Raw genomic sequence first — 72,089 nt, forward strand, 5'->3', positions numbered from 1 at the left:
TTGTTCTGAGCAAAAGGAGGTTTGAAATCAGAGGGCAGGTATCTGAGAGATGGCTTTTCCACTTGGGCAAGTTTCTCAATCTTTCCGGTTCTATTTCTTCATCTGTAAACTGGGGTAATAATGTCACACTCTATGAGTTTGTCTATCCAAATAATAAATAAGGGCAATCACACAGAGAAAAACAACCCCTATAATAGTTACACAAACATATATCAACCATAAATAATTCATATTCATTTACTCATTTATTTATTTAACAAATGCTTTTCAACCAAGGCACTGTGCCTCATACGAGGCACTGAAACATGTATGCAACTGCATAAAGATGAAGGTGCAGAAATTCTAGTTCTAGGTTTTAATACATGGTAGATGGATCATCAACCAAAGTAGAATAAAGAAAGACTTTCAGCTGGTTCTCAAGCTACTATTGTGATCTTCAAATACTGTTTTGTCACATAGTTTTCAAGCAAATCACTATCAGTTTCTTTATAATGGACAGAATGCCCTGCTTTTAAGGAGCTTATATTTTGATAGGAAATAAAGAAATAAATCTTTGGGTCTCACACAAATCAAATACATGAATGATGGATGGTATGTACTGAACGCAGTGATGCAGGGACTCAAGAGAGTAGATTGGGTGAAATCAGCAGAATTTCTCATTTTTCAGGGATGATCTTTTAGAGGAGATAGGATCTCTGGAGGTCAGCTGAAAATAGAACCAAGTTTTCATTGATTTTCAGACATACCTGCAGATAAATAGCTAATAAATTAGGGAGTGAACAAGTTTGATATTATGCCATTGCACAAATCACTTGTGCCTCATTATTTTGGAGTGTGTCATGAATCTGACAGCACAGGTTAAAAGTGTATTTGCAATTGTCATATCAGACAGTCCTATAAAAACACAACTTGTTTGATTTCACTTGTTAACTCTGACTGCAGAATACAGTAACTGTAATACATGCATTCGTTTTTCTTACATAAAAATCAGGTGTTACTGTATTTCTGAGCAGAATGCACAACTGAAAGCCATGTTGAGGTTGAGGGTGGAGATGCTCTTGTCAGATACCAGTCTGTGGGTCCGAGTGTGTGTTGGGTGGAGGCCAGGAGGGTTGCACTATGTCATTTTCATCTGTCTGATTAGTGTCTCCTGTTTCAAGAACTTTGGATTTTTACAGTCAATTTGGGAGAAGAATCCAAGAATATGTGTTGGGTCAGAAGTTGTAATAGAGTGAGTTCTTCTGAGTCCCCAAGTTACTTATCTGTTTATTTTTTTGAAATGTTCTGGGATGTTTATTTTTCCTTGTTATGTGTCTTCAAGCTTTTTCAATCCTCAAAGAGTGGGAAGGGGGAGGGGAGGAGAAGACAAGCTCACAGAAGAGCAGGAGGCCTCAGACCCAACCAAGCTTGAGGATCTTAAAGGGCCCAAGGTGAGTGTTTGTAGGTCATCTGCAGCCTTATGAAGTTAGGGACATCTGTGTCTTCCTCTTCACTGTGCATCTTCCCTCACCTACCCACCAGCCCCCTTGGGCTTGGGGCTCTCTTAGCAACTGCTGAAATCCGAGGAAATCTTTCTATCTTAGGGTGGCTGCTCTGGTCAATAAAGTCAGTGGAGACTCTTTGCTAGATCACCATTACTAGAGTATTTAATTGCTAGGTTACCATCTAGCAGCGGAACCCTAGATGATACAGTGCATGGCAGACAAGCTGATCACCACCTCGACAAAGAAGTTCTCAGAAGCCTGTGGCCAGGGCTCTCAGGGGAAAGACCTAATGAGAACTCTCTTGACAGATGCCCAGTTTCTCTGTTTCTTTTTGTCTTTCTCTTTTTAATTCCCATTTCTATTATCTTTTGCCTTTCTTCCAGCTCTCTTTGGGCTTCCCTGGTGGCTCAGTTGGTAAAGAATCTGCCTGTGATGCAGGAGACCTGGGTTTGATCCCTGGGTCAGGAGGATTCCCCTGGAGAAGGGAATGGCAACCCACTCCAGTATTCTTGCCTGGAGAATTCCCTGGACAGAGGAGCCTGGCAGGCTATAGTCCATGGGGTCACAAAGTGTTGGACACAGCTGAGCAACTAACACTTTCTTTCACAGCTCTCATTTTTCCTTTTCCCTCTAATTTTTTAAAAAAATATTTATTTTTTTGACTGCACTGGGGTTTAGTTGATTTACATGGGATCTTTGATCTTCTTTGCAGGATGGAGGATCTTCATTTGCAGCTCACAAACTCTTAGTTTCAGCATGTGGGATCTAGTTTGGCGACAAGGGATCGAACCAGGCCCCCTGCCTGGAAGCCCCCTGTCTTAGCCATTGGACTACTAGGGAAGTCCCCTTTTCCCTCTAATCTTTTTCCAAATGTTCTTTAATTCAACACACTATGGAATTAAATTACAAACATTAATTTGTTAAATAAAACACTGTGTACCCACACACAAAATATTTTCTGTTTGTTAAAACAGAAGAAGAGAATTTAAGCGGCTCCCCCAGAATGTAGAAGTCTAGGATAGATTATCCATTTAGATTGGTGATCTTCAATCCAGAATTTCCTCATTTCTGGATCATTGTCTTTGGTGGGCAATGAAAGAAAACATATGTGGGAAGCTCATATGTGGATCTTTGAGTCTGTGGTGAGTACAGAGACATGAATGGTAGTAGGGAAAGGTCCTTATTTTATTCAGGTCCAGGGAACACGTTCAAGCTTCTGTTTGGTGGCTGAGGATCTTAAAGGGCCCAAGGTGAGTGTTTGTAGGTCATCTGCAGCCTCATGAAGTTAGGGACATCTGTGTCTTCCTCTTCACTGTGCATCTTCCCTCACCTACCCACTAGCCCCCAGGGCACAGACCCAAGTGCCCATAAATGTCTACAGAATGAAAGAATCCAGGAATAGGTATAGGGGCAGAAGTTGTAAGAGAATGAGTTGAATATATTCTGATTCCCCAAGTTATTTATCTACTTATTTTCTCATTCCTCTCTATCTGTGACGCTCATTTTTTTCCTTGTTATGTGTCTCTTTCCAATAGGGAAGGGCAAGAAAACCCAGATCTGGTTATTAGGGACTTCAGTAAATGAGCCGTCACCTGTGTCCATGTGAACCAAGTGGGTGAGAAGCCAGGTCTCAGCTGGCAGGTCGTCCAAGAAGAGTCTGTGATGATCTTAGACTCCAGAGCCTCCTTTCCACAATGATATAAACACACTCTTAGTTCACCATCCTTCTGGTGAGAAGAGAGCTGAATTGTTGGACCACTTGAAACCATGTGCTGATGTTTGGAGAGCTCGTTTCTTTTTTTTTATTTTTTCCAGTATGAAATTTTAGTCTTTTGGGAAATGCACCTTCCACCTTAATCCTACAACACTTAAAATATTTTTATTTTGTATTGGGGTATAGCCGATTAACAATGTGGTGATAGTTTCAAGTGAACAGTGAAGGGACTCAGCCATACATATACATGTATCCATTCTCTCCCAAACTCCCTCCTGTCCAGGGTGCCACATAACATTGAGCAGAGTTCCGTGTGCTACAGTAAGGCTACTATTCTTCAGGTCATTGAGTGCAGATAAAATCCCAAACCTATAGGATTATGATCGGAAAAGGAATGAAATTAAGGCTCAGAGCATAATTCCTCAAATAGCTGCTACTGCTGCTGCTAAGTCGCTTCAGTCATGTCCTACTCTGTGCGACCCCATAGACGGCAGCCCACCAGGCTCCCCCATCCCTGGGATTCTCCAGGCAAGAACACTGGAGTGGGTTGCCATTTCCTTCTCCAATGCATGAAAGTGAAAAGTGAAAGCAAAGTTGCTCAGTTGTGTCCAACTCCTAGCGACCCCATGACTGCAGCCTACCAGGCTCCTCCATCCATGGGATTTTCCAGGCAAGAGTACTGAAGTGGGTTGCCATTGCCTTCTCTGCCTCAAATAGCTACTGTCCAGTAATTTCAAGGACTGTTTGCCGATCCTGCTACATTTTCGTGTTCCACAGTGGTGTCAGGCAAGATGCCCTTGGGGAGGAAATACACTGAACTGAAGTTGATCCCTAGGCCTGTGGGCGAGATATTGTAACAATAAATGGTTCTACTTTGTGTCTCTGTATTTCCATTTTTCAGAAGGTTGAGAGAATTTTCTTGCCTTTACATATCAACTAGGTGAAGAGGAACAGAAGGACTGTGGTGTATTATTGCAAATGGGAAGAAATGAAGATTTCACATAAAACTAAAACGTTTCCTTGTGGAATCACTGCAGAGAGAATATCCACTGAGCTCAGCCGTGGAAACCAAGAACCTATGAAACGTTAAAAATCAGAAAAGACTGTGGATTGACCACATTCTCTGTGACATGCCCTATCCTAAGTGAATTACGTACAATATTTCATTTAATGTTCATAGTAATACTGAGACAGAGGTTTTATTTCTATTGCTTTATTATAGACAAAGAACCTCGAACTAGAAAGGGTAAATAAGTTTCTAAGTGATGAATCCCCATGTCACAGTGCCTTAGCCCATGGCTTCCCACTCAAAGGGTTGGAGCACTGGAGTGATTCATGAGAACATCCTGTTGTTGTTTAGTCACTACACTGTGTCTGACTCTTTTGCTATCCCCATGGACTGTAGCCTGGCAGGCTCCTCTGTACATGGGATTTCCCAGGCAAGAATACTGGAGTGGGTTGCCATTTCCTTCCCCAGGGGATTTTCTCCACCCAGAATCAAACCTGCCTCTCCCACACTGACAGGCAGATTCTTTATCACTGAGCCACAAGGGAAGCCAGAGAACACCCTGGGGTGTTTACCTGGGGTCAGGTAAATCCCAGGTTGGCTACTGTTTGGGCAGGAGGATCAAGGTATGTATGTTTCCTGACCTCCAACATGTGTTATGGGCCCATCCTGGGTGGTTCCACAGGGCTCTACAGACATGCCACTGCTCTGGTGAGATTTCTGCTAGGTTGTTTCCACACTAGGCTGGGAGCTCCTTGAGGTTGAGAGCTCTATCTTGTTCACCATGTTTCTGCAGAACATAGCACAAAGCCAGGTACTGAAGATGCTAATAAGAAAATCTGTGGAATGAAGGAAGGTGGGCATCCATACAAATGAATATTACCTATATTAGTTAGGGTTGCTAGGTGTAGAAGTGCAAACAATTAACCCTGTGACTTGAGTGAGGACCAACACATGGCTGAATGGATGTGAATGTGGCTACATGCATAGATGGAAGGGGGAAAAAGTAGAGGAGAATGAACGCTTCTGTCCTGGGAGCTGGGAAATTTACTGAAATGTGATCTGAAATGTTCCTGTGAATCATCCCTATGTTCCCAGCCTCCTATCCCTGAGATGCTCAAACTATTCAACATGAATGGTTTCTTAAAAAAAATTTTTTTTAATTTAACCTTTTTATTTTGTATTGGGATATAGCCAATTAACAATACTGTGATAGTTTCAGGTGGACAGCAAACGGGCTCAGCCATACATATACATGTGTCTCCATTCTCTCCTAAACTCCTTCCCATCCAGGCTGCCACGTAACACTGAGCAGAGTTCCTTGTGCTATACTGTAGGACCTTGTTGGTTATCCATTTTAAATATAGCAGTGTGTACATGACCATCCCAAACTCCTAAATATCCCTTTACCCCTGGCAACCATAAATTCATTCTCTAAGTCTGTTGAGTCTCTTTCTGTTTTGTAAGTAATTTGTTTGTGTCATTTCTTTTTAGATTCCACTGAATTGTTTCTTGTTTCTCTCAGATACTTCTTCCTGGGCCTCTTGAGGAACCTGGTTGCTCACAGCTTCCTTCTCACAGATAGTGTATATGTGTTCTGTTACCATATCAAGCCACTTAGAGGATGCTGACCTTTCTGGGCTGAGGTTTTCAAGCCTCTAGGACTGGAGATGGGGAAGTGGGGTTAGGTAGTATGGTATTAAACAAGGTTAGGGTCCGTGTTACTTCCATCCTAGTCCGGGACACAGACTTGGTCAGGTGCTGTGGAAACTAGTGCAAGGGTGTGGAGTGTATGAGCCACCCAGGCTGTTGAAGGAGGATGGGAGTGAAACCAGCAGATGTGCTCAAGGTTCTGTTTTCAGTTCCCCAAAAGACCTTCTCCTTGACCAAAGCACTGTGACTGTTGCTATGACAGTTGCTATCTTGGTTCTTGGGCTTCTCCCTTGTTAAGATTTCATTACTTTTTTGGTCTTAGGCCAGTCACCATGAAACTCAGTAACCAGTCTGGGGTTGGGGTGGTTTGGGTATGGTTGGGGCCTGAGTACTGTGATGGTGGAAAACACTGGGGATCCAAAGAGGGACCTTTGGTTAATGAGTTATCTTTCCAAACTAGACTAACACTCCTAGTTGTCTTGGGCTTGGATGGCTCTCCATTTTTGCTGAGGGTCATGAATTCCTCCCTTGAGAAGTCTTTAATTAGTTCATTGCTGCATCTGGTAAAAACAAAACAGGTAGAAAGAATACTGACTTCAAATCTTGATTCTGTCTCTGAGTGACCATGTCATGCCATACTTTTTAGTCTCTAAATCTGTTAAAGAGAGATTCAGTTTCTAGCTCCTCTCATATAAAGTTCAGTGATTCTTTGCCCCTGAAAATTGCAACCATGAATAGTAGTTATCAAGGGACTGCATTTTAGAATTTGGGCTCTTGATCAGGCTGCCTGGGTTTGAAAACTGATTTTAGTATTTCCTGACTTAGGAAATGACCCTGGATGTAGTATGTACTATAAGTCTTAGTTTGCTTGTAATACAAACTGCAAATGGGTTGTTGGTGGATTCAGTGACATGATCTCTGTCAGTGTTGAGACATTACTATGCATTACTCTATCAGTGTACAAATCTGTTACAACTTGGTATGTGTTGAGCCACCAACAGTATTGCAGAAGGTCTTCTCTGTGTAATTTTTGTTTCCTACCTTGACCATCAGTATTTTGTTACTGTGTCATAGGTTGGAGGTTGTTCTTTGAGCCTGTAATGAAATAAAAACTTGTGCTTTTTTCAGACAAAATTACTTACAAAAAAAAAAAAACAGACTCACCAACTTAGAGAGTGACGTTATGGTTGCCAGGAAGGAAGAGACTGTAAGGGAATTCAGGATGGACATGTACATTCCGCTATATTTCAAATGGGTAACCAACAAGGCCCTACTGTGTACTCTGCTCAATGTTACGTGGCAGCCTGGATGGAAGAGAAATTTAGGGGAGAATGGAGACATGTTTATGTACAGCTGAGTCCGTTTGCTGTCCACCTGAAACTATTATAAAATTGTTAATTGGCTATAGCCCAAGATAAAATAAAAAGTTTAAAATATATCTATATATATATAGATAAAATATATCTATATATAAATATATTTTTTTGAGAAGGACTAATAGAGAGAAAAGATCCATATTCACTGTAAAGTTCAACTGTTTTGTTAGTATTGAAAAGTGAAAGTGAAGTCACTCAGTTCTGTTGACTCTTTGTGACCCCATGGACTGTAGCCTACCAGGCTCCTCTGTCCATGGAATTTTCCAGGCAAGAGTACTGGAGTGGGTTGGTATTTCCTTCTCCAGGGGATATTCCCAACTCAGGGATCGAACTCTGGTCTCCTGCGTTGCAAACAGATGCTTTACCATCTGAGCCACCAGGGAAGCCCTTTGTTAGTATTAGAGAAGTTTAATTGAGGCTTAACTAGTACTGTTACAAACTAGTAACACTGAAAACTTACACAGAACCTGCCATGTGCAAAACTATGAGAAAAACTGATGTTTTGGGCTTAGTAATCATGATTTAAGTCATAGTTCTACCTCATATGAACTCTGTAATCTTAAGCACATTACATAACCTTCTTAGTAACAGTTTGCGCATCCACAAGGCAAGGTTACTGTCATCAGTGCCCGTGGACACCCTTTTCTCTTCTGTTACTGGGTGAGCTGTCTGTGTTCTTGGTAAGGGTAACATCTCCACTTGTGCTCCAACTTTCCCACCTCACATACTCGATATGCCTCGGCAATTTTTCCTTCTCTCTCTTACAGCACCTATCTTCTTTCTCTGCTAGATGATTCTCATAAGCCTTTGTCAGGAAGGAATACATTTTCTCCTACTGTTTTAGATTCTTCTGGCTAGTCTGACAATTAAATTGACCTGAGACACATTAACAGGAGAAAACATAGTTTAATCACATGGGTAAGTGGGAGAGACCTAGAAAAACTGAGTAACTTGCCCAAATGGCTGAGACCGTCATCTTAAATATCATCTTCAGCTAAAGACAAAAGAGGATGTTGGAGGTAGTGATTTAACACTTCAAAGGAGAGGAAGGCAATTCATATGAAGATGGAAAAGTAATGTTTAGTATCACTTCATGGCAAATAGATGGGGAAAAAGTGGAAACAGTAACAGATTTTATTTTCTTGGGCTCCAAAATCAATGCAGATGGTGAACGCAGCCATGAAATTAAAAGACACTCCTTGGAAAAAAAGCTATGATAAACCTAGACAGCTTATTAAAAAGCAGAAATGTCACTTTGCTGTCAAAAGTCTGTATAGTCAAAGCTATGGTTTTTCCAGTAGTTATGTATGGATGTGAGAGTTGGATCATAAAGAATATTGAGTGTCTGGAGAATTCCCATGGACAAGGAGCCTGGTGGGCTATAGTCCATGGGGTCACAAATCTTTCACTCTTATGGTTAACTGTTTTTCAACAAATGTGCCAGAGTAATCCAACAGAGAAAATTAAAATCTTTAAAAATAAATGGTGCTGGGGCAACTGGATATCTGTATGAAAAAATAATATTTATGTTGACTCTCACACCTCATACTCTATACAAAAGTTAATTCTGCTGCTGCTGCTAAGTCGCTTCAGTCGTGTCCGACTCTGTGTGACCCCATAGATGGCAGCCCACCAGGCTCCGCCATCCCTGGGATTCTCCAGATAAGAACACTGGAGTGGGTTGCCATTTCCTTCTCCAATGCATGAAAGTGAAAAGGGAAAGTGAAGTCACTCAGTGATGTCCGACTCTTAGCGACCCCATGGACTGCAGACTACCAGGCTCCTCCGTTCATGGGATTTTCCATGCAAGAGTACTGGACTGGGGTGCCATTGCCTTCTCCGATGCGAAAGTTAATTCTAGATGGATCAAATTGAGCACCTGTCTTTTCTCCCAGACCTGCAACTTCTGTAAGCTTCCTCATTTCATTAAAGCAACTCTATCCCAATTCCTCAGGCAGAAAATCCTGGATGCAACCTTGTCTCCTCTGTCTTTTTCTGCACCCACACTGTCAGCGTGTCCTGTTAGTCCTGCTTTCAAAGCAGTATGACCTCTCGCCTTAGGTTATTTTAGTAAACTTCTAGGGAGGGGTCCTAGCCCAGACCTGGCAGTGTATTCTCATCAGAGCACTCAGGAAAGTCCTGTTATGTAAAAGTCATGTGAAATTATTTTGCTCAAAATCCACCAATGTTTGTCTTACTTGGAGTATCAAAGATTTTCCTGTACCCAACGGGTGCCTGTAGGACCTGCCTCTCCCCACTGTGACTCTGTGCCAATAATCTGGTTACACACCTACTTTAGGACTTTTCATCCATCGCTCTTCCCGCTGCCTAAAATGATCTTATCCACTTACTACCATTCACTTCCTCACTTCATTTAGGTCTTTAAATCTAAAGGTTACCTTATTAGTGACAACATTCCTCATGACTGATCTGAGCTTTATAACCTCACCCTAACAATCACTTCCCTCTTTCTCTGCTATAAATTTCTATTTAACACATATCATTATTTAAGATATGGTTTGTGTATTAATCTTATTTATCATTTATCTCTACAGCTAGACTATAATCCTCACGAGGGCAGGGAATTTTACCTGTGTTGTATCTCCAGCATCTAAAACAGTGCCGGCGATAGTTTAAGCATTCAATCAATACTGAATAAAAAAATGAGAAAAGAAAGTCTCTCAAGGAAAACTTGGAGGGCCCTACACTGGCATACCCCCACCTTCAGCCAGGTTGGTAATCTTTTCCTGGGCAGAGACAGCGTTTCAACAGTGTTCAAGACTTACCAAGCATGAAATATCAATCATTTGTGAGAAAAGAGAGGTCCACATCTATGGCATGGAGCTGGGCATCACCTATTTGGGAATAAAAATAATTGGACATCTTGAAAGCAGCATGTGGGTTGCATATACACTAACACACAGTTAAAAGAACCAAAACTTCCTGGTAGTTGGGAGTGGGTTTAGAATAATAATAAATATTTAGTGTCATAAGATTGGGATAGTCCAATGGCTAACCCACTACTTCCCCCACCACTCCTAAGCCACCAGTTCCACCCACCGCACCACCCCAAGTACGCTTGGATGCATCATTTCCCCTCTGGGTTTGCATGATAAAAGACATTTGCATTATATTAAGACAAAGCTATGGATTGTGGATCCTGGAGTCTTTTTTTCCAGCTCTAATGTCTATATTAGAGTACATTAGAGTAGCTTCAAAACTGTGCTGTACCTTTCTATTAACTTTTTTTTTTTAATAAGAAAAGACTTTTCCAGAATTAACCATGGGTCTTAGATTTTGTGCTAACACATCCCCATAGGTTCTTAAGCAAGCTGATAATTAAATGTATCATTTGGATAAAATGAAAGAGAGAAAAGAGGATGAGTCAAGAAATAGTAACAAGAAAGCAATCAAGAAATGGATGGTGGAGAGAAAGAATTGGGGGGACCAAAAGGGAGATAGAGGAGGAGGAAGCAGCAGCAAATGCTGATCTGTGGAGGATAAGCAATGAAAGAGGAACGGGAAAGAGGAAGTGAAGATAGATGCTTGTCGGTTTGTTTTTTTACACTGTGCCTGGTCCAAGCACCAACAATTCCAAGACCTAGCTCTTTCATTGTGTCCCCCAACCTAGGAAGTCTCTTTGTATTTTCTTGAGACGCTGGATTTTAGTGAGCCCACGTGGCTGCCAGGGATCTTCTTCCCATAGAAGGTGCCACAGATCTATAGACTATTGGTTTTCTCAATTCCCCTAAACCATTTTCCTTTCTGGTGCTGTCATTTCATGGGGCTGACTCAGCTTCCTTGTCCTACTAAACAGTAAGTGCATTAATGATTTTCTGATGTTGACTCACTCATCTGTACAGGTGGAGGTTTGTTGAGAACTGAACTCTCATCCCTGTTATCACCATTATGTTAGTTTGCTTGGGCTGCTGTGACAAAGCATTTGTTGTTGTTCTTCAGTTGCTAAGTCATGCCCAACCCCATGGACTGTAACCTGCCAGACTTCTCTGTCCATGGGATTCCCTAGGCAAGAATACAGGAGTGGGTTGCCATTTCCTCCTCCGGGGAATCTTCCCGACTCAGGGACCAGACCCATGTCTCCTGCATTGGCTGGTGGATTCTTTACCGTTGAGCCACCAGGAAGCCCAACAAAGTATTAGGTTGGCTAAATAGTTTCATAAGATGGTACAGGCAAACCAGAATGAACTTTTTGGCCAACCAGATACATGAACTTGGTGACTTGAAATGACAAAAATTTATTCAGTTCTGGAGGCCAGAAGTTTGAAATTAAAGTGGTTCCTGCTTGAAGCTCTGAGGCAGAAGCCACCACAGGCCTCCTTGCTAGCTTTTCTTGGTGGCTCAGCTGTAAAGATACTGCCTGCAATGCAGGAGACATGGGTTGGATCCCTGGGTTGGGAAGATCCCAGCTGAGCCACAAGGGAAGCCCTCTTAGGCACTGTCTCAGCCCAAAGTAATTCCTATCCCAATTTCTAATTTTATTTTTCCTGGTTTTGAACTCTTCATAGATGAAAATATAGGGCATATCTTTTGTGTTTGGTTTCTTTTGCTGATTGTCATGCTTATGAGAGTTATCTATATTGCTTGGTATAGTTATTGTTTAATATACAAACATGCTACAATTTAATGACTCATTCTACTGTTGGTGGACATTTGGGTTGTTTCTAGTTTGGGGCTTTTATGAATGAAAATGCTCTGAAAAATTCTTACTTAAGTTTTTACATGGGCAGGGACATGTTCATTCAAGGGCAGGATTGGTAGGTATTAGGGTATGAATATCTCTCAGCTATATAGAACCTGACTTACACTTTAATAAACATTTTGTGTTTTAACTGTGTTTTCTGGTAGCTCAGCTGGTAAAGAATCAGCCTGCAATGCAGGAGACCCCGACTGGATTTCTGGGTCAGGAAGATCCACTGGAGAAGGGATAGGCTACCCACTCCTATATTCTTGGGCTTCCCTGGTGGCTCAGTGATAAAGAAACCACCTGCAATGTGGCAGGCCTGGATTCTATCCTTGGGTTGGGAAGATCTCCTGGAGAAGGGAACGGCTATCCACTCCAGTATTCTGGCCTGGAGAATTCCATGGACTGTAATGGGGTCACAAAGAATTGGACACAACTGAGCAACTTTCACATTCTTTCATTTTAATTGTGTAGTGTAGTAAGAATTAAATTAGGTTGTGGAAACATTTAATGTGGTCTTTGGTAGATAGGAGGCCCTCAATATGTATCGTATTTAAAATGTAATGAAGGCATCGTATTCCCTTAAGTCAAAGTGCCATAATGGACTTATATATTTCCCTATTGCTTCTTCACCTACATTATTATCATTGTTTTGTCACAAAGAATGACTCTGTTTCTAGCCATTACATTCTTTTGAAAGATTTTCTGTTGGTAAATTAGATTCAACTGGATGAAAGACTATGTGAGCATAAGAACCATCACCCTGAAAAGGGCTCTGAAGCCTGCTGAGAAGGGGAAATCAAAGAGGCAAGAGTCTCAACTCAATCCCAATGACATATATAACTAAGGAAAACTTACTGTATAGTCCAGGAAACTGTACTCTATACCCTAGGACGACCTGTATGGGAACAACATCTAAAAAAGAGTGCATATATGTATATGGACAAGTGAATCACTTTGCTGTACACCTGAAACTAACACACCATTGTAAATCAACTATATTTCAATAGTTAAAAAAAAAAAAAAGTAGCAAGTCTCTCATACTATGGCCCAGGAGAGGGCTATGGATATAGAAGGCTTATGGGTTTCATGAAAGAATGTCTTGTAGCTAAAGTAGGGTAGTCTAGAATGGAGGCTGATGATTTTTATAAATGATGGTATGGTTTTTATCAACTCAATACTTAATTCCTTAGAAGATAAACCGGGTCATTAGAAAAACAGTGTTTAAAAACCTTTAATCAAGGAACTTCCCTGGTGCTCCAGTGGTTGAGAATCTGCCTGCCAAAGCAGGGGACTTGGGTTTCATCCTTGGTCCAGGAAGATTCCACCTGCTGTGGCTGGGCAACTACTGAGCCCGTGTGCTGCAACAACTGAGGCTCGCATGCTCTAGAACCCATGCTCCGCAACAAGAGAAATCGCCTCGGCGAGAAGCCCCTTCACTGCAACTAGAGAGTAGCCTCTGCTCTTTGCAACTAGAGAAACTCGTGCAGCAACAAAGACCCAGTGCATGCATGTGTGCTAAGTCCCTTCAGTTGAGTCCAACTCTCTGTAACCCTATGGACTATTGCTTACCAGCTTCCACAGTCCATGGGATTCTCCAGGCAAGTACACTGGAGTGGGTAGACCCAGTGCAGCAGCTCCTCACCCCCCCAAAAAAGTTAAAAAACAAAACAATACCCTTAAATCAGAAAGGAGAGAGAAATCACAGGTGCAAAGATTTACTTTATTTATTCATTGTTCCCCCAACATTAGCATGATTAAAGCCAAAGAGGGGGAAGGGGATGAGGTGGGGAGATGGGTCAGAGGATTGCAATAGGGGTTGATCTGTGGAAACAGGGCCTGAGGAAGGGTGAGGGGCTGGGACTGAATCAGCACAGGTGACTGGGGAGCCTGTAGACCTCTCGCTCTAACATTCGTTCTTATTGAAGCTCTTGACGAGGGCGGTAGTCAGGCTTTTGTGGCTGACCTCACACGCATAGGCGTTATGGCTCTGGTACTCTGAGCTGGACAGTGTCAGGGTGCTGCTGAGGCTGTAGGTGCTTTTTTTGCTGTCCTGGTCTGTGAAACTGTTCTGGAAGTTGCTGTTCTGGGTAACCCCATCCACTTTCCACTTGACACTGATATCTTTGGGGTAGAAATCATTCACCAAGCACACGACAGAGACAGTTCCGGTCCTCAGCTGTTCGTCAGATGGTTTGAAGAGGAAGACGGATGGCTGAGCATCAGACCCTGAGGAAGGAAGAACAGAGAAGGGTGTTTAAGTAACAGTGAAGTTCTCTACTGGGGTGCACTGTCTGGGGGTGACCTTGGAAATGCAAGAGACAGATGTGCAGAGAGCCGCATGCTCTTTATGTAGTATCCAGAGGCCACCCAGGGAAGTCAGGAAGCAAACTCACAATTGCCATGATTTTGAGTTTTTCTGTAGCCCCCTACTCCTTAAGAAAGCTCTGAATTTTTTGTACTCTTTGCAACCATTCTAAGGCTGCAAAATAATATGAATTTTAGAAAAAAATGAAGTGAAATATCCCATGAAGATACTCCTCTTTTGGTCAACCCTTGATATCTTTAAACATTCTTTCCTGCATTAAGATATTAAATAATTAGCATATTTGATATAGAAATTCTTGTAAGTTCTTATATCTTCCAGGGGATCGTCCCAACCTAGGGATCAAACCCAGGTCTCCCACATTGCAGGCAGATTCTTTACTGGCTGAGCCATCAGGGAAGCCCTATCAACTTTTTAATGGAATTTAAAAATTCACTAAAAGATTTTTTTAAAGCCCTAAATAATTTTAGAACAGTTTAAAATACTTAAATAGTTTGAGAAGTTTGAAAAGAGTTTTAAGTTTTCTGACCTTTTGCTTTCTTTCCTTCATCTGTGTTCCCTGCCTCCTACAAGGGAACCCAGTGCAAGAGGCCAAGAAACAAAACCACTTCATCAGACCCTCTTGGAGTTTAGAAGTGAGAAGAGATCTAACAGATCACTTCCCCCTTGCCTTTTCTAGTCCTGAGCAGTGAGGTCAGGCTGTCTTCCACTTCCTGGGCTTCCTTTGGCCGTGTTGGGGTCAGACCCACCCTTCATGGGTGAGCCCTAAACTCTGAGTCTGGGTCCAAGCGTGTGCATGTGAACCGCTTCACCCTCTGTGATCAGGCCAGCAACTCTCCCACTCCTTGCAAAAGGCCTCAAAGGGAGACCCCCAGCCCTGGCCTTATGACTGTCACCCTATGGGGCAAGTCTCAGGCAGACTCGTAGGGTCAACTGTAATTTCAGCCACCTGCCCAGGAGAAACTGATGCACTTCACTTCTGAGCAGCTGTCAGATGGCCTGCTAGAAATCCCCTTGGTGGGCCTTTGAGTTCTTAAGTGGGAGAGCGTGAATTAAATAACAAATAAAGAATTCTTTGCTGGGAGAAGTCACAGATCAGTGAACAGATTTTATAAAGCTATAAACCTCCATGTTAACCAAGCAGTTCAATATCAGATACTGAATTTTTAATGTTTTGATATTCTCCTTTCTTTTTATCCTTCATATTAATTTTTTTCAGAGAATTTTATAAAATAGCCTATGCAGTAAAATAAGATGAATTCTAGAAAAAAGGGAGATGAAATATTCTATGAAGATACTTCTGTTTGAGTCAATTCTTGATGGCTTTAAACATTCTATCCTGCATTAAAATAGTAAACAATTATCATATTTGACATGGAAATTCTTGTAAGACCTCGTATTAACTTTTTAATAGAGTTTAAAATTAATTGAAAGATTTTTAAAAGGCTCTAAATTATTTTAGAACAGTTTAAAATACTTACATAGTTTAAACAGTTTGAAAAGAGTTTTAAAATGTCCCTAAAATAGTCCTGTCAGGTTGTCTGCAAACCAAAAATCATCTTTTCCAAGTATCACTTTTGAAATTAGCCAGAGTAAACAACAATGACAATAACAAATTTTAAAATAATTTTAAAGGGTAAAACACCCAGATTAAAAATTTTCTATCATGGAATGAGGGGGTTGGAAAATACTTTTCTATTTTTTATAAAAAATGCCATTGAGTTTTTATCAATGGCATTTATATACATTTAGATATTTTGTACACCTGAAATATAATCTTACTGAAGCCATTACATTTCTGAAAATTAAAAACATCACAAATTTATCTAATTTTTTTCCAGCAAATACCTATAATGATATTTAGTTTGAACTTTTAACTTAGTAAGTTAACTGATCAAAACCTGAATGGCTAGTCTTCAGTTAGATTTTTGCTGGTGTGATTTTTGCCCTAAAAGAGTTATATGTATATACAAAGATTTACATATATATATAAATAAATATATAATGTTAACTTTTATATATATTTCATTTTGATCGAACATTTATTACATAAATATATTTGATGAGAGGATATTGAAATAATTATCAGTTCAGTTCAGTTCAGTTCAGTCGCTCAGTCGTGTCCGACTCTTTGCGACCCCATGAATAGATCACTGAAAAAATAACTAAGTTCCTTATAGTCCCCCACTGGAAATTTTTATTAAGCAGATACAATAATATAAAATTTATTTTTGTAATTGCTAATAAAAATCAAGCTTCTCCTTATTTTCCCCACGTTAGCTCGCATCCATCACATTTCTGTTCTCTACTGTTAGCGACATGATTCGTATCACTGTGTCAGGAAAGCGGGCCATAACACAGCTGAATGGGCGATCACAGGGTTGGCCATGCCTTTCGTGGCCTTTAGCGGCCAGATGCGCGGCCACTGGGGCCCAGGGGCCTGGCCGCCAATGTCCTTCAATTACCAAAGAAGACCGCCCCGAAGTTTAAAGACAACCGCGAGGTCTGCAGACCACGGTAGCAGGGCCACGGCCTCCATAGCGGTACAAAGACACCACCAAGTAATAATAAAAACCATACTCATTAAAATATCTCCTATCTTTTTAACATCCGTGAGCATCTAAAAAGTGCAATTATTTTATTTTCCTTCACTTAAACAAATTTCTTCAAAGCTGAGCTTTTAGGAACAACCCTCTTTCCTTCATTTATAAGAGGAGATGTATTTATACATTTTCACTATAGTCTAATACAGAAATTTGTTTTTTTTTTTTAAAGAGTAATCTGTCAAGGTATAGAACCCCTATAGCATTTCTGAATATTGACAGTTTATCACTCATTTTAGACTCTAAAAATAACACAGCTGCTGATTCTTGATCAAGCAGAAACTTTAACATAGATAAGTATATTTTTCTAAAGTCTTACTGATTTTTTAGTGCATTCTGTTAATTTTTATTGGTATAAAATAATTTATCAGACAGAGAGAGAAGACAAACACATTTCTCTATTTTTCTGTTTTGTACATCTAGCAAAAATCAGTACAATATTTGGCAAATCTCAATGAAAATTAATTCACTTTGGCTCTTTAGAGCTGCAAAGATTCCTTTTTAAGGAGATATTTGAAAAATTTTTAATATCCTATCCCAGGGACATTCTACAAATCTTAAGATGTAAAAAATTTAAGTCTCTGTTATGATTTTTAAAAGCTAAACATCTTTATCTTTGAAAAAGTGTCCTTTTTCATCGACACTTATTTTTTCCCTCTTAGAGTCATTTGGTTTAGATTAAATTAATCTTTTGTGTCTACAAATCCAGTTTGGAGCTGAGTTTAACTTTTCAAACTAATAATAAACCTGAAATACTCTCATTTACCCATCTCCACAAAACTCATACTTAAGCCTCTAAAAGTTCATGCTGGCATTTAGACCCACATCTCAGAAGGTAATAGAGAAAAATTATTTACGTCTAATCTCCAGATGTGTCCCTTGGCCAAAGATGATCCACAGATTTAACTTACTTTGCTCTCAACAAAAACTGCTTTTTGCTGCTAATCTCTTTCAATGGTCAAATACAGAGAAAATCTGGCCATTTAGGTGCCACATCAACTAACTAGCTCTTTGCTCTTCCTTGAGACAAACTGATTTCCAGCCCCTGACTCATCTGATTTTTCAGAAGAATCCCGTTCTCTTCAAAACTGACCTCAACTCGTATCCCAAGCATTAAAACCCCCAAATTTCACAGCTCTATAAGAAAAAGGAATTGAGAAGTGCACTTACGTTTGATTTCCACCTTGGTCCCACCGCCGAATGCATATCACAGTGACGTCCCTGACATATACCCCTTAACAAAAACCTCCTTCTGAAGCCAATTATAGGAAAAAGCCCAATCCACAGAAAAATCCAGTCATTTCTCCCCGTTTCTGTCCACAAACCTACTCTCCTTACAAATTCAATGATTTGGCTGTCTGTTCAGCTTAAAAATCGACTCTCTTCTGATTTTCTGTCTTTCGCTTTTTGGGACACCAGGCATGGCTCATGTAACCAAAATGTCACAAACTTGCACAGCTGATACAACAGGACAAAAGTCTCACAAACAATTGAACAAAAATTTACTCACGTTTGATCTCCACTCTGGTCCCTGGGCCGAAAGTGAACCATGATGATTCCCCCTTTCTGCTTGTACAAATACCTACCCTGAAGGGGCATCAAGCCCCCTTCCCCAATCACATTAAAATTAATCTTAAATTTACCATCAGGTAGCCTCCTATGGAAGAATTCCCCTTCCCCTCCTCTGTACCTAACCTGGGAATGAAATTTGTTTTAGCCCTGACACCGAATTAATGAAAACAGGCAAAAAGGAACAAAAAGTAAACCAATTAGACAGAAACAGCAAAGGATTGGCTGAAAACAACACTTACTTTTGATCTCTAGCTTGGTTCCTTGGCCGAAACTATTAACACAACAGTTCTTCTTAACCTTGTTCCTATACAAAAACCCTTTCCCTTCCTGACCATTGAGCAAAGCTCTGTTTCAGAACAGACCGCTCCCCAATACATTTCTGAAACTATCACTCAGGCAAGTTATTCTCACCCAGAGACTGACTGGTTCTTCATAGAAAATGTGCAGTCAGTTCTCCTGTTTGATTATGGATGGATTGTAGCTTTATCTTCTAAAATTGATTACAGTGGTGTGTTGTTGTGGAAGAAAGGGGAGCAATGTCTTTTCTTTCTACTGTACTATTGCAGATTATTTGATTTTTAAAAATTATTGGAATATATTCATTTTTTGATTTTCAGAAACACTAAGGCTGTACCAATTTTTATAGTTTGATATCATCAAGTAGAATTCTCCATTCTCCATTCTCCAGTCATGTGCAATTGTAAATATAATTTTTAAATGATATATACATGTTTAATTTTTCTTTGTCATTCAAACACTGTTTTAATAATCTTTAAATTAAGAGTGCAAAAAAGGTAGTTTCCCATTCTGTATAGGAGATATTGTTTTACCAATGTAGGACATGTGGGTGTGATGTGGGGGCTGAAAAATGTATATTCCTAAGTGAGTAAATAGGAGATTGAAAGTGAAGCATGTAAGTAAATGACTATTAAAAGCAGAATTTGCTACTAATAAGAGATGCTTATTATAAGAACTGTTGTGCAAAAGCTAGTTTTTTTTGACCACACACAGTAGGATCAATGGGAATGGTTATTGTGATGTTTGCTGTAACATCACATGGATCACTGAAAAGTGGCTGAGAACCTTAATGTGCACGTGGTTTATCATTTGAAGGCAAATGATGTCTTAGAAGCATCTGTGAGGACCTACCATTTTACAGAGTGTCCAGGATGGGCCTTGATAAGATTGATTTACTAAGGAAAAATAGAGTCAATAAACCAGTCTGAGGGGCTCTTAGATTTATGCATGAGTGATGGAAACAGAAAATTTAGGCGAGCGTCCCAAAAAACTCATCACTAAAGTTGCTTCATGGGGTTGCAAAGAGTCGGAAACGACTGAGCAACTGAACTGAACTGAACTGAAAGCTGCTTTCCAAGTGGCTGACAACAAAGTCAGATTCTTAGAATAAATTCTCAACTGCTCATGGTGTGTGTGTGTGCTCAGCTGCTCAGTCGTGTTTGACTCTTTGCAGCCCTATATGTAGCCCACCAGGCTCCTCTGTCCTAGGGAGATAAAGAAAAAATGAAAGAGAGAAAGACGAAATACACGTGTATAAGTCATCCTGAAAACTGTTGAGAAGCTTTCTGATCAGTGTTCTCAGTTCTAGCATTTCAAGAAACACCTTTTTTTTTTTTTCTTAATTTGACACAGTAACCAGCCTATTTGAAAGGTCTGTCTCCCATCAGTACCATACAGAAAATCACCCAACATGTCAGAGACACAGTGACAAAATTTTGCAAAGTTTGAGGACTGAGGGCTTCCCTACCTGGCTCCTGAATGTTTGAGTCTGATAATCCATGCAGAAGTCTGTGGTTCAAAATTTTTTCCAGCTCATCATTCACAGTAAAGTCCAAAGTAGGTGTGGTTCTTTTGGCTTCAACTTGATTCCTTCCTCCTTAGGATCATACTGTCTGTCCTTTGCACTTGACTTAAGCTGATATTTCAAAAGGTGAGGAGGAAATTCTTGAGCCACATTCAGTGGTGATCAGAACATGATCAATTGCTGTTCTCCAGGCTAGAGTGCCATAAATGGACATCTGACTTGAATCCCCAAGGGGCAAGGATGGCCCCCATTTGGCCGGAAGGAGGGAGACAGAGGCGGTCACTTGAGAACTCACTGCTTCTTTGCTACTTTGGGGCTGTGTCTATTTCCATCCATTTCTGAAGGAAGACATGCTGAGAAAAGCAAAGTCCTTTGCCCAACCACATCCAAACGCATAAGCTGTACTCCTGACCCGAAAGTCTGGTCCCACTCTGGAAAATGTAGACACTCATCTTGTTTCCGGGGCTTTTCAGGTGACACTAGTGGTAAAGGATCCGACTGCTGGTGCAGGAGATGCAAGAGACTCAGGTTCAGTCCCTGGGGCAGGAAGATGCCCTGAAAGAGGAAATGACAACCCACTCCAGTATTCTCGTCTGGGAAATTCAATGGATGAGGAGCCTGGCAGGCTACAGCCCATAGAGTTGCAAAGAGTCAGACACCACTGAGTGCCTGAACGTGCACACAAACACACATATCTTGTTTCCACGAAGACATGAAGGCTGCAGGTGGTTTTTTTTTTTTTTTTTACTTTCTAGAGTGAAAAAGAAAACAGTAGCAATATACCAGGGCTTATGAACCCTTGGAGAAGCTCTGACAATGAGATTTACATATTGAATGTTGTGGTTTCCAGTTGGTTTTACACTAGTGATGAACCTTTCAAGCTCTACCCTGGAGTTCCCCGGGCCCTTGTCTGTCTACTTGGCACGCAACCCTGTGTCCCCTTCAACCTACTGCACAGAAACCCATCACGGACAACTACTGTGAATGAGCCAGCTCTGCGTGCAGCCATGGAGTCCCTGAATTCAGGCTTGGTTCCTCACATTTTTGCCTTTGTTGTCAAAATCCTCAAATCCTTCATGACCACTCTACTCTGCTTTCTGCTGACTCAGGACCGCTCAGTGAGAGGCCCCTCCCACCCCTCTGACCACTCCCCGCTTCTTCCTCTTCCCAGTCTTGCTCATCTTGACTAAGAACCTGGGCTCTGGATCTTTTCTACCCACTCACCCACATTACCCCCTTCCCTTGATATGTATGTCCTGCTTCCAATTCAAAGGGATTTCAATCTCACTCTACTTTCCAATTCCGCACCCCGCCCCGTGCCCCCCTGCCCCCCGCCCCGCCACTCTGTTCAGCTCCAGGGGTCAGTTAAGCTGCTTACCACACAACCTAATATTTTGCTGCTGTTGTATCTGCCCTGTTCTTCCTGTACTTGTGGGTTTCTTTCTTTCTTTTTTTCTGATTGTAGCACAAAACTTGTGGATTTCAGTTCCTTGATCAAGGATTGACCCCGGGGCCCTTGGCAATGAGAATGTGGAGTCCTAACCACTGGAATGCCAGGGAATTTGCTTTGGGTTTATTTCTTTAAAAAGTCATTTTTGCAATTTAGGTTTTAAAAAATATTTTGTATTTATTTATTTAAAACTTATTTATTTATTTGGCTGCTCCGGGTCTTAGTCAAGGCACACAAAATCTTCTTCGTTGCAGCCTGCCAGATCTTTAGTTGCAGCATGAGGGATCTTTAGTTGCAGCATGTGGGATCTAGTTCCTTGACCAGGGATGGAACCCAAGTCCCCTGCATTGGGAGCATGGATTCTTAGCCCCTGGGCCACCAGGGAAGTTTCATGATTTTGTTATTAAACAAGGGGGAGTATTGTGATTGAAAGTGTGAGTTTAATCCCTCTTCTTAAACTAGATTTTTCTTAAATTGGCTCCTTTGGTTTCTAAGTGGGGTTAAACTAGGCTTGTTCTTGGCTCTTACTTCCATGTTGCTGTTCAGTTGCTCAGTCATGTCCAACTCTTTGCGACCCCACGCACTGCATGCCAGGCTTCCCTGTCCTTCACCATCTCCTGGAGCTTGTTCAAACTCATGTCCATTGGATCAGTGATGGCATCCAACCGTCTCATCCTCTGTCGTCTCCTTCTCCTGCCTTCAGTCTTTCCCAGCATCAGGGTCTTTTCAAATGAGTTAGTTCTTCACATCAGGTGGCCAAAGTATTGGAGCTTCAGCTTCGGCATGAGTCTTTCCAGTGAATATTCAGGGTTGATTTCCTTTAAGATTGATTGGTTTGATCTCCTTGCAGTCCAAGGGACTCTCATCAGTCTTCTTCAAATCACAGTTCAAAAGTATCAATTCTTCAGTGCTCAGCCTTTTATATGGTCCAATCTCATATCCATACATGACTACTGGAAAAACCATAGCTTTGCTAGACGAACCTTTGTCAGCAAAGTAATGTCTCTGTTTTATAAAGTGCTGTCTAGGTTTGTCATAGCTTTTCTTCCAAGGAGTATCTTTTAATTTCATGGCTTCAGTCATCATCTGCAGTGATTTTAGGGCCCAAGAAAATGAAGTCTGTCACTGTTTCCATTGTTTCCCCGTCATTTTGCCATGAAGTGATGGGACCAGATGTAGGGTTGTCCAGTGAGGGACTTCCCTAATATTTGGAAACCCAAAGAGAAGTCTTCAATATTATCCATGGGTTATATATGTGCATGCATGTTCAGTCTTGTCCGACTCATTGCAACCCTATGGACTGTAGCTCACCAGGCTCCTCTGCCCATGGAATTTTGCAGGCAAGAATACTGGAGTGGGTTGCCATTTCCTTCTCCAGGGGATCTTCCCAATGCAGGGATCAAACCCACGTCTCTTGTGGCTCCTGCATTGGCAGGTCGGTTCCTCACCACTGAGCCTTTCTGCAGGATAATATATGGACAGAGGTGAGAACCATAGGATCACCTAGTGAGGTGCTCCAGACAGGTAGGAAGATCAACATCCTTCCCCCTAGGTTTCCTACCCAAGTCTGAGGACCACATGGTTAGGCAGTCTCTATCTCCAATAGAAGACGTGCTCTGGCTTTGGGGAAACCATGTGGGAATTTTCCATTTCTGGCATCCACTTCCCTTATTAGCATATCCCCAAGCATGTGAATATTGTACTTTAGACTCTAATTTCTTGCTTTAAACAACTTCTGTTTGAACTGTCTACAGTGACTTCTTTTTGCTGCATGAACCCTTGTGTGCGTGCGTGCATGCCTGCTCAGCAGCTCTGTCGTGTCTGACTCTTCTGTGACCCCATTAGCCTGCCAGGCTCCTCAGTCCATGGGATTCTCCAGGCAAGAATACTGGAGTGGGTTGCCATTTCTTCCTCCAGGGGATCTTCCCGACCCAGGGATCGAACCCACATTTCCTTCATTGGCAGGAGGATTCTTTACCGCTGAGCCACCTGGGAAGCCCAAACCAGGCTCCTCAGGGTAAATCATCTCTGTTTATGTTAAATCAGGAGTGACCCAGCCATGTCTGTGCTGCTGGTGCTGTGGAGGAAGAAAGAGGGTTAGGGTGTATTGAGGAGCCTCCTGCCCCTTCTGCCAAAACCTTCCAGTGACTTTCAAAGTGGGGAGGCATCTGAGAGTATTTGTGCATTGTTTTCAACAGATGGAGGAACTAGGAGGAGTAGCTGGGGCGGCCCAACCTCACCCGTCTGCTTCCTTGGATGGTTTATGTTTGTGTGTGTGACACTGTGGGAGGTAAACCGTGATCCTGCTGACAGTAGTAAGTTGCAATATCATCAGCCTTCAGGCTGATGATGGTGAGGGTGAAATCTATCCCAAATCCACTGCCACTTAACTGGGATGGGAACCAGGAGGGCGACCTGGATACTGCATAGATGAGGAGCTTAGGAGCTTTCCTTGGTTTCTGTTGATACCAGGCTAATTTAGTGTCAATGTTCTGACTGGCCTGGCAAGTGATGGAGACTCTGTCTCCTAGAGATGCAGATAGGGAGGATGGAGACTGGGTCACCTGGATGTCACACTTGGCACCTGAGATTAGAAACATAAAAACATATATCTACAGGATTAACCAAGTTATAAGAGGACTCTCCTGAAGGGCCAGGTAGTACTGACCACCCTGGGCTGCACAAATCCCCAGTGCTCTCCCTCCTTTCCTGGGAGCCAGAGCAGCAGGAGACCAAGGAGCTGCCCAGGGGCCCTCATGTTCACTGTGTGTTCTAACCAGGACAGACTCCTGCCCAGGCTGTGATCAGACTATAAGAAAGTGTGCTCATGTGGTTATTTTGTATTTAAAGATCAAATTATTTGACTATTGCTAGACATTTCTATGCTCTGTTGTCATACTGAGGTATCTCATTTGCCCATGTTAATTTCTTTTTTCTAAATAAATGGACAAAAACAAAAAACAAACAAAAAAAAGAAAGTGTCTGGGGGTAGTGGGCTGAGCTCTGGGGACATGCAAATCAGCAGGGGAGGGGCAGGGCTGGTCGATGCTGCAGGGCTGGTTGAGCTCAGTAACAGCACAGATGCAGCGAGTTCCCAGCATCCCACGTCAGACCAGAGCAACACAAAGTAGCCTGCAGAGAACATGTTTCTTCATGCAGGCCATAGGACACAATCAGCCTACCATGCTATGATTAGAATGTCTGATTTTGCTCCCTTCAGAGTTGAAAACATGCTTTTCATGCTATCTCTCCAACTAAGGCAGAGTCTTTCAGGTATGGCACGCACTGAAAACTTCAAACATTTTATAACTTTCTTCAAATGAGAACCTATGGACATTATGGAGGCCACTGGGGCCTTCTCTTTGATCCTCTGATGCTCTAAGTAAGATAAATTATTAGCAGTACAGGCAAGAAATGCTATGAAGTAGAAGAGCAATAAAAATGCGCACAGTAATGATTTGTAAAGAAAGCACTAGACACTGGGTATCTGTCATCACTAACCTCTTATTTCCAGCTAAGCATTTATGTATGGTCTGTCCCGTTCTCTCCATCAGGGCCAGCCAAGATCAGAAATTTTCTATCTGCCCATTTGAGAAATATCAGCCATCTTCCTAATTCTATGTGGTCTTACTTTGACCGTGTGGATCACAACAAACTGTGGAAAATTCGTAAAGAGATGGGAATACGAGACCACCTTTACTTGCCTCCTGAGAAATTTGTATGCAGGTCAATAAGCAACAGTTAGAACCAGACATGGATCAACAGACTGGTTCCATACTGGGAAAGGAATATGTCAAGACAGTATACTACTTCTATGCAGAGTACATCATGTGAAATGCTGGGCTGGATGAAGCACAAACTGGAATCAAGGTTGCTGGGAGAAATATCAATAACCTCAGATATGCAGATGACACCACCCTTATGGCAGAAAGTGAAGAAGAACTAAAGAACCTCTTGATGGAAGTGAAAGAGGAGAGTGAAAAAGCTGGCTTAAAACTCAACATTCAGAAAACAAAGATCATGGCATCTAGATGGGGAAATTGATGGGGAAACAATGGAAACAATGACAGACTTTATTTTCTTGGGGTCCAAAATGACTGCAGATGGTGGCTGCAGTCATGAAATTAAAAGACACTTGCTCCTTGGAAGAAAAGCTATGACCAATCTAGATAGCATATTAAAAAGCAGAGATATTACTTTGCTGAAAAAGGTCCATCTAGTCAAAGCTATGGTTTTTCCAGTAGTCAAGTATGGATGTGAGAGTTGGACTATAAAGAAAGCTGAGCACTGAAGAACTGATGCTTTTGAACTGTGGTGTTGGAGAAGACTCTTGAGAGTCCCTTGGACTGCAAGCAGATCAAGCCAGTCAATTCTAAAGGAAATCAGTCCTGAATATTTATTAGAAGGACTGATGCTAAAGCTGAAATGCCATTCCTTTGGCTACTTGATGTAAAGAACTGACTCATTTGAAAGGACCCTGATGCTGGGAAAGATTGAACACAGGAGGAGAAGGGGACGACAGAGAATGAGATGGTTAGATGGCATCACTGACTCGATGGACATGAGTTTGAGCAAGCTCCAGGAGTTGACCTATGGACAGGGAAGCCTGGTGTGCTGCAGTCCATGAGGTCACAAAGCAATGGACATGACTGAGCGACTGAACAGATGACACGTATTTATGCTAGATATTCCCGCATTCTACATGTTACTCCTCATGCTTTCACTCCTGTCTTTCCCCAAGGTCTTCTTATTTAGAAGCTGAGGTCTTCCCTAGACCAAATGCCCATTTATACCCTTGCACCTATTAATACTATGTTACTTAAACTGCGTATTGCACCATCCTGTAACAAAATCTTTTCAAGATCCTAAGAGACTCTTGGACTTAAGACATTAGAACCCAAGCGTGATGAGGAAGCATTCACACAGGAAGATGAAGCTGGAAGACCCGTGTGGAATATGGAGTCCATAATATGGACTCCTATCCATAATATGGATAAAGCGTCTTAGAATCTTGCCTGAGAAACTCCATGGACAGAGGAGCCTGGTGGGCTACAGTCCATGAGGTTGCAAAGAGTTGGACACAACTGAGACTGAGCACATAAATTAATTTATGTTTTTAGGCTTTCTTTAGTTGGTTTGAAAAAGTACAGCTGATAGCAAGAAAATTTTACATTTAGGAATTTTTGCTGAATGGTATTGAGGAATCACAGTTTTAATTTGGTTGCCGAGCCTCTCATAGACCTCACATTTCCTGGAGTAGTGATACGATATTTTTGTCTCCTTCTTTTCATCGTTCATTATTTATCTTCACAGCTCACTGCACACGTACTTTTGATGTCATGCTCTGATGCTTTGCCTAGGCTCCTGGAGCTCTAGGCAGGATGCTCAGGGCTCTATTAAAGGGGTTTCCTGAAGATGGGGCCTGAGTGTCAGATGAGTGAACAGCAGCAAGATAATGCCACAGCCATAACTAACTCTTTATCTTCCTGGCCCTCTGGGTCTCAGGTGAGAGATTTAGGGAAGAAGTATCTTTATAAAATTAAAAGATGATTTTACCACGCAAAATGAGTAAATCATTTTACTTAAATGGTGTAATTAGTAATGCTAAGGAGCAAACCCTACATTTTTTATATATATGCTTTAATATATGAATGATGCAATGTATAATCGCCATTCCATCATGACTGCAGGTGTCTCTGGGGACATCATGATGACCCAGTCTCAAAGTTCCTTGGCTGTGTCTGCAGGAGAGGAAGATCACCATCAACTGCAGGTCCAGCCAGAATCTTCTATACTTCAACCAGAAAACCTAGTTTGCCTGGTACCAGCAGAAACTGTGGGCTTCCCCAGTGGCACAGTAGTAAAGACTATGCCTGCCATTAAGAGCTTCAGGAGATGTGGGTTTGATCTCTGGGTCAGGAAGATCTCCTGGAGTCAGGTTAACAGACTTTTTTTTCCCATCTTCTTCCTTTACAACCATTAGTACCTTGAGTAACTTAAGCTCTGATACTTCTAAGTAGCTCTAAGCACTAATGATTGTTCATCATTAGGTGGGTTATTATGAGATAATTGCTATAGGTGAATAAGCCCTTGCTACAATATTCAACATTTAGTAAATCTCTAAGACTTCATTGATCACTGAGGAAGGCTTTCTCAGCTCTCCTTGCTATTCTTTGGAACTCTGTATTCAAATGGGTATATCTTTCCTTTTCTCCTTTGTCTTTCGCTTCTCTTCTTTTCACAGCTATTTGTAAGGCCTCCTCAGACAAACTCTTTACTTTTTTTTTTTCTTGGAGATGGTGTTAATCCCTGCCTCCTGTACAATGTCACAAACCTCCATCCATAGTTCTTCAAGCACTCTGTCTATCAGATCTAATTCCTTGAATCTATTTGTCACTTCCACTGTATAATTGTAAGGGATTTGACTTAGGTCATACCTGAATGGTCTCTGGATGCTTTTGAACTGTGGTGTTGGTGAAGACTCGTGAGAATCCCTCGGACTGCAAGGAGATCCAACCAGTCCATCCTAAAGGAGATCAGTCCTGGGTGTTCATTGGAAGGACTGATGCTAAAGTTGAAACTCCAATACTTTGGCCACCTCGTGAAGAGTTGACTCATTGGAAAAGACCCTGATGCTGGGAGCGATTGGGGGCAGGAGGAGAAGGGGACGACAGAGGATGAGATGGCTGGATGGCATCACCGACTCGACGGACATGAGTTTAAGTGAACTTCGGGAGTTGGTGATAGACAGGGAGGACTGGCGTGCTGTGATTCATGGGGTCGCAAAGAGTCGGACACGACTGAGCGACTGAACTGGCTGAACTGAACTGACTGAATGGTCTAGTGATTTTCCCTACTTTCTTCAATTTAAGTCTGAATTTGGCAATAAGGAGTTCATGATCTGAGCCACAGTCAGCTCCCAGTCTTGTTTTTGCTGACTGTATAGAGCTTCTCCATCTTTGGCTGCAAGGAATATAATCGATCTGATTTCGGTGTTGACCATCTGGTGATGTCCATGCATAGTTTTCTCTTGTGTTGTTGGAAGAGGGTGTTTGCTATGACTAGTGCATTCTCTTGGCAAAACTCTATTACCCTGCTTCATTCCGTACTCTAAGGCCAAATTTGCCTGTTATTCCAGGTACTTCTTGACTTCCTACTTTTGCATTCCAGTCCCCTATAATGAAAAGGACATCTTTTGTGGTTGTTAGTTTTAGAAGGTCTTGTAGGTCTTCATAGAACCATTCAACTTCAGCTTCTTCAGCATTACTGGTTGGGGCATAGACTTCCATTACTGTGATCCCGAATGGTTTGCCTTGGAAACAAACAGAGATCATTCTGTTGTTTTTGAGATTGCATCCAAGTACTGCATTTTGGACTCTTTTGTTGACTATGATGGCTACTCCGTTTCTTCTGAGGGATTCTTGCCTGCAGTAGTAGATATAATGGTCACCTGAGTTAAATTCACCCATTCCAGTCCATTTTAGTTCGCTGATTCCTAAAATGTTGACATTCACTCTTGCTATCTCCTGTTTGACCACTTCCAATTTGCCTTGATTCATGGACATAACATTCCAGGTTCTTATGCAATATTGCTCTTTACAGCATCGGACTTTACTTCCATCACCAGTCATATCCACAACTGGATATTGTTTTTGCTTTGGTTCCATCTCTTCACTCTTTCTGGAGTTATTTCTCCACTGATATCCAGTAGCATATTTGGTGCCTACCGACCTGGGGAGTTCATCTTTCTGTGTCCTATCTTTTTGCCTTTTCATACTGTTCATGGGGTTCTCAAGGCAAGAATACTGAAGTGATTTGCCATTCCCTTCTACAGTGGACCATGTTTTGTCAGAACTCACCACCATGACCTGTCTTGGGTGGCCCTACATGGCATGGCTCATAGTTTCATTGAGTTCCAAGGCTGTGGTCCATGTGATCAGATTAGTTAGTTTTCTGTGATTGTGGTTTTCAGTCTGTCTGCCCTCTGATGGAGAAGGATAAGAGGCTTATGGAAGCTTCCTGATGGAGAAAAAGAAAGATACACCCATTTGAATGCAGAGTTCCAAAGAATAGAAAAAAGAGATAAGAAAGCCTTTCTCAGTGATTAATGCAAAGAAATAGAGAAAAACAATAGAATAGGAAAGATTAGAGATCTCGTCAAGAAAATTAGAGATACCAAGGGAACATTTCATGCAAACATGGGCTCAATAAAGGACAGAAATATTATGGACCTGACAGAAGCGGAAGATATTAAGAAGAGGTGGCAAGAATACACAGAAGAACTGTACAAAAGAGATCTTCATGACCCAAATAATCACGATGGTATGATTACTCACCTAGAGCCAGACATCTTGGAATGCAAAGCCAAGTGGGCCTTAGGAAGCATCACTATGAACAAAGCTAGAGATGGTGATGGAATTCCAGTTGACTGGAATTTCAAATCCTAAAAGATGGTGCTCTGAAAGTGCTGCACTAAATATGCCAACAAATTTGGAAAACTCAGCAGTGGTCACAAGACTGGAAAAGGTCAGTTTTCATTCCAGTCCCAAAGAAAGGCAATGCCAAAGAATGCTCAAACTATGGCACAACTGCACTCATCTCACATGCTAGCAAAGTAATGCTCAAAATTCTCCAAGCCAGGCTTCAACAGTACATGAACTGTGAACTTCCAGTAGTTCAAGCTGGATTTAAAAAAGGCAAAGGAACCAGAGGTCAATTGCCAACATTTGTTGGATCATCAAAAAAGCAAGAGAGTTCTAGAAAAACTTCTATTTCTGCTTTATTGACTATGCCAAAGCCTTTGACTGTGTGGATCACCACAAACTGTGGAAAATTCTTCAAGATATGGGAATACCAGACCACCTGACCTGCCTCTTGAGAAATCTGTATGCAGGTCCAGAAGCAACAGTTGGAACTAGATATGTAACAACAGACTGGTTCCAAATAGGGAAAGGAGTATGTTAAGGCTGTATATTGATACCCTGCTTATTTAACGTATATGCAGAGTACATCATGAGAAATGCTGGGCTGGTTGAAGCACAAGCTGGAATCAAGATTGCTGGGAGAAATATCAGTAACCTCAGACATGCAGATGACACCATCCTTATGGCAGAAAGCAAAGAAGAACTAAAGAGCCTCTTGATGAAAGTGAAAGAGAAGAGTGAAAAAGTTGGCTTAAGACTCAACATTCAAAAAACAAAGATCATGGCATCTAGATGGGGAAATTGATGGGGAAACAATGGAAACAATGACAGACTTTATTTTCTTGGGGTCCAAAATGACTGCAGATGGTGGCTGCAGTCATGAAATTAAAAGACACTTGCTCCTTGGAAGAAAAGCTATGACCAATCTAGACAGCATATTAAAAAGCAGAGATATTACTTTGCTGAAAAAGGTCCATCTAGTCAAAGCTATGGTTTTTCCAGTAGTCATGTATAGATGAGAGAGTTGGACTATAAAGAAAGCTGAGCACCAAAGAATTGATGGTTTTGAACTGTGGTGTTGGAGAAGACTCTTGAGAGTCCCTTGGATTGCAAGGAGATCCAACCAGTCCATCCTAAAGGAAATCAGTCCTGACTATTCAATGGAAGAACTGATGCTGAAGCTGAAACTCCAATACTTTGGCTACCTGATGTGAAGAGCTGACTCATTTGAAAAGACCTTGATGCTGGGAAAGATTGAGGGTGGGAGGAGAAGGGGACAACAGAGGATGAGATGGTTGGATGGCATCACCGACTTGTTGGACATGAGTCTGAGTAAACTCCAGGAGTTGGTGATAAACAGGGAGGCCTGGCTTGCTGCAGTCCTTGGGGTCGCAAAGAGTCAGACACAACTGAGTGACTGAACTGACTGAAGTCTTCCTTAAATGGCGATTGGCCATGTAGTTATTATTTGTGTATATTATTGTTAGTAGTAATAGTATTAGTAAAAATATCAGTAGTAGAAATAGTCGTATTTCCTTGAATTTGTAATAGTAGTAGAAATAGTCATATTCCTTGAATATGGGTTCTTTTTGTTGGTCTAGATATTTGTCTTTAAAAATACTTCTCAGAGTGCTTTTCAGAGAAGAGATTCAAAGACTGTGCCATGATGGAACTCTGCATAATGTTATGTGGCAGCCTGGATGGGAGGGGTGTTTGGGGGAGAATGGATACGTGTATATATATGGCTGAGTTTCTTCGCTGTTCACCTGAAACTATCACAGCACTGTTAATTGGTTATTCCCCAATCCAAAATAAAAACTTAAAAAAATAAGTTACAAGGATATATTGTGCAACACAGGGGAAATAGCCTATATTTTATAATAACTATAAATGAATGTAGAGCTTCCCTGGTGGTTCAGACTGTAAAGAATCTGCCTGCAAAGCAGCAGACTCAGGTTCAATCTCTGTGTCTGGAAGACCCATGGAGAAGGGCATGGCAACCCACTCCTGTATTCTTGCCTGGAGAATTTCATAGACAGAGGAGCCTGACGGGCTACAGTTCATGGGGTCACAAAGAATCAGACACGACTGAGAGACTTTCACATAAATGAATATAACTTTAAAAAATTGTGAATCTATGTTGTACACCAGAAACACATATTACACACACGTTACACAACTATACCTCAATAAAAGAAAATAATAATAAACTTTATACACACTGTGAAAAAACCGTGTTGTGGACAAACTCCTCTGCAGGCTTGAAATGGAAATCTCTTTTTAGAATAAATTAAATAGAAGTTGGAGGGTTTTGTGTTGTCCAGAAAGGAAGCTTTCAAAGGACTGAAGTCCCTTGCAAGGATTATCCTTGCACCCTGCAAACCCTTCCTCAAAGTAAACCCTGCAGCTCTGAACAGGCCACACGGCACAGTGCACCTGCTGTAACCACCAACTCTCAGCATATAACTGGCCTGGGAGGACTGTTTATGTCCGGGGCTGTAACAGTGTGGGAGGAAGCACATAAGACTGCTGGCAGTAATACATGGCAGCATCATCAGCCTCTACCTGGCTGATTGTGAAAACAAATTCTGTCCCAGATTGAGTCGCAGTGAACCTCTCTGGGACACCATTACGACGATTATCAGCGTCATAGATGAGAATCATAGGAGCCTGGCCAGGTTTCTGCTTATGCCAGCTTAAGTAATCACTAATGCTTTGATTGGCTCTGCAAGTGATGGAGATGCTCTCTCCTAGGGGTACAGCGATGTAGGCTGGAGTCTGGTAGAGCACAGCCTCCCCGCTGGCAGCTGAGAAGGAAGCAAAACACAAAGTCACCATGGTTAACAAATCCCATGCCACTTGCCTCCCAGCAGAGCTTAGCTGCACTGGGGTCTCCAAGAAGGGATTGGGGGTCAGAGATCCACAGAGACCCTGGGCAGTATTTCCCAGTTAGCAGGGAAGAATTCCCATCATCTCCGGGGGGTATCCCCTGCATTCCCCTTCTCACCTGGGAGCCAGAAGAACAGAAGGGAGGAGAGTTGAGTCAGGACACCCATGTTTCATCCAGGTCCTGCCTGAGGTCCTTTTTTCTTGCCCAGAATCACTCAGCAACCTATTTATGGGATTCTGAAGAGCAGAAACGGACTCTGGAGAAAGCATGCAAATCATGAAGGGCTAAGCAGTTTTGTCCTTGCAGCTGCAGAGCCAGCGCTGCTGTGGGGCTCAGGGCCTCCTGGGTGCTCACATCATGAACCCTCATTCAGTCCCAGGGGCTTCTCTCTGGTATTTGTAAGATAAAATCCTCTCTGCATTTTGCGGTACTTATCTGTACTGAGGGTCTAAAATCTAATTACAAAAGGAAGGTCTTCTTGCAAAAATTTAGAAAGAAAAATAGTTATACAGATCTCTAAGACTTACACTTTAATTTGAACCTATTGTGTATTATATGAGCTATCAAGCTCTTGAGATGGGTGTGAAATATTGGTTCTAACTTGATAGATCCTTTTGAATCTTTTCTGCATTTCTCTAACATTTGCCTCATGATTTACAATAAGGAGAACATACTGCTGTGACTTTTGAGTTTGTTCCAGTAGTTTCTTCAGGCTTTTAATGCGGGGCCTTTGTAACATGTCACGCTTAGAAGCCTATTCCCTAGGGCCGTATTTTAAAATGGAGGATTTTATCTGTTCACGGGCCAAGAAATTAATTAATTTAGAGCAGCAGTCCACAACCTTTTTGGCACCAGGGACTGGTTTCATGGAGGAAAATTTTTCAATGGATGGGGGAGGGGGAATAGTTTCGGGATGACTCAAGTGCAGTAGGGTTTGCACTCTCATGAGAATCCAGTGCTGCGCTGATCTGACAGGAGATGGACCTCAGGCAGTAAGGTGAGCAATGAGGAGCAGTTGTAAACATAGATGAGGCTTTGCTCGCTTGTCCATCCCCCCTTGCCTCCTGCTGTGTGGCCCAGTTCCTAACAGGCCTCGGACTGGTAGCATTCCATTGCCTGGGGTTTGGGGACCCCATATTTAGAGTGTCATGACCAGATAGTTTAATGACAATAACTAGAATAATGAAATAAAATAGATTAAAATGGAATAGAATGGAAAACGAATATGTGATATCATCTTATGGTAAGTCTGTTTTGTGGATTTTTTAAATATGTATTATACCTATGTTGTGTATATGTGTGCACTGTGCTATGCTTGGTCACTCAGTCATGTCTGACTCTTTGCAACCCCATGGACTGTAGCCCACCAGGTCCTCTGTCCATGGGGATTCTCCAGGCAAGAATACTGGAGTGGGTTGTCATGCCCTATTCCAGGGGATCTTCCCAACCCAGGGATAGAACCCAGGTCTCCCGCATTGCAGGTGGATTCTTTACCATCTGAGCCACCAGGGAAGCCCATATATATGTGTGACTGTGATCTAAAAACTTAAGGGGCACTGGCTTAAGGATGCCTACTTTACCCAGTGTCGATGTCTTGCCTCTCTGAGAACGCATTAGAGACCCTGACAATGTGGAGATGTATGTGCAAATCAGTCTCTGGGAGGTGAATGGGCATCTTGCTTGGTTTTCTCCTAGCTGAGTGATAGAAGGAAACAGCTTTCATCTCCATTAGTATTGATCTTCAAGTTTTCTCCCCAAACCATCATGGACTTTAGTTACCTTGAGTGATCTGTCATGTTCTATCACCTGGTTAACTGTTTAAGAATTTTAGAGCCAAGTATTAGAAACTATCTTTCTTCAGTACCTAGTGAATTAAAGTTTACAACGCATTCAAGTGACTCGGGTCAAAAGGAATTTATCTGGCTAGAAAAATCTCTTTCTTCTAACTAAAGAGCTTATAGGCCCTATTTAAGGCAAAAGACAAGAAAACAGAATTTCATGCCTCAGGCAGTGAATGTGGTAACCAGTTGTTATAGACTGGTGACTATCACATTTTGAATAAATATACCAGATTAATCAAAGGATTTCTTAAGAGAAAAATTTCCTTGGAATAGTAGGAGAGAATGAACAAGGAATATTTTTATATTACTATATGATCTTTTTTCTGAATGGTTATAAATTCTCATATCAACTTTTTCTCATCATGTATTTGGCTGGCCATAGTCTTGAATCTACAGTTTAAAAGGAAATTCTGTGTTATAATGAGAGCAAATCTACTCTTTTAATGTCTCAGTGTTCTGTACCTATGACTGACATTTTCCTGGGCTTTCATCAGAGATGATCACTGTATGTGGATGGGCCTAGAGTCTGTCATACAGTGAAGTAAGTCAGAAAGGAAAAGACAAGTGTCATATATCAACGCATGTATATGGAATCTGGAAAACCAGGACTGGTGAACCTATTTGCAGGACAGAAATAGGGACACAGATGTCGAGTATGGACAGGTGGACACGGGGGCAGGGAAGGGGAGTATGGGATGAACTGAGAGCAGCATGGGCATATGTACACTACCATGTGTGAAATAGCTAGTGCGGAGCTGCTCTATAGCACAGGGGACCCAGCTCAATGTCCTGCGATGACCCAGAGGGGTGGGATATCCGATGGAGGGGAGGGTGGTCCACGACGGAGGGTGTATATGTATTTATATAGCTGATTCATTGGAAAATACCCTGATGCTGGGAAAGGTCGAAGGCAGGAGGAGAAAGGGATGACAGAGGATGAGATGGTTGGATGGCATCACTGACTCTACGGACATGAATTTGAGCAAGCTCCACGAATTGGTGATGGACAGGGAAGCCCAGTGTGCTGCAGTCTATGGGGTCTCAAAGAGTCGGACCCGACTGAGCAACTGAACTTATAACTGACTCACTTCATTGTACAGCAGAAACGAACACAACATTGTAAAGCAATTGTACTCCAATTTAAAAAAAAAAGTGAAAAAAAAAAAAAGGTAATTGTAGAAAATGGTGCTGGATCAGAACCCCTCAGGGGTATTAATTTTAAACTTTCTGCCTCTGGAGCTATGAGAGAATACATTTCTGTTGTTTTAGGTCTCTAAGTTTGTGATACTTGGTTATGGCAGGCCTCGGAAACTAATCACTCACTACCTAATATGGAAACTTCTATAGTGAAAAAATAAGGGTGGAAATAAGGCCGTATTTTCTTCTGTTGTAAATCAATTCTCTCTTTTTTTTTAAATTAATTTTTGGTTGTGTTGGATCTTCGTTGCTGCATATGGGCTTTCTCCAGTTGCCGTGGGTGGGGGATGCTCTTCGTTGCAGCGTGTGAGTTTCTCATTGTGGTGGCTTCTCTTGTTGAGGAGCACAGGATCTAGGCACACAGGCTTCAGGAGCTGGGGCTCATGGGCTTAGCTGTCCTGGGGCCTGGGGAATCTTCCGGGACCAGGGATCACACCCATGCCCATGTCCCTTGTTTTGGCAGGCATATTTTTATCCACTGTACCACCAGAGAAGTCCCAAATCAACTCTTTAAAAGGCCACTTTTACAAAGTATTCTTTAGCTTGAATTTCAGATAGTATTGCTATTTTCTGTGAAATTAACATAAAGTTTTAAATTCTGATTGGTGTTTTATTTTACCATCTGTTGTCTTGAAATACACAGAAAAAGTAAATGCTTATAAAAATTATTTCTTTGTCAGAAAAAGCTTTCAAATTTTCTTATAGAGCCTGTACACAGAGAACATAACATCCCTAATTCTAAAAAAGAACCTCTGCCTCCTGCATGTTATCAGATAGTGTTGTTGGTGGAATCATTTGGGTGTGTTATCGTGGAGTTAGAATTTGTGGGGTGGAGAGTGTGATATGGTTGCATATTTTGTAGTCATTGTTGCTGTTCAGTTGCTCAGTCGTGTCTGACTCTGCAACCCCACAGACTGAAGCATGCCAGGCTTCCCTGTCCTCCACTGTCTCCTGGAGTTTACTCAAACTCATGTCGGTGATGCTATCTAACCATCTCATCCTCTGCTGCCCTCTTCTCCTTTTGCCTTCAATCTTTCCTAGTATCAGGGTCTTTTCCAATGACCAGCGCTTTACATCAGGTGGCCAAAATATTGGAGCTTCAGCTTCAGTCCTTCCAATGAATATTCAGGACTGATTTCCCTTAGGATTGACTGGTTTGATTTTCTTGCTGTCCAAGGGACTCTCAAGAGTCTTTTCCAGCACCACATATTTTGTAGACTTTGATCTATAGACTTTGTCAGCCCAAATAGTACAAATCCATGTTGCTTTGGCCAAGATTAAAGACAGACATAGGATTGTGTTATGACAGGTCCAAATGGAGGTCCTTTTTGATGAAAAGTGAGAGTTTCTCCTTGGGTGATAACTGAGATAAGCCATCCATCAGAGGGAGCTCCCCACCTGCAGGTCACTGGACTGGATTCCTGAGCCCTGAGACCTATGAATGAAGTGGGTCATCTTTCCTAAGTAACTGTACCAGTTTTGGCTATAGGAAAAATTCAATGATAAATATTCTAGTTTAAGGGGAGCTCAGGGAAGGTTTTGTAAATGTGTCTATTATCTGAGTTGGTGGGGAAAAAAGTATGTTAGTCGCTCAGTCATGTCTGACTCCTTATGACCCTGCCAGGCTCCTTTGTCCATAGGATTTCCCAGGTAAGAATAGTGGAGTGGGTTTCCATTCTCTTCTCTGGGGATCTTCCCAACCCAGGGATCAAACCCACGTCTTTTATATCTCCTGCATTGGCAGGTAGATTCTTTACCACTAATGCCACATGGGAAGCCACTGTTTATGGAAATATTATCTTTACATGCCTGATTTTTCTGTTTTTTCAAGGCCATATTCTCTCCTTCTGTTATTTATTTCAAGTTAAGCAACATTTTGTGATTTTGGTTACTATCCCAATACATTCAATTTCGAAAACGAGTGTAAGATTTGTGATGTACTGAGGGGTCTCTGCAAGTCATCTACAGCATCCCCCTCTTTCTGTGTCACAGTCTTCACCAGAGGATAGGTCCTTTTTCTTTCTAGAATGTTCCTCAGACTCATAGACCTAAACATCACATACCTCTTCCCAAAGGATAAAACATATGCCTCTAACTCTTGGACAAAATAAACATGGAGGGCAGTGGTGCCCCCAGAACTCACCCCCCCATCTTCCTTCTCATCCCCACTCCGTCCTCACCTGGGACCCAGAGCAGGAGGAGCCCCAGGATCTGAGCAGAATTTCATTTTGAGAGTTTATCTGATGAGTGATGATAAGTCAAAGCAAGACTAGAGCTGATCTTTTATCTCAGGCTTAAAGTTCTCACCTGCAGTGTTTTACCTGAGTCTTTTCTTAGGGACCAAAATGCAAATGCCCTGGTGGGTGCAGTCACTTGGAGAGCGCCAATGGGAGGATAAGGGCAGAGAGATATACAATGTCTGTTTGAGGGAAAACCAACAGAGAATAAAATCAACGCTTCCCAGCGGGAAAGAGATGCAATTAAATGTTTCCTTCATTTCCTCAGCCAGTTCTCTCGTTCTTTAGTACTTTCCAGTTACATTTACACTTCTCTTTAATAAGCTTGCTGCTGCTGGTGCCAAGTTGCTTCAGTTGTGCCTGACTCTGTGCGACCCCACAGACGGCAGCCCACCAGGCTCTGCCATCCCTGGGATTCTCCAGGCAGGAATACTGGAGTGGGTTGCCATTTCCTTCTCCAGTGCATGAAAGTGAAAAGGGAAAGCGAACTCGCTCAGTCATGTCCGACTCCTGGGGACCCCATGGACTGCAGCCTACCAGGCTCCTCTGTCCATGGGATTTTCCAGGCAAGAGTACTGGAGTGGGTTGCCTTTGTCTTCTCCTTAATAAGCTTAAGTTTCATAAATATTCAGTGATGCTTATTCTCTTTTCATGTTTTTTATTTAAAACACGAAATAAATGTTTGTACTTTTTTGTTCTCAGTTTGTACTTTTTTAAAAACTGAGATTAAAACAAATACAGGGTAAATGGCAGAAATCTTATTTGTGCAACTGAGTCAAGTTTATGTAAGTTCACTGACCAGATCTTTTCCAAACACCTCTCTCCAGGAGCTTTTGGGTCAATAATGACGCCTCCTAATGCAACAAGGTAGTGGTTATTGTCACATCTACCACAATAGTTTGATTTTTCCTGGACTTGAACATTATGTAAATTGAAGCAAGCATTTTTTGTTTCTATCTTCTTTACTTTTGTTATTCCTTCCTGTGGATTTGAGTCAGTTGATCTGAAGGGTTTTCTTTTGTAGTTTTTATAGGCATACCTGCTAGCAATGACTTCTCTTCACTTTTATTAGGGGATATTTTTACATTTCTTTGTTTTCAAAAGATAGTTTCATTATAAAATTCTTGTTGCCCTTTTTTTCCCTTTTGACACTTTAAATCTTTCACTGTTTTGTAATATCCACTGGTCATGATAAAAATTTAGGCAATGAGAGTAGTCCCTCCTTATCCAGAGTTTCACCTTCAGCAGTTTCAGTCACCAGCAGTCAATTGCATTTTGAAATTACTGCTCTCCCCAGGGATCTGGTGGAAGTACGGTCAGGTCATGTGGAAATCTGTTATAAACAATACGAAGAAAATCTTTCCTGGAGAAGTAAATGAGAATTGATTTAACATTATAGAATTACTATTTTACAAATCATAGAGTACTTGATTGTCAGATTCTAAGAAGGAGCACTCATTCATTTTCAGGCTAAAAAGTGTGAGAACTTGTGGACTAGAGAATGAATGGAGAATCACATTGATTGATTTGCATATATTGAAGAATCTTTGCATCCCTGAGATAAATCCCACTGGATTGTGGTGTATGATCCTTTTAATGTGTTGTTGGATTCAGTTTACTAGTATTTTGTTGAGAATTTTCCACTCTATGTTCATCAGTGATATTGGCCTGTAATTTTCTTGTTTGTGAAATCTTTGCTGCTTTTGGTATCAGGAAGATGCTGCCTCTTAGAATGAGTTTTCACTCTCTGCCATTTTTGGAAGGGTTTGAGAAGGATAAGTGCTATTTCTCCTCTAAATGTTTGATAGAATTAGTCTGTGAAGCCATCTGGACCTGGACTTTGGTTCATTGGAAGATTTTTAACACAGTTTCAATTTCATTGCTTGTGACTGGTCTGTTAATATTTTCTATCTCTTCCTAGAATGGATGGAGAGAGTTCTGGGAAAGAGGAGAAAGAGCTGTATCATAAAGGCACCTTTGCAAAACCCTAAAAGACACAGGCTTCTTTGTCTTGTGTGGAACCAGAGAGCAGAGTGAGGACCAGAGGCACTGCTCCCAGCCTTTAGACTGTATGCATTCAATATGGTTTAAAGAAGCAATTTAAATCTTCCCATAAATAGTGACAAAACCATGATATACTTGGTTTAGAGAATACGGAAAAGTGTCCATTCCTTCTATAAGCATCTAGTGGACACCATGTCCTGTGAGATTACTAAATGGAATGAAGCTTAGATCCAATCAGAACTGAGATCTTAAGGACCAACTTTCCTGTGCAGCCATCACCCTGTCCTCACAATACCTTCCAGGGGAGCTGAGGGATGCAGTGAGACAGAAACCAAAAATTGACACGTAGGTTAAACTAGCAGAGAACAACAAAAGTGTGGGATAAGCAGAGACTAACTGAATAGCTGAGGACCCCAACCTTGACCACACCACAGTAACTCCATTGCCAAGTAGAAATCCTTCACTTTCTCTTCTTTCGTCTCTCTCAAGAAACTGCTTTATTGGTGTTATTCCAAATTGTAAGACAATCTCTGTATATTCAGGAATTAGAGCTTTATTCGCAGCCACAGTGATTAACACACTGAACGCTGAAGTCAAACCATCTCAGCTGGATTGGAGCTCCATAACTTACTTGGTTGTATAATATCAATCAAATTTTTGAACTTTTTACCTCAGTTTCCATACTTGTGAAATTGTGAAATTAGTTCAGTTCAGTTCAGTCGCTCAGTCGTGTCCGACTCTTTGCAACTCCATGAATTGCAGCACGCCAGGCCTCCCTGTCCATCACCAACTCCCAGAGTTCACTCAAACTCATGTCCATTGAGTTGGTGATGCCATCCAGCCGTCTCATCCTCTGTCGTCCCCTTCTCCTGCCTCCAATCCTTCCCAGCATCAGAGTCTTTTCCAATGAGTCAACTCTTCGCATGAGGTGGCCGAAGTATTGGAGTTTCAGCTTTAGCATAATTCCTTCCAATGAACACCCAGGACTGATCTCCTTTAGAATGGACTGTTTGGATCTCCCTGCAGTCCAAGGAACTCTCAAGAGTCTTCTCCAACACCACAGTTCAAAAGCATCAATTCTTCAGTGCTCAGCTTTCTTCACAGTCCAACTCTCACATCCATACATGACCACTGGAAAAACCATAGCCTTGACTAGACGGACCTTTGTTGGCAGTAGTAGATACTTTACAGAATATTTTTATATATTCAAAGTATATTTCATCCACAGCTAGGGTTCAGCATCATCTTTTATCCAACAAGTTCACAAGTGTCTTAATCTTAATTTATCGATCAGTTATAAAGCCCATAGATCTATAGCCATGACCCTCAGACCCTTTCAGTGTGCTTTATCCCACTGCCCATTATATTTTGTCCTGTGAAAGACTAGAATGTCACATTGCTCTTCTCTTTCTCATATAATTCTTATTCAGTTTTTAAAATCTTTTCACTTTGTCTCCAAAACTTAGCCCATGACATAGAATAAAGAAAACTACTATTATCAGCTTGGGGCCTACTCTAGGGTATTTTTTCAAGTGTTTTGGATCTCATTTTCAATAAGTCACACTAAGAAGCATATGCTTGAGAATGGTATTTTGTAAAGTGGAGTGTTTTATTCAATTATGGATCAAAAAATTAATTTAGTGGGCAGTAAGCAATTTTTTTAATGATATAAACTAGAATAATAGAATAAAATAAAATGAGCTAAAATAAAAAGATCCCTGTGCATGTTGTGTAAACTAATGAGAGTTACTGCTTCATGGATTTATTTTTCATTTATGTTAGACATATATGGTCTCTATGTGTGTATTGGTGACTCAAATATTTTAGCATTGTTGGCTTAAGGAATCCCTGTGCTACACTGGATTTTTCCAGTTTTCTTATTATGACTAAGAGGTTCAGTGTTATTCCTATTAGTGTGAGGAAAAAAGCAGAGGAAACTTACCAAGATCAAGCAGTTGAAGCAGAAGGTTGTTGCTGCTGTTGTAATTATGGAATAAAATAGGAGGAAAAAATAGCTGAAAGATTTACAAGTTGTTCTCTTCCTCATGCTCACAGTTTCTTTACAGATGGACAGAGGATGGTCCAGGAATCTCTGACTCCTCCAGAGTTCATTCTATTCTAAATGTCTTTCTTGGCATGGCATTGCTTTGAGTGACATGCTAGATGGACCTGGGAGGTGGACTTGACTACTGGGAAGAAATGTTGGAACCTCAGGTACTGGTTAGAAGGATAGGGAACTAGTGGGTTTATAGGTTTAATTAGGTGCCATTTATTTCTATGACAGAGGAGACACAATAAATCAGACTCAATCCTGGTAGAGTTAGTGGATTATTTTGTATTTAAGAATTATTACTGTTATTTTTTGGCTGCACCTTGTGGCTTGCAGGATCTTAGTTCCCCGACCAGGGATTGAACCTGCACCCTCAGCAGTAAAAGCACAGAGTCCTAATCCCTGCACCCCCAGGGAATTTCCTTAAGAATTATGAATACTTGTTAAATAGGTTTTTTTTTTAAAATTCAAAGTAATTTCACATTAAAAAGTAATCTACCCCCACTGAGTTTTGGAGGATACCATCGTCCTGGCTTTGAAGTAGAGATTTGCATTACTTATGTGAGTTATATCTGTGAGGAGCAGGAAAATTCTGCATTGTTTGGGAAGAGTGCTTGAGTAGTGATCACATTTTTTGAAGGAGAATGTTATGTCATAGCACTTTCCACACTGTTAAATTTAAACAGGGCAAATCGTCTCATACCTAAAAGAATAAACAGTCGTATAGTCACACTGTTGAAATGGAGTAGTACCCTAGGATCCTTGGGCTCCCCTCATGTCCTCTGCCTGCCTTTTGTCTGTGGAAAACTTTAGTCAAAGAAAGAGTTTAATCAGAGAAGTGAGAACATATGAAAACAAAGGAAAACAATCAAAGGAGACCAAATAACAGTGTAGTCGTTAGGCCTAGTCAAGGACCTTTAGCTCTTTCTCAAGAGCCATGGATAATATTCTCAGCCATATCCTGTGAGCTGTCATATAGATACAACACCAGTTGTCTGATGATCAGACTGTGCCCAGGAGATGAGCTGCCACAATTCAGAGACCTGGCCCAAAGAAATGGGAACAAATGGAGCCTGGAACTGAAGATTGACTGTACCTGAAACACCCAAGCTGGTCAGACCATCAGTGACCAATGTGAAGATGACTGTCAGAGCTGACTCTGCGGCTTCTGCATGTAGCCCCTTCCTTCTGTCTACAAAAGCTCTCGCCCCACTGGTTGCCAGTGGTGGAGGGGAGTCGGCCTTTGGACAGATGTCTGCCACCCTCCCCCAACCAGTTGCCAACACCTGAAATAAAGCAAACTTTCCTTTCTACCAAACTGACTGTTTATTGGCTTTTGAGCGGCAAGCAGCTGGACCCACTTTTGTGTTGCTTTTGGCAACACCATCACCAAGAAGGAAAAAACGTATATGGCCTTCTTACTATTTGCAGGTGAATAAAAAAAAATGCTATACAGCTTTGGATTCTTTTTTTTTTGCAACTCTCCTGATTTGTCATTTACTACTATGTACTGAATGTTGATATCAGAATAAAATGAGTTTTAATCATATTCCATGAAAATTTACCCTGCTTTTCTGAACTCCAGCACAGTAACTCCAAGAATAGTTGAGGGGGCGTAGAAAGCAACAGGTGCAGTCTGAACTCAAGGGTCAGTAGATAGCATAAGAGGATTATTCCTGACCTGTAGCACTATGTGAGGGTGGTCCAAGGCCCGTGACTCTGTAGTGTTGCTAACCTGCAGGCCTCTAACTGTGGGCAAGGTACTTGTCCTAAACCAATCTATTGAACCAGAAAAAAGCCCAAAATTAGAGATGGATGCACTCCTGATGAAGATCATAGGAACCTACACTGGGTTCTGCTAATACTAGGCTAAGTACCTATTGAGAATTAACTGTCCTGGCTGGTTATGGTGACTCTTTCTGAAGTCTAGCGCCTGGGTCAGCACCCTGAATTTTTCCCTGTCCATAGAGTGGAATATTCAATATTGTTAAGATTTTATTTCTGCAAATTTGACATGTAGAGTTGATGTAATCCAACTAAAATCAACAAAGGATTTTTTGAAGTTGAAAAGATGATCCTAGAATTTATGTGGAAATTCAAAGAACCAGGAAAACCTTAAAGAATAAAAATAGTCAGTAGACTTATAATATCATTCTTTTAGGATTGAACATGGGTATCCCACAGTGTAGGCAGGTTCTTCAAATATATATTTTCTGTGTTATATGTGATTCATACTACATAAATAGCATAACAATGTCTATGTAGACATATAAAGGGATCCCCAGGTGGCTCGGATGGTAAAGAATCTGTCTGCAATGCAGGAGACTCACTTTTGATCCCTGGGTCAGGAAGATCCCCTGGAGAACAGAATGGCTACCCAGTCTAGTATTCTTGCCTGGAGAATCGCTTGAACAGAGGAGCTTGGTGGGCTACAGTCCATGGGGTCGTAGAGTCAGACATGGCTGAGTGACCAAGCAAGCATGCAGACACATAAAGAGTCTTTGAGCATGACTGGTCATCAGGGAAATATAAATTTGCAATACAACACCACTTCATCTTTATCAATACAGACGTTATAAAAAGTCTGTCAATATTGGAAAGGACTGCAGCAACTGGAACTTGTATACATAGCTGGAGGATTTTTTAATACACTCATCGTTTTGGAAAACTATTTTGCAGGGTTTACCAAACCCATCCTAATCCTATGACTTAGCACTTCCACACTTAGGAATATACCCAAGGAAAATGAGTGTATAATTCCATAAAAGACATTGCGAGAATATTCCAGGGACTTCCCTGGTGATCCAGTGGTTAAGAGTTCACTTTCCAATGCAGGGGATGCAGGTTCAATCCCTGGTCAGGGAGCTATGATCCCAGAGGCAACAAAGTGCCTGTTCTGCAACTAGAGGAAAACCCATTTGCTGAAACAAAAGATCCTGCCTTCCACAGCCAAACAAATAAGTAAATAAGTATTAAGAAAAGAATATTCCAAAAACAACTTGATTCATACAACCTAAAAACAACTCTTTAAAGAATGAATAAATTAATTTTGATATATTCATATATAAGAGAATTATTCTGCAGTGAAAAGGAACACACGATTGCCATACCACCAACATAGATGAAGTTTAAAATGTACTGGTCAAATAATTAACAGGAAGGTAAGGGGATTCCTCTTATGCCCCTGCCCCACAAAATACAGCTTCCCCCATTAACAACATCACTCACCAGAGTGACATCTCTGTTACATTTGATGGACCTATATTGACACATTAAGATCACTGGAAGTCCATAGTTTACCTTAGGGATCACAGTCGGTGTTGTACATTCTATGGGTTTGGACAAATGTTCAATGAAATGCATGCATCATTTTAATATTACACAGAATACTTTCATAACCCTGGAAACTCTCTGTGCTCTGTCTATTTATCCTTCTCTACTGCACGCAATCTCTGGCAACCACTGACCTTTTAATTATCTTCATAATCCTGCCATTAAGAATGTCATATAGTGGGAATCAGGTAATATGTAGCCATTCTAGATAGATGTCTTTCACTTAGTAATATGCATTTAAGTTTGCTCTGTGTCTATTCGTGGCTTGATAGCTATTTCTTTTTCAGAGCTGAGTAATATTCCATGAGCTTCCCTAGTGGCTCAGTGGTAAAGAACCTACCTGCCAATACAGGAGACACGGGTTCTATCCCTGGATTGGGAAGATCCCTTGGAGAAGGAAATGGCAACTCATTTCAGTATTCTTGCCTGGGAAATCTTATGGACAGAAGAAGCCTGGTGGGCTACAATCCATGGGGTCACAAAAGAGTCAGACATGAATTAGTGACTAAACAGCAATGATATTCCATAGTCTGAATGTGCAACACTTTATTCACCCATTCACTTATTGAAGAACATCTTGATTACTTCCAAACGTGAGCAACTATGAATAAAGCTGCTAGTAAATCCATGTGTAGGTGAATATAAGTTTTAAACTAATTTTGGTAAATACCAAGAAGGGCTATTGCTGGATCAAAAGTGAGGGTATGTATGGATGTCTACCTAGGTAAACACTCTCCAGGTGTTCTCAGGCTACAGCTGAGTGGGTTAGAGTAGGTTCATCGGTTCTTCAGGTCCACAGCTTATGCTGGGTAATAAGTCCGCTTATTATTACCTGGTTCTCTGTGGGGTTAGTATCCTTCTGGGTCCCTTGATGGACGATGTTGAATCTTACAATTCCCACACCAGGGGGCGCAATTCCCACACCTGGAGCACCAGAGAATCACTTTTTTCTTCCACTGCTTGACCTAGTATCACACTCCCCAGACTTTGAAAGGTCATATTTAAGATTCACGCTCCATGTATTTTTCCTTTTTATTTTTTATTGGAGGGTAATTACAATATTGTGTTGCTTTCTGCCATACATCAACATGAATCAGCCACAAGTATATGTATGTACCCTCCCTTTTGAATTTCCCTCCTACCTCCCAGCCCATCCTACCCCTAAAGGTTGTCACAGAGCACTGGATTAGAACTCCCTGCATCACACGGCAAATTCCCACTGCCTACCTATTTTACATATGATTGAGAGTAGCATTGGAACAAACATTTCCATGTATTTTTAAAAATCCCTGCCTGGAGTATGGAGTCCCTGGTGGATCAGAGGTTAAAGCGTCTGCCTGGAATGTGGGAGACCCAGGTTCGATCCCTGGGTTGGGAAGATCCCCTGGAGAAGGAAAATGGCAACCCACTCCAGTACTCTTGCCTGGAGAATCCCATGGAGGGAGGAGCCTGGTAGACTACAGTCCATGGGGGCGCAAGGAGTTGGACATGACTGAGCGATGTAGACTGGCTTTTCTTTTGCTGAGTGAACTCTGACTGGTGTCATAAACCAGACTCTGCAGGTATAATCATCTGTCCTTTGTTAAATCAGGTGGGGAAGAGTCATGCCTATGCTGCTGACACTGAGGAGGAGCAAGGAGTCAGTGTGCTGAGGAGGCTCCCTGCCCCTTCTACCAGACCTTCCAGTGGCATTCAAAGCATGGGTGCATCTCTGAAATGCTCTCAGCAGATGGAGGCACCCAGAGCAGCTGGGGCAGCCCAGCCTCACACATCTGCTCCCCTGGGTGGCTTGTTTGGGTGTGTAACACTGTGGGAGGTGTACTATAATCCTGTAGACAGTAATAAGTTGCAGCATCGTCAGCCTCCAGGCTGCTGATGGTGAGAGTGTAATCTGTCCCAGATTCACTGCCACTGAACCGGGATGGGACATCAGTGTGCAGTCTGGTTGCATAATAGATCAGGAGCTTAGGAGCTTGCCCTGGTTTCTATTGATACCAGTTTAAGTAGTTGCTAACGCTCTGACTGGTCCGGCAAGTGATGAAGACTCTCTCTGTTAGAGATGCAGACAGGGAGGATGGAGACTGGGTCACCTGGATGTCACACCTGGCACCTGAGATAGGAAACATAAAAACACGTCTCCATGTTATTACTAATGATACAAGAGGACTATGCTGTAGGATCAGGCAGTACTGATCACACAGGCAGAGTAAATTCTAGAGCTCTCCATCCTTACCTGGGAGGAGCCAGAGCAGCAGGAGACCGAGGAGCTGAGTGGGGGCCCTCATGTTCACTCTGTGTCCTGACTGGGACTGATTTCTGCACAAGATGTGATCAGAGCATTAATAAGTCTCCAGGGCAGGGGGTTGATCTCCAGTAACATGCAAATCAGCAGAGAGTTGCGCATAGTTGCAGGGCTGGCCAAGTCTGCCCGATGCCCAAGTCTGACGAGAGCAGCTCAAATTTGCCTATGGACAGTGTGTTTCTCTCTGGAGGTCAAGGCGTTGAATCTGTTTAGTGTTCTTTCAGTACAGTGCTCTTTTGCTATTTTCAATGTTCATACAATGCTTTTCTTGCTACTTTTTCATCCAAGATCTCTGTGTTTGATACCTGGTGATATCATTGGGCCCAGAGCATCTTCTTCTTTGATCTGATTCCCTGATGCATTTGAGGTGATAAATTGTCAATGCACAGAGAGAACCCAGGATAACTATAGAGTTTCCCTTCCATATTTAACAATGTACTGATGGATACAGACATGTGAGTAATTTACTGATATTATAGAAAAATTCCTCTGAAGTTATATTAAGGGAGAAACCTAAAGAGCCAAGATTAGTTGTTTACACTAGACAGAGCAGTAACGCTCCAAATTCATTAGGCATCAGATGGCACACTCTGCAAGGCTTTCTTTTAGTAGTGGGGCAAAATTGCCCCTATACTAAATGCCATTTTGGTCTTTCCTAATAAAGCTTAAAAGCAAGACTTTAATAGAGTCCAGCAATTTCAACTGACAAGATTAGGTACCATAGAAGAAAATATTAATGACTTTAGCAATAGAAGATATCCAAATTGAGCACCATGGGAAAAAGATATTGAAGAAATACAATAAAATGAGCTGAGCATGAAATGAGCTATGACAACTTGAAGTCATCTATTGTGTATATAATTGAAGTCCTGAAGAGGAAGAGGTAGTGAGAGGAAGCACAAAAAATATTTGAATGCATCACTAGAGTTTTCCAGATTTTAAGAAATTATTCCCAGGGCTTTCAAAATTAAAAAGCCAAGGTCAGCTCAAAACCATGAATTCAGTGGCTAAATAGAGAAGCCCAAGAAAAATCACACACCTTTTCCATAACTCCCACTGTGGTCCTGCCTGTAGTTGCAAAGAAGTTTCTAACATGTGGATGGTCAGGGGAATATCAGGAAATTATCTTCAAAATGAAAACACCAGCCTCACAACTGAAAAGTAGAGTTAATATTGGTTAGTCCTCTTGGGATTATGAAGGCAACATATACATTTTGGAGTCAATTGTTCTGGTTCATTTCTGAATAATTTGTAAGCTTGCCGGTTCTGAGTAATCCCCAGAACAGAAGAAGAGTCTGCACTAGGTACAACCTGTAGTAGATCTTATGACCCAGTGAACCAATGATGCTAAAGTGCTTTGGGTAGATAGGGACAGTGGATGAATGTTACAGAAGGCTCCAGCAGGAGAGCCATGGTTCAGACCTCTAGAGTATTGGGATAATGCCATAATCCCTTCTGAAAATAAGACTCAGCTTTTTGAGATATGGGTCCTGATTTGATATTAATCCCTAATAGATACTACAGGTTATCTATAGTGGCTCAGATGGTAAAGAATTTGGCTACAATGCAGAAGACCTGGGTTTGATCCCTGGGTCGGGAAGATCCCTTGGAGGAGTGCATGGCAACCCACTCCAGTATTCTTGCCTGGAGAATCCCCATGGACAGAGGAGCCTGGCAAGCTACAGTTCATGGGGTCACATAGAGTCGGACATGACTGAAGCATGCATTCGCTATCAACAAAACTGACAATTTAAGTTGGTGCTAGAGGAAATAATACAGGAATTCACATATTGATGGAATATGAATGCATGTTACTGACTCAACAAAGCAGCAGCAGGTCCAGCCCATGTCTCAAGAGAAGGAATGATATCCTGCTTCCCTCAGAGACCACAGGGGGGCCCTTGGTTTCTTTCCTGTGTGTTGTAAGTTGGGGCATCTCACAGTCTCAGATCAGGTCAACTGTGCTGTTTTCAGCTCTTCAGGACAAGTGTGTAGCTCTGGGGTTTCCGTGGACAAGACTGAGAGGAGTGAGGTTTGTGAAGACCTCCTGGGAAGTCAGGCATCTCCTTCAGTCTTCTCGCATCTTCTTGGAGCATGCTAGACAACATGTCTGGTTTAGTCTGGTTTCCTTCTTTCTTTCTCTGGGTCTAACTGTCCATTGGCAACTTTCCTAAGGAGGATCCTGTCAGTTACCATAAGAGGTAAACTGAACACAGCAGGGAGATGAACTGGTAGGCAGGTCTCTAGGGATAAGACACAGTCTTGTGGTCACCCTGTTTCGGCTTTAGAACTACATGTGCCCATGGGAAATGAGACTTGAGCAAATAAGCTCACTGCTCTGCAGGAAAATGGGACAAGCTGTGTGGAAGACAGGAGCAAAAGATGCAGTCTGGGTTTGCACAGGTGTATATGGCCTGGTGAAACTCCTCATTCATTGATCATTCCTCTCTTACGAGTTTAACTGTTTTAGATTCCACATGTAAGTGATATCATATGGTATCTGTCTTTCTCCGTTTGACTTATCTCATTGAGCAAAATGTGCTCAAGGTCCATTCATATCGCCCATATGGCAGGTTTTCCTCCTTTCACACCACTGGATAATATTCTACTTTATATGAAATGGAGCATATATAATGGAATATATACCTATATAATGGAATATATATATATACACATACACACACAATGGAATATATATATATATATAAAGGGATATATATAATATACAATGGAATATATATATATTATACCCAATGAAATTATATTCTACCCACACCTCTTTCCCCTTTGTAACCACTAATTAGTTTTCTGTCTGTGAGTCTGTTTCTTCATAAAATAAGTTTGTTTGTACCATTTTGGGGGGCTTCCCCTATGGCTCAGCAGTAAAAGAATCTACCTACAATGCAGGAGATGTGGGTTCAATCCCTGGGTTGGGAAGGTCCCCTGGAGGAGGGCATGGGAATCTTCCCAGCTCACGGGTTTTCTCCACCACTCAGCACGAAGCAGCTCCTCTCCAGGTGTCCCCATCACATCTGAGCCCATTCAAGCCTTAGGGGCTTATGTTGAAAATGGGACAGTAGCACTCAGTATCTCAGCACTCCTAAGCACAGGCTTCTGTCTTGTGTTTCTGCGGCATTTGTCTGCCATCTAATGGCAGTTTTGTGGTACAGTTATAAAATTTTCAATGCGGAATCTCAAAGCATCTTGACTGTGAGATTTTTACTGTTATTAATACTTCTGAAACTGATACTGTTTCTTCCATCACTAGTCTGTATACGCCTTAGAAAACACACAAAATTTCTATCCTCAATAATCCAGTCATCTAAACAGGAATTCAGGAAAGATATTGGTCATAAAAGAGTTAGAGCTAGGTTCTTGATCCACATGAAATGTCAAAGACATCTCTTGGTTTTGGGAAAGAGCAGGTGGGATGGGAGGGTCCCTGCAGGTACAATGGCAAGGGCCGAGTGGGTAGGAGCAGGCTCCTAGTCTAGAACTGTCAACCCAGCCTCATCCTCTCATCCCAGAAAGCTCTACAGAGCAGTCTTGAGAACCATGTAGCTGTACCAGCCAAGGAAGCATCAGGACCAAGAGTGTGTGAGGTCTGTGCTCTGAGCCATAACACCACTGAGTGACCAGGGGTAATCTTTTGGACCATTACTGAATAACTGAATTTTCTGTGATGATGAAAGTGCCAACATTTGTGTTGCTCAATATGGCAACCATTGGGGATTCCCAGGTGGCTCTAGTGGTAAAGAATACACCTGCCAACACAGGAGACAAAACAGAGGAGGGTTTGATCCCTGGGTCAGGAGGAGCCCCTGGAGGAGGGCATGGCAACCCACATTAGCCGCAGGTGACCACTGAGCACCTAGAACACAGGTGGTGCAGCTGAGAAGCTATATTTTTAATTTTAAGTAATTCTAATTTAAGTTGTTGGCATCATGGACTTGATGGACGTGAGTCTGAGTGAACTCCAGGAGGTGGTGATGGACAGGGAGGCCTGGCGTGCTGCGATTCATGGGGTCGCAAAGAGTCAGACATGACTGAGCAACTGAACTGAACTGAACTGAATTTAAGTTGTGAAGCTACACGTGGTTCATATTTACTATGACAGTGGGTGCCGGGGTCCAGCCCCGGTGGATCCAGGGAATTTGAAGGTAGGGACGGCGTCGGCGTCTTTGGAAATAACTTACTTAATTACAGATAGAGAGGGATTAGAAGATTAGCAGAGAAAAAGAGGCTGAATAACTTGGTTCACATGGGATACCATCACCACCTACGCAGGCCGCAGGCGTCTTCCCGTTCTCCCGAAGGAGAGGAGGCACTGAGGCCCCCCCGGTCCGATCTTAGAAGCCCAGGCAAAATTAATAGGCTTGGTGGGTACCCATGCACCAGATGGGAATTCGGCCAGAAAATATTAGGAGAGAAAAAGGGGCTGAATAACTTGGTTTACGTGGGATACCAATAAAATTCCAAGACAAGGAATTTGCACCATCTACGTTGGGCCACCGGTGCCACTTGAATATCGGAAGGTGCCCCTCCTTGGGCTCCTTCTCGCATGGGCTTGAAAACCGGGGCAAATAAGTAGACTTGGAGGGCACCCACGCTCCAGATGGGAATTCAGCCAGAAAAACAGGGAGCAGAAAAGAACGACATGAGGGAATCAGTCTTTCTGGAAACTGATCCGATTTCTTTATTTTTGGGTTTGCTTATATACCTTTTGTTACACATAGGGATGAATACAGAGTCACGCAGGGGTCAGCAGTCCTGACCTTTATCAAAATCAGGTGCTTCACATAAATGTATAAAAAAAAGGTCTTAGGGATATTACATTATCTTCTGGCCATGAGGGAGACCTGCTGACATTTTATGATCCTTTCTTTCTGATAACCAAAAAACTTATTTCTTCCAAGGGTGTTTTTTCTTAAACCAGGCACCACCCTCCAAATAAAGTTGCATTCCTATAGGGTGAGGGTGTAGTGAGTTACAATCCAGAAAGGAATTTATTTAACCCAAGGTTAACATGATTAATCTTAAAGGTTAATACTTATTTCTCCTATATGCTTAAAGGTTAATGCTTATTTCTCCTATATGCTAGTTATATTCATTATAAGGGCAAGGAATATGGAGATTTAGCAGCAAACATCAGCCCAACAAATGAAAATCCTTTCACCAATGCTCCCCTTAAGATCTATTTAGTCTTAAGATAGTGATAAAGTTACATTTTTACATAGCAAGGACACAGTGATTTATAACAAAGTACAGTGATCTATTACAAAAGAGAAAATCCATTAACTCAAAAAGTCTAGTATTGCTAACCTTAAAAACTACTATATTTCCTTTTCTATATTCCAAATACATTGATTAATCTATTCCTAGGTGCCTAAGGATATGGAGGCCTGGCGGCAATCATTGACTCAACAAGAAGAAAAGCCCTATGCTAATTAAGACTCTCAAAATACTCCAAAACTCTCTGTGCTGTTTATGGTTGAGAGGTAGTAAACAATCATGTGGCAGGAGTATGGATAATCCTGTCACACAAGCTAGTCTGTCAGCAGAGAGGTTTGACCTGAGACATCCTTGTCCCACCCAGAGCAGGGAATTAGCAGCAATTATTGATACAACAAATGAAAAACCCTTCACCAATATAATTCCTAACCAACCCACTATACTAATAATTTCTAACTCCCCAAAAGAATTTGCCTTTAGTAAGTCTAAAACATCTCGTGCCTCTCAGATTGGGAGGCTGTAAACAATCACATGTGGCCGGACGAACCTATACAGGCGGGGTAGATAACCTTCAGAGGAGTCCGTAAGCTGAAACACTGTTGTCACGCCCAGGAATTTTTATTGCCTTGGAGCTGCACGTTTACTCCTTCTCCGAGAGAAACGGTTATGGGGGAGAGCCCCCCGTCAAGTCAGAGGTGTAGGTGAGAGCATAAAACAGACTCTGGTTTTGGGGTTAGATGCTCGGGAACAGGGGGTTTCCTGAGGCTTGATCACGCCTTTGCGTATGCCAAGCCTCCTTCCTCATGACCTTTGCCATGGGCGGAGTTCCTCACGCTGGCTCCTGGCAAGTGGGTACAGTTTTAAACTTTAGTAATCGGCAATATCAATGTGCTGCTGACACTTAAGCACAAATGAACATGAATTGTTCATGGTAATAAAAAATGCCTAGAGAAGGATATTGGTCCTGACAATCAAGAATAAAGAGAGAGAAATATAAAGATTTTCAAACTGCAGAATAACTTCTGTATGTGGATGAAGAAGGAGATAATCAAAATCCCTGATAAGCGGTAAAGAGTATAGTATGTCCTCTTAGCATGAGGAGTGATGCCCTGTAGTTCATATGACAAATGACATGTGAAACAAAAATGCCCATTTACCTTTTCCACAAATATGTGATCTCTCAAGCAACCTTCTCACTTGTTCATTGACCAGATACATGTTATCTTTGGTGAATGGATTCTAAATAGGTAACTTGGGGATTCTCGATAACAGCTTCCACAGACTAGGAGTGCTATGTTTTATCCAGGGCTTGTAACAGAGGACTCAGATTCCTTCCTTTATTCCAGCTAAACATTCTCTCTGGGAGAATCTACTTTTCCTAATCACAGGCTTCATATCTATTATCCTGCTGTTGATGGACCAGTTTTCAAACATGTAAAGTTTACTATCTAGTGTCTTCTGCATCCTCAGTCAAAAATGCTCCACTGGCAAAATGAACCTTAATGCTAGTCTGACTTGACAAGAGTCCAGGCTTCAGGGTCCGCTCCACAGTGGGCTCAGCTGGTTTCTCCTTTGCACCCATGGTAACCAACACCGGAATCCATGGCTTCACTGCCACTTCAGTACTGTGCCATGTCCTGATTATTTCATGCTCGGCTCCACTTAATTCCCTTTTGGCCTGAATGAGTAACTTTAACCTCTGCAGAGGAAATCACAAAATTTTACCAACTTAGAACAAGCAGTTTACAAAAGCATGTAGAGAGGATAAAAGAGAATGATCTTCAAAATTTTTTCACCCAATGTGAAAAATCACCATGGGTAAAGACCATCCGCAAATAGGAAAAGGAGTTCGTCAAGGCTGTATATTGTCACCCTGCTTATTTAACTTCTATGCAGAGTACATCATGAGAAACACTGGGCTGGAAGAAGCACAAGCTGAAATCAAGATTGCCAGGATAAATATCAATAACCTCAGATATGCAGATGACACCACCCTTATGGCAGAAAGTGAAGAGGAACTAAAGAGCCTCTTGATGAAAGAGGAGAGTGAAAAAGTTGGCTTAAAGCTCAACATTCAGAAAACGAAGATCATGGCATCTGGTCCCATCACTTCATGGCAGATAGATGGGGAGACAGTGGAAACAGTGTCAGACTTTATTTTTTCGGGGGCTCCAAAATCACTGCAGATGGTGACTGCAGCCATGAAATTAAAAGACACTTACTCCTTGGAAGGAAAGTTATGACCAACCTAGATAGCATATTAAAAAGCAGAGACATTACTTTGCCAACAAAGGTCCGTCTAGTCAAGGCTATGGTTTTTCCAGTGGTCACGTATGGATGTGAGAGTTGGACTGTGAAGAAAACTGAGCACCGAAGAATTGATGCTTTTGAACTGTGGTGTTGGAGAAGACTCTTGAGAGTCCCTTGGACTGCAAAGAGATCCAACTAGTCCATTCTGAAGGAGATCAGCCCTGGGTGTTCTTTAGAAGGAATGATGCTAAAGCTGAAACTCCAATACTTTGGCCACCTCATGTGAAGAGTTGACTCACTGGGAAAGACTCTGAGGCTGGGAGGAGTTGGGGGCAGGAGGAAAAGGGGATGGCAGAGGATGAGATGGCTGGATGGCATCACCAACTCGATGGATGTGAGTTTGAATGAACTCTGGGAGTTGGTGATGGACAGGGAGGCCTGGCGTGCTGCAATTCATGGGGTCGCAAAGAGTCAGACACGACTGAGCGACTGAACTGAACTGAACTGAACTAAAGACCATTCCCAAGAAAAAGAAATGCAAAAAAGCAAAATGGCTGTCTGGGGAGGTATTACAAATAGCTGTGAGAAGAAGAGAAGCCAAAAGCAAAGGAGAAAAGGAAAGATATACCCATTTGAATGCAGAGTTCCAAAGAATAGCAAGGAGAGATAAGAAAGGCTTCCTCAGCAATCAATGCAAAGAAATAGAGGAGAACAATAGAATGGGAAAGACTAGAGATCTCTTCAAGAAAATTAGAGATACCAAGGGAACATTTCATGCAAAGATGGACTTGATAAAGGACAGAAATGGTATGGCCCTAATAGAAGCAGAAGATATTAAGAAGAGGTGGCAAGAATACACAGAAGAACTGTACAATAAAGATCTTCATGACCCAGATAATCATGATGGTGTGATCACTCACCTAGAGCCAGACATCCTGGAATGCGAAGTCAAGTGGACCTTAGAAAGCATCACTACGAACAAAGCTAGTGGAGGTGATGGAATTCCAGTTGAGCTATTTCAAATCCTGAAAGATGAGTGCTGCACTCAATATGCCAACAAATTTGGAAACCTCAGCAGTGGCCACAGGACTGGAAAAGATCAGTTTTCATTTCAATCCCAAAGAAAGGCAATGCCAAAGAATGCTCAAACTACCGCACAATTGCACTCATCTCACACGCTAGCAAAGTAATGCTCAAAATTCTCCAAACCAGGCTTCAACAGCACATGAATCATAAACTTCCAGATGTTTAAGCAGGTTTTAGAAAAGGCAGAGGAACCAGAGATTGAATTACCAACATCCCCTGGATTATCAAAAAAGCAAGAGAGTTCCAGAAAAACATCTGTTTCTGATTATTGACTATGCCAAAGCCTTTGTGTAGATCACAATAAACTGCGGAAAATTCTGAAAGAGATGGGAATATCAGACCACCTGACCTGCCTCTTGAGAAATCTGTATGCAACTCAGGAAGCAACAGTTAGAACTGGACATGGAACAACAGACTGGTTCCAAATAGGAAAAGGAGTACGTCAAGGCTGTATATTGTCACCCTGCTTATTTAACTTATATGCAGAGTACATCATGAGAAACGCTGGACTGGCAGAAGCACAAGCTGGAATCTAGATTGCCAGGAGAAATATCAACAACCTCAGACATGCAGATGACACCACCCTTATGGCAGAAAGTGAAGAAGAACTAAAGAGCCTCTTGATGAAAGTAAAGAGGAGAGTGAAAAAGTTGGCTTAAAGCTCAACATTCAGAAAACGAAGATCATGGCATCCAGTCCCATCACTTCTTGGTAAATAGATGGGAAACATGGGAAACAGTGGAAACTGTCAGAGTTTAATTTTGGGGGCTCCAAAATCACTGCAGATGGTGATGGTAGCCATTAAATTAAAAGATGCTTGCTCCTTGGAAGAAAAGCTATGACCAACCTAGACAGCATATTAAAAAGCAGAGACATTACTTTGCCAACAAAGGTCCTTCTAGAAAAGGCTATGGTTTTTCCAGTAATTATGTATGGATGTGACAGTTGGACTATAAACAAAGCTGAGCACTGAAGAATTGATGCTTTTGAACTGTGGTGTTGGAGAAGACTCTTGAGCGTCCCTTGGACTGCAAGGAGATCCAACCAGTCCATCCTAAAGGAGATCAGTCCTGGGTGTTCATTGGAAAGACTGATGTTGAAGCTGAAACTCCAATACTCTGGCCACCTGATGTGAAGAGCTGACTCATTGGGAAAGATCCTGATGGTGGGAAAGACTGAAGGCAGAAAAGAAGGGGACAACAGAGGATGAGATGGTTGAATGGCATCACCGACTCAATGGACATGAGTTTGAGTAAATTCCGGGAGTTGGTGATGGACAGGGAAGCCTGGAGTGCTGCAGTCCATGGGGTCACAAAGAGTAGGACACAACTGAGCGACCGAACTGAACCGAACTGAAAGAAGATAAAAGGATGTAAGACAGAGCCTACTGGGTTTCAGCTTAGCTGGGGTTGACTCAGACATATGGTGTTGGTTATGCTGTTGCCCCAGTAGCACCAGCAGTGATCAGAAGAAGTGCATGGTCCTGCCTGGTTCTTCTGTTCACTCAGACTGAGCAAGTTTTTGTTCTAGGTTGTGGCACAGTGTGAGCAGTATTATAGCTCTGCTGACAGTAAGACGTTGCAGCATCTTCAGCTTCTAGACTAGTGATAGTGAGGGTGAAATCTGTCCCAGATCTGCTTCTGCTGACCTGAGATGGGATCCATGAGATGGACTGGGAGGCATACTTTATAAGGAACTTGGGAGCCTGATTTGGTTTCTGCTGGTACCAGTGCAAGCTGCTGTCAGTGTCCTGGCTGGCCCAGCAGGTGATGGCGGCTTCCTCCCCTGAAGTTTTATACAGGAGGGCTGGAGACTGGGTCAGAATAATCTCCCCACTGGAGGCTGAAACCGCACATGAAACATCAGTAGATCATAACTATATGCTTATAGAATTCACCATTAATCTAGTTAGATAAGGAAAGATTATTCTTTACACATTTCAAGTATTTCAGAATTATTCATAAGCCAAATTCATGTGCTAAAGATTTCCCCATGAAGAAAGTGAATCAGCCATTGACATCATACCCCTACTCTTCTTTTGTCCAGGTATTCTCACCTGGAAACCAGAGGATCCAAAGCCCTAGAAGCTGTGATGGAAACACCATGTTGCTGTTTCTGCCTTGTCTGTGTTGCTCATGCCTCATCTCAAGGTAAAGCCCTTCTTATAAGGTTCTAAGAGGCAGGTCTCTTCACATGTTAGAGAAAGAACATGTGCAAAATAGATATTTCATATTGGTTTAAATAGTCATGTATGTTGTGGCTCAGGTGGTAAAGAATCTACCTACAATGTGGGAGACCTGCGTTCGATCCCTGGGTTGGGAAGATCCCCTGGAGAAAGCAAAGGCTACCCACTCCTGTATTCTGGCCTGGAGAATCCCATGGACTGAATAGTCCATGGGGTCACAAAGAGCTGGACGTGACTGAGTGACTTTCACTTTCACTTTTCATGATTGTCAAGACAGCAGGTGCCCTTGTGGCTTCACTGAGTGTATTATGTCTCCTTCTGCTGCTGATTTAGAGTTGAGACATGTTGAGGATTTTTTTCCAACAACTTCACTGATGTACGACAAACTACACCTGGATTTCCCCACTGGTTCCAATGGTAAAGAACCTGCCTCCTAACACAGGAAACTCTGGAGATACAGGTTCGATCCCTGGGTTGGGGAGAGCCCCTGCAGGAGGGCAAGGCAACCCACTGTAAATATTCCTAGTATTTCTAGTATTATTGCCTGGAGAATCCCCATGGACAGAAGAGTCTGGCAGGGTACAGTCCATAGGGTCACAAAGAGTTGGATACAAATGAAGCCACTTAGCATGAATTGCATGTATTTGGTGTGCTCAATTTAATGGGTTTGGACATATGTGCATACACCCATGAAGTATCATCAAGATCAAAGTATTGGATACATTGTTGTCTCTTAAAATATCTATCACATTCCATTATGTATTTCATTATTGTTGTCAGGATTTTTAATTTAATCAATTTATTTTTTTATGTAATGCTGAAGCCTACTTTCTGAACAAATGTGTAAGCTCACAATATGGTGCTGAGAACTTTAGGTACTATGTTGTACAGCAGGTCGCTGAAACTTCCTCATCTCCAGAGCTGAAACTTTATTTTCATTATTTTGAAAAGGTTTGTCCATGCTTGGTCCATGCAGAATTGAGCAAGAGAATAAAAACACACAAACTGATGTAGTCCTCTGGAGTAGTTTATGATTATGTAGAATAAAAAGCAGCTCGCATTCTCAGTCTTGGCCCCAGATACTGTTAATTCTCTTGCTCTCAATCACAGTGGAGGCTGAAGAAACTTGGGTTGTCTGGACATTTCATGGTGCATCATATAAAACAATACTGGGTGGAGGACACGTATTCAATAGATTTTCTGGGCAAGAGATTGCAAGGACTTCTGGTGACTGGTAAAAATATATGTGCTCCAGAAGATGTGGTGTGAATCCTACCAAAATTCATGGGTTGCCAAGCAGTGATTGTGGCAGGGGTCCAGATGCCTGAGGCATGCTGCCACATCCTATCCAAGATAAAGAACAAGTAACTGACACTTGTCCTCCTATCACTGAGGATGACACATAGTGTTTTGAGGGTCTGTGGAATGTTGACACAACATATTAAACCCTGGGTCCACAGAACCAGCCATTGTTGTTGTTCAGTTGCTAAGTCATGTCCAACTCTTGGAGACGCCACAGATTGCAGCACCCCAGGCTTCCCTGTCCTTCACCATCTCCGGGGAGTTTGCTCAGACTGATGTTCATTGAGTCAGTGATGCCATCCAACCATTTCATCCTATGTCATCCCCTACTCCTCCATGATACAGAGGAGATTGGAATTGTGGCCACGATGACATAAAGCCAAATGTCAAGAAAGTTGATGAGAGATAAGACTTTGACATATTTTAGTTTGCATCAGTTCAGTTCAGTTCAGTCACTCAGTTGTGTCCCACTCTTTGCAACCCCATAAGTTGCAGCACGCCAGGCTCCCCTGTCCATCACCAACTCCCAGAGTTTACTCAAACTCATGTCCCTTGAGTCGGTGATGCCATCCAGCCATCTCATCCTCTGTTGTCCCCTTCTCCTCCTGCCTCCAATCCCTCCCAGCATCAGGGTCTTTTCCAATGAGTCAACTCTTCACATCAGGTGGCCAAAGTATTGGAGTTTCAGCTTTAGCATCAGTCCTTCCAAAGAAATCCCAGGCCTGATCTCCTTTAGAATGGACTGGTTGGATCTCCTTGCAGTCCAAGGGACTCTCAAGAGTCTTCTCCAACACCACAGTTCAAAAGCATCAATTCTTCAGTGCTCAGCTTTCTTCACAGTCCAACTCTCACATCCATACACGACCACTAGAAAAACTATAGCCTTGACTAGACGCACCTTTGCTGGCAAAGTAATGTCCCTGCTTTTGAATATGCTATCTAGGTCGGTCATAACTTTCCTTCCAAGGAGTAAGTGTCTTTTAATTTCATGGCTGCAATCACCATCTGCAGTGATTTTGGAGCCCCCCAAAATAAAGTCTGACACTGTTTCCACTGTTTCCCCATCATTTCCCATGAAGTGATGGGACCGGATGCCATGATCTTTGTTTTCTGAATGTTGAGCTTTAAGCCAACTTTTTCACTCTCCTCTTTCACTTTCATCAAGAGGCTTTTTAGTTCCTCTTCATTTTCTGCCATAAGGGTGGTGTCATCTGCATATCTGATGTCATTGATACTTCTCCCTGCAATCTTGATTCCAGCTTGTGCTTCTTCCAGCCCAGGATTTCTCATGATGTACTCTGCATAGAAGTTAAATAAGCAGGGTGACAATATACAGCTTTGACGTACTCCTTTTCCTATTTGGAACCAGTCTGTTGTTCCATGTCCAGTTCTAACTGTTGCTTCCTGACCTGCATACAGATTCTCAAGAGGCAGGTCAGGTGGTCTGGTATTCCCATCTCTTTCAGAATTTTCTGCAGTTTATTGTGATCCACACAGTCAAAGGCTTTGGCATAGTCAACAAAGCAGAAATAGATATTTTTCTGGAACTCTCTTGCTTTTTCCATGATCCAGCAAATGTTGGCAATTTGATCTCTGGTTCCTCTGGCTTTTCTAAAACTAGCTTGAACATCAGAAAGTTCACGGTTCACATATTGCTGAAGCCTGGCTTGGAGAATTTTGAGCATTACTTTACTAGCGTGTGAGATGAGTGCAATTGTGCAGTAGTTTGAGCATTCTTTGGCATTGCCTTTCTTTGGAATTGGAATGAAAACTGACCTTTTCCAGTCCTGTCGCCACTGCTGAGGTTTCCAAATTTGTTGGCATATTGAGTGCAGCACTTTCACAGCATCATCTTTCAGGATTTGAAACAGCTCAACTGGAGTGCCATCACCTCCACTAGCTTTGTTTGTAGTGATGCTTTCTAAGGTCCACTTGACTTCACATTCCAGGATGTCTGGCTCTAGGTGAGTGATCACACCATTGTGATTGTCCGGGTCGTGAAGATCTTTTTTGTACTGTTCTTCTGTGTATTCTTGCCACCTCTTCTTAATATCTTCTGGTTCTGTTAGGTCCATACCATTTCTGTCCTTTATTGAGCCCATCTTTGTATGTAATGTTCCCTTGGTATCTCTAATTTTCATGAAGAAATCTCTAGTCTTTCTCATTCTATTGCTTTCCTCTATTTCTTTGCATTGATTGCTGAGGAAGGCTTTCTTATCTCTTCTTGCTATTCTTTGGAACTCTGCATTCAAATGGGTATGTCTTTCCTTTTCTCCTTTGCTTTTGGCTTCTCTTCTTTTCACAGCTATTTGTAAGGCCTCCTCAGACAACCACTTTGCTTTTTTGCATTTCTTTTCCATGGGGATGGTCTTGATCCCTGTCTCCTGTACAATGTCACGAACCTCCGTCCATAGTTCTTCAGGCACTGTATCAGATCTAGGCCCTTAAATCTATTTCTCACTTCCACTGTATAACCATAAGGGATTTGATTTAAGTCATACCTGAATGGTCTAGTGGTTTTCCCTACTTTCTTCCATTTGAGTCTGAATTTGGCAATAAGGAGTTCATGATCTGAGCCACAGTCAGCTCCTGGTCTTGTTTTTGCTAACTGTATGGAGCTTCTCCATCTTTGGCTGCAAAGAATATAATCAATCTGATTTTGGTGTTGACCACCTGGTGATGTTGATGTGTAGTTTGCGTAAATGTGAACTATTCCCATACATTTTGAAACACACTCTTTTCAAACTATATGCCACTAATTTGAAGTGGTTATAACATTTGTGTTTATATTCATTTAATTTTTAATTTTGCATTGATTAGAAAGAAAAGCATATATTTTTTCAATATATGGTTTCCACTACTGGGTGTATACCCTGAGGAAAGCAGAATTGAAAAAGATACATGTACCCCAATATTCATTGCAGCAGTATTTACAATAGTTAGGACAGTGAAGCAGAGAAGGCAATGGCACCCCACTCCAGTACTCTTGCCTGGAAAATCCCATGGGCAGAGGAGCCTGGTAGGCTTCAGTCCATGGGGTCACTAAGAGTCGGACATGACTGAGCACCTTCACTTTCATCTTTCACTTTCATGCATTGGAGAAGGAAATGGTAACCCACTCCAGTGTTCTTGCCTGGAGAATCCCAGGGACAGGGGAGCCTGGTGGGCTGCCGTCTATGGGGTCGCACAGAGTCGGACACGACTGAAGCAACTTAGCAGGACAGTAAAGCAACCTTGATGTCCATTGACAGGTGAATGGATAAGGAAGTTGGGGTACATACACACAATGAAATAGTATTCTGCTATAAAAAGAGATGCATTTGAGTCAGTTCTAATGAGGTGGATGAACCTAGAGCCTATTATACAGAGTGAAGTAAATCACAAAATGACAAACATCGTACATTAACTCATATGGAACCTCGAAAGATTAGACTGATGATCCTACTTGCAAAACAGCAAAGGAGAAACAGACATTTTGGACACAGAGGGGAAGGAGAGCGTGGGATGAGATGAAAGAATAGCATTGAGACATAAACATTACCATATGCAAAATAGACAGGCAGTGGGAGTTTGATGTATGGTGCAGGGTACCTAAAGCTGGTGCTCTGTGATAACCTAGACAGGTGGGATGGGGAGGGAGGTGGGGGGTGGATTTCAAGAGGGAGGGGACATATGTATACCTAAAATCTATTCACATTGATGTATGGCAAAACCATCATAATATTGTAAAGTAATTATCCTCTAATTTTTTTAAAAAACCCTCTTAAATGGCCTCATTGGGCAGAAAAAAGAAAAAAAAAACCTCTTCAGCTGAATGAACAAACCCTAAAACATAATTTTTAAGCAGCTGTACAGAGCACCCGTTATCTTATTAAAAAGTAGATTGCTGTTTTAAAATTTAAAAAGTAAATTTAAGATGGTGTTGCTGTTTAGTCTCTTAGTTGTGTCCGACTTTGTGTGATCCCATGGAGAAGCCCACCAGGCTCCTCAGTCCATGGAATTCTTCAGGCAAGAATACTGGAGTGGGTTGCCATTTCCTTCTTCAGGGGATCTTCTGGACACAAGGATCGAACCTGTGTCTTCTGCATTGGCAGGTGGATTCTTTACTGCTGAGTCACCAGTGAGCCTGCTGTATTTCACATGTTGTGATAAGCAGTTTCTCAATGATTCTGATGATGTTGTTTGATTCCAAACAAACTCCGAGTAGCAACGTGTTTTATGTATAAGCAAAAGAATTCTATATCCATGTTTTGGTGTTTGGGGGGTTTTTTGGTAAAGAAAGTTTTTTCAAGTGTTTTAGTCTAATGCTGCTATATATTTCATGCACTTTCCTCATTTTTCTGTTTACTAATTAATGATCATTAAAGGTTAATGATTCTTCTTTGTTATAAGCCCAGACTTGCTGTCGCTATTCAGAAGCACATTAAAATATATGCTGGGGCCAGACTAAATGGAAAGGTTCTGAGACATGGGATATAATGACCACACTGATGAACCTGCTGTCAAATTTCCACTATCATCTTCACATATTGAAGCACATTTTTAAAACCACTTTTTCTTCTATGGTTTTCTGTAGAGTTGTTTAATGATGGGCACTCCAATGAGACTGGAAGGTCAGAAAAGGAAAATTCAATATATATCAGCACCTGCAGGCAGATGCATGGACACAGGCAAGAGCTGAGAATCACCTGAGGGGCTACAGACAGCTTGCAACATCTGCACTCCCATCCCTGGGTGTCATAGGCCCCTTGATTTGGCCACAGCCTACATTTCCAGTGACGAATATGTTCTGGCTTCTGTGGAAGCACCAGGGAATCACTTACTCTATCATTGCTTCACTTAGTATCACACTCCCCAGAGTTAAAAAAGGTTATAGTTCAGATGCACATTCTGAGTATTTTCAAAAAACCCTGCTTGGAAGATATAGACTGGCTTTTCTTAGCTGAAAGGATCCTGAATGGTGCCGTGAGCCAGACTCCTCATGTGTAATCATCTGTCCTTTATTAAATCATGCATTGTTGTATCTGTGCTGCTGGCACTGAGGAGGGGCAAAGAGAGTTAGGGAGCTGGTCTTGCCCCTTGCATCAGACCTTCTAGTCACATTCAAAGAGCAGGTGCATCTCTGAAATTCTCTTAGCAGATGGAGGCACCCAGAGCAGCTGGGGCAGTCCAGCCTCACACATCTGCGTTTCTGAGTGGATTTTGTTCAGGTGTGTAACAGAGGGGGAGGTGTACTATCATACTGTAGACAGTAATAAGTTGCAACATCTTCAGCCTCCAGGCTGCTGATGGTGACAGTGAAGTTTGTCCCAGATCCACTGCCACCAAACCTGGATGAGACCCCGGTTTGCAAATTGGATGCTACATAGGTGAGCAGCTTAGGAGCTTGCCCTGGTTTCTGCTGACACCAAGCTAACCATTTGCTAACACTCTGACTGGCCTGGCAAGTGATGGAAACTCTGTCTCCTAGAGATGCAGACAGGGAGGATGGAGACTAGGTCATCTGGATGTCACACCTGGCACCTGAGATTGGAAACATAAAAAGGAATATTCATGTTATTGTTAATTTTATAAAAATACTATCCTGTAGAACCAGAATACACAGGCAGAGTAGATTCTAAAGCTCTCCATCCTTACCTGAGGAGCCAGAGTAGCAGGAGGCTGAGAAGCTGAGTGGGGGACCTCATGTTCACTCTGAGTCCTGACTGGGACTGACTCTTGCACAAGATGTGATCAGAGCATTAATAAGTTTCCAGGGCAACAGGTTTATCTCCAGTAACATGCAAATCAGCAGAGAGTTGGGCAGAATTGGGCATAGCTGCAGGGCTGGCTAATCTTCATAACAGCATGGGTATAGTGTCTGCCAGATGCCCAAGTCTGATCAGATCAGCTCAAATTTGCCTACAGACAGTGTGTTTCTCTCTGGAAGCCCCAGAACTGGATTACTCTTGTCTTGCTGACAAAGGTCCCTATAATCAAAGCTATGGTTTTTCTAGTAGGCATATGTGGATGTGAGAGTTCGACCATGAAGTCTGAGTGCAGAAGAATTGATCCAATACTTTGGCCACCTGATGTGAAGAGCTGACTCATTGGAAAGGATCCTAGTGCTGGGAAAGATTGAAGGTGGGAGGAGAAGGAGGTGACAGAGGATGAGATGGTTGGATGGCATCACTGACTTGATGGTCATAAGAACAAGCAAATTCAAGAAGATGATGAAAGACAGGGGGAGCCTGGCGTGATGCAATCCATGAAGCTGCAAAGAATCGGACACAACCGAGTGACTGAACAACTGTCCTTTAGCAGAATGTTTTTTGTTCTTTTCAATGTTCATAACATGCATTTCTTCTCACCTTTCTAAGAATGGTTCTATGGTGGATAATATGTTTCAAGAAATTGCAAGAAATTTGACAAAATCTCTATATTGGGTCCCTTGGGATATCACTGAGGCTGGGATGTCTTCCTCTTTAACCTGATTCCCTGATGCCCTTGAAGTGATGAACACAGAGACAGAATTCAGCATTACTGTAGAGTTTTCCCTCCATATTTAACAATGTGCCAACGAATATAGACATGCCCCAAATCTACTGATGCTGTAGAAATATTTCTCTGGATTTACTAGAGCACCGTACCTGTAGAACTCACACAGAGCCAGGATTCAGTCTTTGTACCAACCAGAGAAGAAAATCTCATCATTCCCATGGAATCAGGTTGCATATTCCAAAAGGTTTTGTTTCAGTGGTAGGGCAAAATTATCTTTATAAAGATGCCATTCATGTCTTTCCTAACAAAGTGTAAAAGCAAAATCCAATAGACTCAAACGGTATCAGTTGATAAGATTAGCTATCACTGAAGTGAAGATTAGTGACTGTCATAATGGAAAGTATCCACAATTGAGTAAAATGAGAAAAACATTTTGGAGAAATACAATAAAATGAGCAAAGCATTGCTAAGCTACAAGACAAGTTCAAGCAGTGTCTAGGGTGTATAGCTGAAGTCCTGAAAGGAAAAGTTAGGAATAGCAGTAGCAAAACTTTTGAAAAAAGTATTATGTCTGTGATTTTCCAGGTTTTACAAAATCATTTCCAGGATTTCAATAGTTAAAAACCAAGATCAGGTCAAAACCATGAATTCAGTGGCTGAATTTAGAGAAGCCTAAGAAAAATCACACACTTTACCCACAGCTCCTTCTGTGTCCTAGCTGTAGTTGCAAATATGTTTCTAGCATTTGAATGACCAGGAGAATATCAAGAAATGAAGTGAAAATAACTTGAAATGAAGTTGTATTTTGAAAATACAACCCTAATAATTAAAAAATAGAGTCAACACAACTTAGTTTTCTTTGGATTCTGCAAGCTACATATGCATTGTGGAGTCAGTTGTTGTGACTCATTTCTCAATAACCTGCATTTTTGTCAATTCTGAGTGATCCCAGAAGACAAGAAGACTCTGCACTAAGTACAACCTGCAGTAGAACTTACGACCTACTGGACCAATGATGCTAGAGTGCCTGGGGTAGATAGGGACAGTGGATGGATATTACAGAAACCTCCAGCAGGAGAAACACAGTTCAGACCTCTAGAGTGTCATGTTCATTAGACTTGATGGGCAAGAAGTTGCTGGAATGAGAATGACTGGTAAGATATATGTGTGCCAAAGGATGGGATGTAAATCCTACAAAAATTCATGGGCTAAAAACAATACTCAGTTGTGGATGTGACTGGTGATAGAAGCAAGCTCCGATGCTGTCAAGAGCAATATGGCATAGGAACCTGGAATGTCAGGTCCATGAATCAAAGCAAATTGGAAGTGGTCAAACAAGAGATGGCAAGAGTGAACGTCGACATTCTAGGAATCAGCTTACTAAAATGGACTGGAATGGGTGAATTTAACTCAGATGACCATTATATCTACTACTGCAGGCAGGAATCCCTCAGAAGAAATGGAGTAGCCATCATGGTCAACAAAAGAGTCCGAATTGCAGTACTTGGATGCAATCTCAAAAACGACAGAATGATCTCTGTTCATCTCCAAGGCAAACCATTCAGTATCACAGTTATCCAAGTCTATGCCCCAACCAGTAACGCTGAAGAAGCTGAAGTTGAATGGTTTTATGAAGACGTACAAGACCTTTTAGAAGGAACACCCAAAAAAGATGTCCTTTTCATTATAGGGGACTGGAATGCAAAAGTAGGAAGTCAAGAAACACCTGGAGTAACAGGCAAATTTGGCCTTGGAATGTGGAATGAAGCAGGGCAAAGACTAATATACTTTTGCCAAGAAAATGCACTGGTCATAGCAAACACCCTCTTCCAACAACACAAGAGAAGACTCTACACATGGACATCACCAGATGGTCAACACCGAAATCAGATTGATTATATTTTTTGCAGCCAAAGATGGAGAAGCTCTATACAGTCAACAAAAACAAGACCAGGAGCTGACTGTGGCTCAGATCATGAACTCCTTATTACCAAATTCAGACTCAAACGGAAGAAAGTAGGGGAAACCACTAGACCATTCAGGTATGACCTAAATCAAATCCCTTATATTATACAGTGGAAGTGAGAAATAGATTTAAGGGCTAGATCTGATAGATAGAGTGCCTGAAGAACTATGGACGGAGGTTCGTGACATTGTACAGGAGACAGGGATCAAGACCATCCCCATGGAAAAGAAATGCAAAAAAGCAAAATGGCTGTCTGAGGAGGCCTTACAAATAGCTGTGAAAAGAAGAGAGGTGAAAAGCAAAGAAGAAAAGGAAAGATATAAGCATCTGAATGCAGAGTTCCAAAGAACAGCAAGAAGAGATAAAAAAGCCTTCTTCAGTGATCAATGCAAAGAAATAGAGGAAAAGAACAGAATGGGAAAGACTAGAGATCTCTTTAAGAAAATTAGAGATACCAAGGGAACATTTCATGCAAAGATGAGCTCGATAAAGGACAGAAATGGTATGGACCTAACAGAAGCAGAAGATATTAAGAAGAGGTGGCAAGAATACACAGAAGAACGGTACAAAAAAGATCTTCACGACCCAGATAATCATGATGATGTGATCACTAATCTAGAGCCAGACATCTTGGAATGTGAAGTCAAGTGGGCCTTAGAAAGCATCACTACGAACAAAGCTAGTGGAGGTGATGGCACTCCAGTTGAGCTGTTTCAAATCCTGAAAGATGATGCTGTGAAAGTGCTGCACTCAATATGCCAGCAAATTTGGAAAACTCAGCAGTGGCGACAGGACTGGAAAAGGTCAGTTTTCATTCCAATTCCAAAGAAAGGCAATGCCAAAGAATGCTCAAACTACCGCACAATTGCACTCATCTCACACGCTAGTAAAGTAATGCTCAAAATTCTCCAAGCCAGGCTTCAGCAATACATGAACCGTGAACTCCCTGATGTTCAAGCTGGTTTTAGAAGAGGCAGAGGAACCAGAGATCAAATGGCCAACATTCGCTGGATCATGGAAAAAGCAAGAGAGTTCCAGAAAAACATCTATTTCTGCTTTATTGACTATGCCAAAGCCTTTGACTGTGTGGATCACAATCAACTGTGGAAAATTCTGAAAGAGATGGGAATACCAGACCACCTGACCTGCCTCTTGAGAAATCTGTATGCAGGTCAGGAAGCAACAGTTAGAACTGGACATGGAACAACAGACTGGTTCCAAATAGGAAAAGGAGTTTGTCAAGGCTGTATATTGTCATCCTGCTTATTTAACTTATATGCAGGGTACATCATGAGAAACGCTGGACCGTAAGAAACACAAGCTGGAATCAAGATTGCTGGGAGAAATATCAATCACCTCAGATATGCAGATGACACCACCCTTATGGCAGAAAGTGAAGAGGAGCTAAAGAGCCTCTTGATGAAAGTGAAAGAGAAGAGTGAAAAAGTTGGCTTAAAGCTCAACATTCAGAGAAAGAAGATCATGGCATCTGGTCCCATCACTTCATGGGAAATAGATGGGGAAACAGTGGAAACACTGTCAGAGTTTAATTTTGGGGGCTCCAAAATCACTGCAGATGGTGACTGCAGCCATGAAATTAAAAGACGCTTACTCCTTGGAAGAAAAGTTATGACCAACCTAGAGAGTATATTCAAAAGCAGAGACATTACTTTGCTGACTAAGGTTTGTCTAGTCAAGGCTATGGTTTTTCCTGTGATCATGTATGGATGTGAGAGTTGGACTATGAAGAAGGCTGAGTGCTGAAGAATTGATGCTTTTGAACTGTGGTGTTGGAGAAGACTCTTGAGAGTCCCTTGGACTGCAAGGAGATCCAACCAGTCCATTCTGAAGGAGATCAACCCTGGGATTTCTTTGGAAGGAATGGTGCTAAAGCTGAAACTCCAGTACTTTGGCCACCTCATGAGAAGAATTGACTCATTGGAAAAGACTCTGATGCTGGGAGGGATTGGGAGCAGGAGAAGAAGGGGACGACCGAGGATGAGATGGCTGGATGGCATGACGGACTCAATGGTCATGAGTCTGAGTGAACTCCGGGAGATGGTGATGGACAAGGAGTCCTGGCGTGCTGTGATTCATGGGGTTGCAAAGCGTCGGACACGACTGAGCGACTGAACTGAACTGAATGATTAGTGAATATTGCAGGGGTTCAGATCAATGTCATCTACTCTTCAGTGGTCAATACAATGCCTCTCTGGGATAGAGGTCATTTGGGCAATGGTTGATTTAGAATTCATTCTTGCTGCATATCTTGGTCACGGCTGGACATAGGATGACCTCTTCAGTTGGCCCCTTTTCTTCAAGTTGTCCAATATCAATAATCTATGCAAAGTTAGGGGACTTGCCTGGTGACACAGTGGATGAGAATCACCTGCCGATGCAGGGGACACAGGCACAGAGCAGCTAAAGCCCATGCACCACGCTACTGAGTCTGCACTCTAAAGCCTGTGAGCTGCAACTTCGGAAGCCTGAGCACTCCATAGCCTGTGGTCGATGGTAAGAGAAGCCACCACAATGAAAAGTCAGTGAGTGCAATGAAGAGGAGCCCATCCTCACTAATAAGGACAAAGCCTGCATGCAGCAAGAAGATCCAGAACAAAAAAGGTAAAATAAACAAATAATTAAATTTTTTATAGGGCTTCCCGGTAGCTCAGTGGTAAAGAATCTGCCTGCAATGCAGGAGACCCCGGTTCAATTCCTGGGTTGGGAAGATCCCCTGGAGAGGGGATAGGCTACCCGTTCCAGTATTCTTGGGCTTCCCTGGTGGCTCAGCTGATAAAATTTTTATACAGCATTAGGAAGTTTGGCTAAAGAATGACCTAAAGAAAAAAAATCTTAAAAATCACTGTGCATTTTAAAGTGTAGTTTGTCCTCTAATCTACCCAGGAGGCCAGGGGAGTCACTCAACCAATATTTGTTTCACAGTCTAAGAGCTGGTCAAGGAAACAAATTACATGCTGGTACAATAGTTGTAGCATAAATATGAGACTTTAACATCTACTGGTAAATAAATCAATTCTTGATAATTGTCTCTCCTGAAATTCTGATATGCTTCCCATTTTCAGGCTGATAATTGTTGCTTATACTGTACTTGGAAATATCTGATTTGATCCACGGCAGATGGTGACTGCATCCATGAAATTAAAACGTGCTTGCTCCTTGGAAGAAAAGTGATGACAAACTTAGTGTATTAAAAGGCAGAGACATTACTTTGCTGACAAAGGTCCATCTAGTCAAATCTATGGTTTTTCCAGTAGTCATGTATGGATGTGAGAAAGTAAAAGTGTTAGTTGCTCAGTTGTGTACTACTCTTTGTGACCCCATGGACTGTAGCCTCCCAGGCTCTTCTGTCCTTGGGATTTGCCAGCCAAGAATACTGTGGGTTGCCACTTCCTTCTCCAGGGGATCTTACTGACCCAGGGATTGAACCCAGTCTCCCGCATTGGAGGCAGACTCTTTAAGGTCTAACGCACCAGAGAAGCCTATGGATATGAGAGTTGGACCATAAAGAAGGCTGAGTGCCAAATAATTGATGCCTTTGAACTGTGTGGTGTTGGAGATGACTCTTGAGAGTCCCTTGGACTG

General features: G+C 41.9%; 1 protein-coding gene across 1 annotated transcript; it reads right to left on the reverse strand.

Moving 5' to 3' along the window:
• Positions 1–13,722: 13,722 nt before the first annotated feature.
• On the reverse strand, positions 13,723–47,968 carry LOC138089129 (immunoglobulin kappa light chain-like). The gene is made up of 4 exons (XM_068984499.1): positions 47,917–47,968; positions 32,662–32,938; positions 18,375–18,430; positions 13,723–14,164 (listed from the first exon to the last, which is right to left on the reverse strand). The coding sequence occupies exons 1-4, from the start codon at positions 47,966–47,968 to the stop codon at positions 13,842–13,844; spliced, it is 708 nt and encodes a 235-aa protein (XP_068840600.1). The 3' UTR covers positions 13,723–13,841.
• Between the last annotated feature and the right edge of the window lie 24,121 nt (positions 47,969–72,089).

Source organism: Capricornis sumatraensis, chromosome 1 (assembly GCF_032405125.1).
Source record: "Capricornis sumatraensis isolate serow.1 chromosome 1, serow.2, whole genome shotgun sequence".
NCBI classification, from domain to species: domain Eukaryota; kingdom Metazoa; phylum Chordata; class Mammalia; order Artiodactyla; family Bovidae; genus Capricornis; species Capricornis sumatraensis.

Bases quoted from the DNA above. Each gene is read 5' to 3' on its own strand.
- LOC138089129 (XM_068984499.1), bottom strand. From the start codon at position 47,968: ATGAGGGCCCCCACTCAGCTCCTCGGTCTCCTGCTGCTCTGGCTCCTC. The intron at 18,431-32,661 runs GCAGTCTTATGT...TTGTACAAGCAG, and splicing joins GCTGCCATGTATTACTGCCA to AAAGGGGGAATCATCATGGT. The intron at 14,165-18,374 runs GTGAGTAAATTT...TTCCTTCCTCAG, and splicing joins GACCAGAGTGGAGATCAAAC to GGTCTGATGCTCAGCCATCC.